The sequence below is a fragment of the Grammomys surdaster genome, unplaced genomic scaffold (genome assembly GCF_004785775.1).
Source record: "Grammomys surdaster isolate TR1022 unplaced genomic scaffold, NIH_TR_1.0 125167, whole genome shotgun sequence".
NCBI classification, from domain to species: Eukaryota; Metazoa; Chordata; class Mammalia; order Rodentia; family Muridae; genus Grammomys; species Grammomys surdaster.
In genome coordinates, this window is record NW_021620060.1 from 586,278 (window position 1) to 658,366 (window position 72,089).

General features: G+C 39.4%; 1 protein-coding gene and 1 long non-coding RNA gene across 4 annotated transcripts in view; one reads left to right on the top strand and one right to left on the bottom strand.

The window, feature by feature from the left end:
* Nucleotides 1-17,014, top strand: part of LOC114637084 (OX-2 membrane glycoprotein) — a 26,751-nt gene extending 9,737 nt beyond the window's left edge. For 2 of the 3 annotated variants that reach the window (XM_028785238.1, XM_028785239.1), the window contains 4 exons: nt 1,537-1,863; nt 3,955-4,227; nt 6,310-6,453; nt 15,765-17,014. In XM_028785238.1, coding sequence (XP_028641071.1) covers nt 1,537-1,863; nt 3,955-4,227; nt 6,310-6,452 — 743 coding nt within the window. In that variant the 3' untranslated portion in view covers nt 6,453; nt 15,765-17,014. Of the gene's footprint in view, nt 1-1,536; nt 1,864-3,954; nt 4,228-6,309; nt 6,454-15,764 lie in introns of those variants that run through there. The other variant, XM_028785240.1, reaches the window with a different exon arrangement.
* An 8,834-nt stretch (nt 17,015-25,848) lies between these two features.
* Nucleotides 25,849-52,394, bottom strand: LOC114637092. The gene is made up of 4 exons (XR_003713722.1): nt 52,292-52,394; nt 52,120-52,170; nt 50,753-50,989; nt 25,849-26,056 (listed from the first exon to the last, which is right to left on the bottom strand). It is a non-coding gene; the product is annotated as an uncharacterized LOC114637092 (long non-coding RNA).
* Between the last annotated feature and the right edge of the window lie 19,695 nt (nt 52,395-72,089).

Below are 72,089 nucleotides of genomic sequence, written 5' to 3' on the forward strand. Positions count from 1 at the left end.
TTTTTTTTGTATTGTGGAGAGTGTTCAGAAAGAGTAAATTTTTTAAGATCAATTTCAAATTCAGTTTGGGGGAATATTTTGTTTTTTGAAAAGATTATACATTTTATGACTCAGTAGAATACATATCTGAGTAAAACATATCCATATATATATATATATATATATATATATATAAACATATAATGGCTATGTAAATCTTGTATATTCAAATTAAGTATAAGAGCATCTATAAGCATATTTTAAATTTTTCTATATTATCATATTTAAATTTTTGCCTTAATGATTTAAAATTATGGAATTGAAGATTCTGACAGACATATAGGAAACTCTCATGTTATCACTGTGGGTTTATAAATTGCTATTGTAATTCAGCAGTGATTGTTTTATATGTCTCAGGGTTAGGTTGTCAGGTACATGAGGTTTCATGGTTAATATGTTGTCTCAAAATGGATTGCTCCCTTGTCATTTCCTTTTGTTTTTCTGTGTGAAAAATGCTACTGGGCTAGTGTTAAAATGCTTAAGCATCTTTGTTCAGTTTTTCTGTAATCCTTTGCCTATATATACCCCATATGTGTTACATTCTCAGGGAATGTCGAGGCCTGGTCTTCTGGCCTACGAATTCTTCATTCAATGAGAGTTCTGCTAAGTTGAACAGTGTGTTGAGATTTTGTATCTCCTGTTTTCCAGATCTCTAATTTCTACCATTTAAAATGTCATCTTTTAAAATTCACCTATATTCATTCTAAAGTGCTACTTGATTTATGGTATCCAGATTCATTTGTTGCGAGTTCTTGGATATAGCATTTATTACTCCTCTTTCATTGTGTTCCTTTTCTCAAAGCACTGGTCCTTTGCTATTGGTTATTTGTTATCATATGGATGCTAATACATCAAGTCACCTGTCAGAGTATAAGTGGCCTGCATTGCAGAAAAGAAATTGTTGTCACAACAGCTAATAAAAATAGAGCATGGTGACAGTTGGGTGCCAAAATCTTTTGGTCATGCTGGGTATATCAAGTTTCCCAGAGCATCATCCTGTTTATCACTCTCCTCATTTTCCAAAGCCTGAGCCCTCTCATGCTCTGTGTGTGTGTGTGTGTGTGTGTGTGTGTGTGTCTGTGTGTGAAGCACCTTCATCATCTTTGCTTAAACTGTTCACTCTGCCTGTTGTTCTTTGGTTCTTCTTTACAGTTGGCTCATACATCACTAAGCACGAACTCACCTGATGAACAGATTCCATCTGGCGCTTTTCACACTCAATCATTCTACTTATTCTCCCGCTCACAGAGACTCTTCACAATTTCTGGTTACCGAGCATTGTATCGTTATTATACTCTGCCTCTGCTTTTCAAAGACAAACGGGCATATTTCTCTGCTAGCATATAGGCATGTACATACATTTTTTCTTCTTTACCTCTTTTATTCTTTTCTATATTTGAGTTTCAGCAGACATCTATTCATTACTAGGAGTGTGTGTGTGTGTATGTGTGTTTGTAATAAGATTCTAAAATAGAAATGTTCTTTTTGGTTCCATAGTGGAAGTTGTGACACAGGATGAAAGAAGGGGGCTGCACACAACTGCATCCTTACGATGTTCTCTAAAAACATCCCAGGAACCCTTGATTGTGACATGGCAGAAAAAGAAAGCCGTAAGCCCAGAAAACATGGTCACTTACAGCAAAGCCCATGGGGTTGTAATCCAGCCTGCCTACAAAGACAAGATAAACGTCACTGAGCTGGGACTCTGGAACTCAAGCATCACCTTCTGGAACACAACATTGGATGATGAGGGTTGCTACATGTGTCTTTTCAACACTTTTGGTTCTAGGAAGGTCTCGGGAACAGCTTGCCTTACTCTCTATGGTGAGAATCTTTGAGAATACATTCTCTCTCTCTCTCTCTCTCTCTCTCTCTCTCTCTCTCTCTCTCTCTCTCTCTCTCTCTCTCTCTCTCTTCAGAAATGTAATTTCCAGGAGCATTGGGTATGTGGTTATGGTGCCTGGATTTTTTTGATTCATAAATATGGACAAGTTCACTAGAAGGCTCTTAGCCTTTCATGCCTGCTGTCACTATTATTGCAGAATTTGGAGAGCTAACATCACTGTACTAAGTTGTTTGGCTGGAACTATCTTCTCTCTAGGGTCTTGGCATCACCAAAACCGAAGACAATGATGAAGGTGACACATTCTTTACGGCAGTGAATTCATTGCTAACTCGGCCCTTGGACAGCAGATGTGCAATATGTTATCTCTAGAGCCCTTTACAACTTCCAGAACTAGCAACAAAGGCAGAGTAGTCTAACCTGGAGCCAATATGATGTCTTCCTTGTTATAGTTCAAGGAAGCAGTTTCAAGATTTCTAAGGGTACAGCCAGCAGAGGTGTTTCATAATGAACTGACACCACTCTGAGTATAACAGGATATAAAACATTCTTTAAACATCCCACAGGCTTAGTGGTGTGATAAAACTATTTCTTCTTTACTAATACATGGCTGGAATGAAGCATTAGGAAGTAGGACTTAGGATGACTTTGTAACATCCAATGTGATGTGGTGGTTTTAGGAGGGAGAAGACAAACCTAGTGGAGACATTACAAATATTGAAGCAAGGCTTTAAGCATGCTAAGAGAATTGGCCATAGGAAAGGAGAGGTTTACTAGGTACAAGAATGTGGGAAATCAGATGGGTGCAGGGATCTTCTACTTTGTCTATGATGGACCTTCTCAATGTTAGGTCATGCTTTCTTCCCGATTTCCACTTCTTTGTCTATTTCTCTTATTCTCTTTCTTTCTCCCCCCCCATATCCTTCCTTCTTGTCTTCTTTTCCTTCCTTTTTTGCTTCTCATTTCATTTTTTATAATTTCTTCAATTTTTCTCTTGTTCTTTCCTCTCCTGCTCATTCTCCCTGCATCCCCCAAATGGAGAACCCTCCCCTTTCTATTCAGCCATACAACTTGCATCTAAGCCATTCTCTCTCTGATAACCCTATAGACTATGATACACAGTCTAATTACATAAATCATACTCATTTTTCCTTACTTTTATGTCTCCCAGCACTTACTGATTCTTGGAATTTGAGCACCCATCTACAGTCCCACTCCCCCAGCTACTGTGATCTACCTGTCTCTTGAACCTACAGGCACAAACAAGCTTTCACTTACCACTGGCTTCTAATTAACTCATTGGCTGCAAAGGCAGCTACAGAAGGACTGGTTTGTACAGGTTGGCAGAAATACGGCCCACATTCCAACAGAAATAAAGTTGTTAGCTGGGGAGGCCTTTATAAAGAGAACAGGCTGCAACTAGTGGGGAAATTATATCCTTTTTCTAAATAATTTTTCTAATTTTGTCAGGTGATCCCTGAGGACCTTCCAACAGTTACTCTCTGATTTTTTTATTTATGGATTCTGAGTTTGTAGTTTGCATTTTGAGTAGGTTTTCTAACTAGGCAATTTGGGGGGTGGGGAAGGCGAGTCTCCTTTCTATCTCATTCAGCTTTTTGAAAAAAAAAACAAATTTTTCTCTAAACAATAGGCTCTGGGAACTGTGCCTTGCCTGTTACTTCTGATAGGTAAAGGGTACATATAGAGGGGGGCTGATTAGGGGATACTGTCAGATGATTTCTAATAAACACATAACAGAAAAGATTGCTCCCACAAAAGATACAGAATAGTCAGACTTACACTATAGGAAGGAGCGAAATATCATTTCATATCTTATCTTCATGTTTCTACCTAACCAGCCAGTTATGCTAGAGACAAACTGCAGCTATGACATTTCTCACGCAAAGTTTGAACTCACTGGAAGAGTTTGGGAGAACGGTGTCATTATTTTTAATCTGTCTACCTCCCATTATCTTTCTGTGAGGAATTTCCCCTCGTCCCTGTAAGAAAATGCAGAACCCAGGGGAGGTGCTTAACTGATAGCAGGCCATGTGTTTTTTCTCTTGTCGCAGTACAGCCCATAGTACACCTTCACTACAACTATTTTGAAGACCACCTAAACATCACTTGCTCTGCAACTGCCCGCCCAGCCCCTGCCATCTCCTGGAAGGGCACTGGGACAGGAATTGAGAATAGTACTGAGAGTCACCCCCATTCAAATGGGACTACATCGGTCACCAGCATCCTCCGGGTCAAAGATCCCAAAACTCAGGTTGGAAAGGAAGTGATCTGCCAGGTTTTATACCTGGGGACTGTGACTGACTACAAGCAGAGTCTGGACAAAGGTAAGAGAGGCTGGGCAAGGTAGACTGTGATGTGTCTGTGTTTATGCACTGGGAAGATCATAATGTTCTTCAGAGACTCTCAACTGCTCAGCAAAGGCCATATTTAGAGCATGGGGCAAGGGCAGGAAGAGCTTGAGGGAACAAATACAATAAGTTTTATTGTTGTCTTCCCATCCACAGAGATGACATTCTAAGACTCAAGTAGACATATAAAGCACTAGAAAGTATTGAACCCTGTGTTATATATATACACACACACAAAATGCATATATACCTATAATAACTTGGCTCTCTAATTACGCATGGTAAGAGATTAAACAATGAGCACCAATTAAGAAATTACAATCACAGAAGTCTACTTTAGTTGGCATTTGAATTTAGAATTCCTTTATGCAAAAAAAAACTCATTGAATATAGGAATGAGGTGCAAAAACCAGTCAATATGAAAGTCAAGGCAGTTATTCTACAATTAGGAGAAGGAGAGCACACACAGTGACCTTACTCCAGGCAATTCACATCCTTGGTGAGGTGAGATGAGATGATGTCAGATGTTATTCATCACTCACAATGGCACATGAGCTAAAATGTATGGATTGTGTCTTTCTGGGATTTCTTTTTCATACTTTTAGACTACACAACAGCTAACTCAAGCTCTAGAAAGTAAAATTGCCAGAAATGGTACATGGAACAAATTGTTTAGATACCTATAGTTGTTATCCATCAACAGGGAAATATTTTCTAGACAACCACAAAACTTTGTGTCTAATGCTCTAGTAAGAAAGCCACAGTAGACCATGAAAGTACCTAAGGTGAAGGAGGTGGGGCCTTAGCTCAGTTTGGGGATTAGAAAGATTTCTTGGAGGACTCCATTCACATTTGATAAAAATTTTTGGATAATCAGAAGGCTCCTCATTCTTTTAAGAAAAGCTGCATTACCGTTGATGTTTTTCTAGCTTCTCAGATGATTCCTTCCAAATGACTCTCTCTGGGACTCATGGATACATGGTTTGAGAATGGTGTGTGGATGACTATAGAGCGCTTGATTTCAAGCATGGCTTTTGCTCTAGTCCTGGAAGTAGCATAAGGTGATAAGCACCTAAAATGATGGCAGCCATGTGCAAGCACTTTTCAAGAAAATAGAACCTGGAAGAGTTATCCATGTTACCTTCTTGAGCAATGGCCTCCTGGGAGTAGCTCCTACAAACGTGTCTGACTGGGCTCCTTAAAACCTCAATGCCAGTTAGAAATTGGTTGTTTTGGTACATTTTCGTCAAAAAGCCTTGTGTGGTACATTTGGATTTTCATAGAGAGAGCCTCGGGATCAGCCAAGGCCAAGAGCTTGAAAATGTAAATAAGTTCTTTTCCAGGAATTCTGAATTTAACTTGCACGACATAAAAAGTTTTCTATTGCTTGCAGAGCATTTATTTATTCGGTGAATATTTACTGATGACATAAAAGCCCCATGTGCAGCTGTAGAACCATGGAAATGAGACAAATCTGAAGACTTTCAGTTGTGAAAAGTCTGCTACAGAGAAAGTGCTAGATGTCTCCTTTCCCTTTGCGTTATCTACACCAACAAGCCAGTGTTTAGCTAGGCTCCATTGAGCACTCCTAGGAAGAAATTTAATAATGGAAACATAGATTGGAAGAAATGCAATAGAACAATGAATGAATTGCTTCCAGTGGTCGACATCACAGAATTCATGGATTTTTTCCCTTTCTAATTCCCAGCATATTTCTAATTCCCAGTATATTTAATATTTAATTTTAAAGAACAGGAGATTTGAAGGCAAAAAGATTTGACTAACCCTCCTTGGGTGTTTCTTCCTTGGTGTTGAGTTCAGCTAGTCTCCCTAGTTAGGAATGGTTTCATTTTTAAGTCTTACAGTTATTAATAACATTTAACTCCTAGAATGTTTTCAGGATTAAATTAAGTGACATTGCAGAAATCTTATTATTACGTGTAACTGCATGAAATATGCTGGCTGTTGCTAACATCTAATTGCTTTATAAAACTCACGTTTTGCTTAGCACATTCTTCTTCTGACTCCCCTTTCTCTCTCTCCCATCTTGACACACAGGATTTTGGTTTTCAGTTCCACTGCTGCTAAGCATTGTTTCTCTGGTAATTCTTCTGGTCTTGATCTCCATCTTACTGTACTGGAAACGTCACCGAAACCAGGAGCGGGGCGAGTCATCACAGGGAATGCAAAGAATGAAATAAGGTAAATATTCCTCTTTTTATAATAATGTGAGGTTTGTTTGAATATATAATTAAGGGGGCAGCATTGTTACATCTGTTGTTTATAACGTACATAATTGTTGATGCTGTTTAAGAAAAGCTACAAGCTCACTTTCTTGCAAGTGGACATTTCAGGTTTTCATTTCCTAGTATATTTTAAAGGCTATTTCATAAGAGTAAGAACACTTAGAAAGAAACCAGGAATTTATTGATTGGATAATAACAGGATATTGTGAAATGAAATAGAAAAATCTGGCTCCCACACAAGGATCTCTCCACCTGTTAATGAGGCCAATCTTGCCTCCTTTTATATCAAGCCTCAGCCATCTGACCAATTAAGAGACTGTGACATTGCCCAATACCATCTCATTAAATAGCACTTCCTATGCTACACTCCCATGATTCCTCAAACACTCAAAAATACAAGTGACTCACACATATTGTCGTTATTTCAGAGTATTCTTCATGCCTTTCCAGGCTGAGAATTTCTCTTCATCTTCTATCACCATTTGCCACAGGATCATATACATATGATATATATTGCAATAATGATATATTGCTCAATGCGTGTTCATTTATTAAGTGAAGGAATGGATGGAACTAGCATAAATAAGGTATTTTCCAAATTCGCTTCCTCTTATGGTAACTCAGTACATTATGAATACCAGCCAAGCCTTAGACAACATAAAGCATCAAAGAATAAGATTGCCACTAACACAAGAGAAAAGAGTTAAATTTCAGGAAAGAAATGCCTTTCTGAAGCCTGTATACAACCTACTAAGCACAAAGCTGGGATTTTTTTTCTTTGAAATGGGGATTTCCTAGGGTGAAGGGATAATGTGGGAGTTTCTTCTATCCTAGATGACTGAACTTCAGGGTCAGGGGAAAAAAAGTTGGTTTTAAATAATTTAGATTTTGATTTTAAAATCGCCCTCAAATTCTACCTTATTTCCTTTTTCACTATATGGTTCCTGGGCTGTTTTTCATGTCCTCACAACATTTTTTGATCACCTTATCTTGGCTAAACCTTAAGTAAACACCAGATTAATTCATATGAATTTATAAACTGAGTAATGAGCCTGCAATGGCCATGCCCATTTTAGAAAGTAGATGAAGGGATTTGTTCTGTCTGCAAGGTTATAGAACAGAACATCTCATGGTATATAAACAGAAGCCATAGAACACCAAGCCCTCCCCACAGTATCAAAGGCAGAAATCTCTTTGATTCGATCTTATCCAAACATTTCTATTTTTCAATTAGATAATGTGAGCCCAGCAAGGGAAGCCAGTTTCCTTCTTGAAGGTCAGAGTAAGTTCTTATAAGCAGGTTAGAACTACAAGACTGGTTTCACACGACTCGAAAAAAAAAAGCTATGGTTATCAATTGCATTCACTGTAAATTGTTCTATGTTGCAAACAAAAATGTCCAAAGTATTCAAATTCATTTCTTAACTAAGAGTTATATTTAGGCCCAAGATAAATTTCACTAAACAAGGATATTTGTAAACTAATAGTTGTTTCCTCATTTAGCAAATCTTAGATTTTCTGGGGAACAGAATTGCTAAATACCAAAAAGAGGCAGCCAATGTCTGTTCTTAACTTTTGCTTCACTTAAAAGATAAATATTCCCACTTCAGATGAGCCTTGTGAACACTTAGTTGCCATTTTGTTGGCAAACGTTGACATGACATATGACTACATCAGTCACATTCTCTGAATGCTCATATTTTGAGTAACTTGATTTTTTTTGTAGATTTCAGAACTTTAGCAGCCATAGGATTTGATTCTCTATACTTAAAGCTACTAAAACCAAGTGTCAATTATTTTGGAAGCCTAATTGCTCAAGGCTAAGGAAATACTGGTTCCCAAAGAACCAAATTTTAATCTATGCAGAACATTGTGAGAAAGAGAAAAAAGTCAAAGAATATAATAACACTTCACTCTCTCTCTTTTTTTTTTTTCATGCAACAGGTACACACACAGCTCTGCACTTGCCTTCCATATTTCTCTCCTTTACTTCCGCCCTCTTTCACATTTCCTTTCCCTCATTTTTTGAGGACATAGAACTTCTAGATATGAAAGGAAATACAGTCAGGCAAAAACAACATCAAGGTTCCCAAACCAGTGATCCAAAAGCTCGTACTGTGAACATGAAAGAGGAAATAAGAAAGTAGAACTGAATGTGATGTGTGTGTGTCTGTGTGTGCGCGTGCACGTACATGAGTATGAACATGTGTGTGAATATGTATGAATGTGTATGTGTGTGAATATGTGTGTATGAGTGTGTATGTTTGTGTGAATATATGTGTATGTGTATGTATGTCAGTGGGTGTGTGGGTGTGCACACATATACAGATGCTGTGTGTATGAATATGAATCTATGTGGGAATGTGTGAGTATGTATGTGTGTATATGGATGTGTGTGAATGTGCAAGTGTGTGCTTCACAGGTAGATAAAAAGAAAGATAACTTGTACTAACTTGTACTAACTGAATCTGAACAGACCCATCTCCATGGAGGGCTCAGCAGCCAATAGGAATGCGTTCAGTTACGTCAACATCGTTTGTTTGCTAATTCATCAAAACAAAACTCCTTTTAGATCCCAATCACAATTCATGGTCCACAAAAGGGAAAACAAATTTAGTTTTGCCCAGAAGAGCAATCTATTGTCTTTGGATAGAGATCAGTCTCCCCTAACTCCTCCTGTGATTCAGTACAGTGTAGGACACTGTCCTCTACTTGCTTTTCTGTTGTTCCATGTACTCTGGAGGAAGTTATGATAGTTATTAGGTCACTGTCTACACAACTCCTAGAAGGATCACCACAGTTATTCCCTGGAGTCTTCCCTTATGAGACTAAGAAGCCTTTCAGGAATATGCTTACTTTGTTTTGTTTCCATGAATCAGTATTTTATTATTGAAATAGAAAGTGAAAAAGAATTCAAAGTTTCCTGTGGAAATTTTCTACCATCCCAAACCATTTTTTGTAGTAGGAGTAAATGATATCATAAGTTCATACCTTCTCCATATAGGACAATGAAGTAAAATGGAGACTGAGAATAATCTTGCATTTCACAACAGCCACCCACAATTTATTATATAGTTCTCAGAAATGATGAATGAAATTTGGGGTCTGCTATGGAGCAGATCACTGTAGATATTACCTCATGTTAGAACTCTTTGTTTTGAGTAGCTAAGTTATTTTCTTTCCTTTGGTTCGGTTGATTCAAGACTGGGTTGGAAACGAAAGAACAGATACTCAAGTGAGACATATATTCTGGTCTTCACATCTTTTCCAAGTGCTGGCTATTTTATATAAAAGATATTTTTGACCATATAATATTTATATTTATCTTGACTTCCCTTACTTCCTAGTAACCTGAGCTATGAATGGGCTTTTGACAATACATAATGATTCTATTAATAATTTATTCCTGGATAGGAGCATACACTGATTCCTATTTTAAGCACACTATTATGACAAGGAACAAAGATTTTCAGTGAATTTTGTGGTGACAAAATTCATCATTAGTTAGGAAGATAATCCAAAGAAGATTTATTACTAAAGCTATTAGAATCTTTGTTGTTAAACAGTAATGCTAATGGTCTCCAGAGTAAAGGACTGGGTAAGTGAAAATCCCTACCCTATCCCATAATCTTCATAATCTTAGGAAGGAATATGATGCTCTATGTGAGTGAAGCAACAGGGAACCTTTAATAAGCTATTTAATAAACTAAGCTAGCATTGCTGGGAAAAATGTACTCCAAGCCTACATGAAAAAATTTGCATGTTTTTTCATGTGTAAAAATGCTATTCATCATTCCAAAATGGCATGATAAAATCTGATCACCAGTTTCTTGGCCACTAGGCTGTCAAAGCCTGGGTTTTACTGCATGGAACTATTCTTTGCTATTCTCCAAAACCTTAAAAAAAAAATCTTGGCATAAATGAACCAAATCCTGAGTTTCACTCTGTAGCAAGAACATCTCCAGGAGTGAAGACATCATAATCTTCTATACAGCAACTAAATGGCAGTTTAGTTTTAAAGTGGACATCCATTTCCTTAGCTGTTTGACCATGGAGATTTTTTTAAAAAAGAGATTGCCTGTTCCAATTAGCATCATTTATTACAAACATTAATGAAATAACAAGGATTAGTACATTTTTAAACGGAGTAATCCTCTAATGACGTTGTTACTTTGAATTTTAGCTTTCTGTCCTGTCTATTACCAGTTGTGTTCTTTGAAACTGCTGTGCCCCTCACTGTTGTAGTCTACACTTTGAGCCTTGGTTGAACAGATCCACACTTTTAGTTTTCATTATTAGCAAAGCCAACTTTATGTTACCTAAATTGGAAGAGGTTGAGTTAACTGTACAAAAGTACACAAGTGGCTTAGCCAAGAGAAATACTAGGTTTCCTATTGTTTCTTTATCAAATCATCAGAAACTTTGTAGCTTACAACATAAAAATTCATTTTCATACGGTCGTTCAGATCAGAAATTCAACATAGGAGTCATTGGGCTAAAAATCAAGGGGCCTTTAAAGCTGTCTTCCTTTCTGCAAATTCTCGAAGAGAATCAATGCCCTGTGTTTATCCGCATGTTTCATACTGACTTCATTCCTCACTTTTGTTTTTTGTTTTTGTTTGCTTTGTGTCTGTTTGTTTCTACTTGTTTCCATATACAGAGGTAGTGATGTCCATTTAGGTCATTCTCAAACTGAGTTTCTCACTAACTCTTCTTACCTCCACAAAGACCTGTGTGCTTGCAGTAGGCCTATTTATATCTCTGGGCTCTTAACTAAATCATACAGACAAACCCATTCTTCCATGTATGGTATTCCTTCCCACTTTCCTGAAATTAGGATGAGGATGATACAAGACAACCTTGCTCTGCTACCACACAGGTGAAGGTGGGCTGGAGTAAGTGGACAGACAGCTGTTACCTGGTACAAGCATCCATCCAATACCTAGACTCCTTAGCCTTGCTTAGTTCAGGACAATGCTATATCACAGAACATCAAGCCATGGTCAAACCCTCCAAACGCAGCACATTAACTTTCTCACTCAAGCCTTACCTCCTTCCAACAAAGCAAGACTTCACAATATTTTTCAACATTATATTCTGTGCCTCAAATCTTTTAACACAAAAACGTTAACTTCTGCTTTCTGTTCTTCATTAGTCATCACTGATGGTAACATTACCAACATGGGTTCTTTTCATTGGAACCTCAATTCTTGCATACTTCCTGTATCTCTCTACTCATACACCCATCACAGCAGCAACTGTTACCAACCTTGTCCTGATACCTTAGTCATAGATAAGTCCATTTGGATTCTCTGTAAGAGCAAGGTAAAATATTATACTTAGCACTGTACATCATGATATCAGACAGGACCAAACTGGTTTTTCCTGTTGATTATAACTTAATAAGACACATGTTTCTAACTAGGCATGATGGTATATGCCTGTAATATCAACAACTGAGATGTTGAAACAAAGGAATTTCAAGTTTAGCCTGTGCTATGTAGTCAAAGACTGACTAGAGAGGGGGAAAATGGAGATTTCTGAGTCTCTAATACTGAGAGAACAATATTATAAGGCCATTGTAGATATCAAGTACCTGAGTATTTTCCTCATCACTCTTTAAAAATCCATAATAATAAGCCTCAATAGATGTCATCAGCCCATATGCAATATAGTTCTTCTTTCAAAAAAAATCACAAGACTAATAAGTACTGTATTCTGGCATCCACATGGGCATGCACACACATTTACACACACACCTCTATGTAGCATGTACACGTATGTCCTCTTGGTGACGTTTTTCTCTCACAATCTTCAATACAATCTTCTATTTCATAATACAGTATTATGGAACCTTCTTTAGACCAGAGAGCACCACGATACAGCTTATTTCTCTTTTTAGTAAGCAAACTAGACAGAACTTGTCATGATCTATCAGTGCTCCCAACTCTAAAAATCTCTGTGGTCAATGGTTTACAAAATTCGTGACATTTATACAACAAAGAGAAAAGATTAGCCTTGTATTTTGTAAGTCCGTTGAAGATTATTTTTACTAAATATCATTGGGACTTTTGATCCTTAAAATGTGTGTATCAATAATTTCAACTTGGTTATTTGCATTACTTTTTAGACTGACAAAATTATATCAATAACATATAATACAATGCTTTGAATGTATGTGCAAATTCTGGAATGGCTAAATCAAGCTAAGTAATAGCACTACTTCATTGTATGTTAAACCTTTTTCTGAGAACAGTTACAAGCTAAGGCTTCAGTAATTTTCATGTGCTTGATGACCTTGTTACTCTAGACACCACGTGTTACAATAGTCTCTGGAACTCATTCCTTTGTCTAACTGAAATTCCCCTCATCTTCCCAATGCTGCTTGAGATAATTCTGCAATTGTATTCCTGTCCTCAATAAGTCAATATTTTCATTTTCTCTTTTAGCAAAGGATATTTAAATGACCCACAGAATTGGCTTTTTTCTAATCATTCATTTGTTTTATTAGCAACTACAATCACTTCTTTACCGACTCTGATAAAGCCCTATTTCTTTAAAACAAATAGCTGGGTACCTTTGGACCTATGCTCCTTTCTCTACATTCCAGAATTAGGAGCAATTACTGTAATTATACAAATGCTGTTAAGATTTTAAAAGAAATGCATGCAACTAGAAAAATGCAAAAAAAAAATCTAGCACCAACTAGCTTAGGGGATTGCCAGCAGAGTTGCTTTTGTCAAGTTATTTAGTACAAATGTTTTCATCATTTATAATTTCAAGCTACCAGGTATTTGACCATTGGCCTTTGCCTCTAAGGCTCCATTCACAGCACTGAATCATAGTAAGCTTTCAGTTAGTGCTGGATTCTGTTGTTACTAAGTCTATGGTTCCTTTTGGTTTTATCAAGGTGTATTTAAGCATTTGCACACATGATAAACAGAGGGGAGCTCGAGGAAGTGAGCAGAGAAAAAGACATGGGATTACAGCAAGCAGAATTTGAGGGAACAGAACTCAGAAACTGATTTGAACACAGGAATAGGAGTACTTGAGTACTTGGGAGACAGAACACACGGTATTCATTTCACAAGCAGGTTTAGAAGTTTGGAAGCAAGATAAGCTGAGAGGGGAGAAAGGACAGAAGGTATATATTGCGCGCACACACACACACACACACACATATATATATAAAGATGAGGTTGTGATGTCTAATCTTGATTTATTGATATTGGTAATGTAAATTGCTTCATTTTGAAGATGTGGAATTATTTTGGTTAAACTGAGTATTTTGGGGGGTGGGTAAGAGGACTAGGATGATGGGAAATTGGTCATTTGAAATATGTATGTTTTGAAATATTGACTTGTTATAGAGACATTTATATTAGACAGAGGAACTATAGATGAACTAACGGCTAAGGATACTAATACTATGAAAAGCTGAAAATGGCATTGTGAGCAATAAAAACTCAGGTGATAGTAGATGCTGGCGAGGGTGTGGAGAAAGAGGAACACTCCTCCATTGTTGGTGGGACTGCAAGATGGTGCAACCACTTTGGAAATCAGTCTGGCGGTTCCTCAGAAAATTGGACATAGCATTACCTGAGGATCCAGCTATACCACTCCTAGGCATATACCCAGAAGATGCTCGAACATATAACAAGGACATATGCTCCACTATGTTCATAGCAGCTTTATTTATAATAGCCCGGAGCTGGAAAGAACCCAGATGTCCTTCAACTGAGGAATGGATTCAAAAAATGTGGTATATTTACACAATGGAGTATTACTCAGCTATTAAAAACAATGAATTTGAGAGTTTCCTAAGTAAATGGATGGAACTAGAAATTATCATCCTGAGTGAGGTAAGCCAACACAAAAGAACACACATGGTATTCACTCACTGATTATTGGATATTAGCCCAGAACCTTGAAATGCCCAAGATGCAACTCACAGGCCACATGAAGCCCATAAAGAAGGAAGACCAAGTGGGGGTGATTCGGTCCTTCTTAGAAGGAGCAACAAAATACTCAAGGGAGCAAATATGGAGACAAAGCGAGGGACAAAAAATGAAGGAGGGGCCATTTGAAGACCTTTCCACCTGAGTATCCATCCCATGTGCAGTCACCAAAGGTAGATGCTGATGTGGAAGTCAGGAAGTGCATGCTGATAAGGGCCTGATATGGATGTCTCCTCAGAGGCCTTCAAGAGTCTGACATATTCAGAGGCAGATGCTCACAACTAACCATTGAACTGATCATGAGGTTCTCAATGGAGGAGTTAGAGTGAGGACTGAAGGAGCTGAAAGGGTTTGTGGCACCATGAGGAGAGCAACAATACCAACCAACCACAGCTCCCAGGGTCTAAACAACCAGCCTGGGAGCACTTATGGAGGGATCCAGGGCTTCAGCTGAATATGTAAGAGTGGAGGGCCCTGCCAGGCACAGGTGGAAGATGAGATCCTTGACCTCATGAAGGCTGGATGCCCCAGGGGGTGGGAATTTTGAGGGTGGGGAAGTGGGAGGGGGGGTAGGTGGGGGTTACATCCACGGAGAAGAAGGAGGAGGGGTAAGGGGATGGGGGTTTCCCGGGTGGGTGGGGGATGGGGTAAGGGGACAACATATGAAATGTAAATAAAATATCCAATAAAAAAAAAGAAACAAAAAAAAGAAAGAAAAAAGAAAAGAAAGAACCTCTCTGATCATTTGGTATTCCTTGACCAGTGCCTTTCATTGTAGTCTCAGTTGATTCTCTAGTTCATTACTAGGTCAGAAGTGTGTGATCCCACCATTTGAGAGACCAAGAAGGTAGGATCCTTGAACAAGATTATTGCTAGTTCAAAGCCATTCTGAGCCTCACAGTGAGTCAATGAGTTCTAGGAGAGACTCAGACTCCTCGGTTACAGAATGAAACTTTATTGTTGTTTTGTTTTTGTTTTTGTTTTTTGGTTTGGTTTGGTTTTTCGAGACAGGGTTTCTCTGTGTAGCTCTGGCTGTCCTGGAACTCACTCTATAGACTAGGCTGGGCTCGAATTCAGAAATCCGTCTGCCTCTGCCTCCCAAGTGCTGGGATTAAAGGCGTGCACCACCACTGCCCAGTCAGAATGAAGCTTTATATCCAGAGAGAGAGAGAGAGAGAGAGAGAGAGAGAGAGAGAGAGAGCAGAACTATATACTAAGTATTTCTGTTTCTTAATTCTGCTAATTGCTTAAAGTATGTTGAGAAATTAGAAATGTCTAATGTTGACACATTTCTCTTTCTTTTATTCAGAGCTCTAGAGAAATTATACAGAACCCTGAACGTGTTTCCCTGGTCTACTTGAATCTGATGTGAAAGAAAAGCAGGAGGGAAAAGGTCATTCTCCATGGGACCTAAAAATAGCAAAAGACGAAGAAGCAAGCCTGTGAGGGATTTGACTTTTTGCTATTGTCCCTGGTCCTCAGTGTTTGCATTCCAAGAGGAAGTCGTGTGCCTCGGGTCTGTTGTAGGACTTGATTTTGTAGAGCAATGCAGTGCTATGCTGTTAGAAAGGCAACAGACTTAGAATCACCAGTGCCAAGCTGTCTCTCAGACCGACTAGGGCTCCCACTGGAGGGACAAATTGTAGTCAACTTACCTCACAGAGCTTTCTGGTCCTTATACAAAGTAGAAAGGAGTGGGACCAAAAAAAAATTGCCATGTCTGAAATCTGATGGAATTTTAGGAAGAAAACTGAAGAATAAACAAAAGAAGAGAGAACACAGAAGGGTCCAAAGAGCTTCTGAGAGTACCTTTTGCCTTTCTGTTGGTGTCCCAGCTCTGGTTTTGTTCTTAGGTCCACCAGTGTGTTTCCCTGTTGTTTGAGTATCTAGTCAACTACCTGCTACTGTTCTGCTGATTGTTGGCCTTGCTAGAATCCCTGTTTCCCCTGCCGTTCTCTATGTGCTTCTATGAGGGTTACTATGATGAAAATAGAGCAGAATTTAGTGTGAAGTAACATTGGCGACTGTAACGTGTCCATTTAACTTATTTTTATAGCACTTAGGCAATATTGTTAGTCTTAGCGAGTAGTTCACATCTTAACAAAAGCATGCTTTTCCTGTCCATTTGGCCCACAATATCACCCTCTTTGAGGCCATTCTGAATCCTGTCTTGTGTAACAATAATATATTATGAAAACAGATACATTAAGAATTTCCTGTACAGCAGTCAGTTGTATATGCTCTCTCTCCCCCACTTAGCTTCTTTTTCTGTGACTTTATTTTTCACAAAGAGAAGGCAACTCTGGAATACAATCACTTTGTTCTAAAGACATTGTGAACTATTAATTCTTAACCCTTTGGAAAAAAAAACTAGTGAAGTTGTTTTCTGTATTTTTGCTTCATCTGTCTCTATAGAGTGACCTAGTAATTCAAGTATAAGTTGTTTTCATTGTTGAACTGGATATTTATATACTTGGTATGCTTTTCACGTGTTATTTAATTCTGTATAATTTCCTATATTTGTATTAAAGTACTGAGCGATTAAAAGTGTCAACTAAATATTTGATGTGTGCCATTCCCTTGAGAAATATAGAATAAAGAATAACACTTGGATTTTTTTTTCTCCATACGTGAAATCTTCAGTTGACCTTTCTGCTTGCTCATGGGGTGGTATCTGACATGGTCAGTGAGAGTTAGTGTGTAGGTAAGTGTCTTTTGATGTGACTCTAGAGTTATGGAGTTCCCTAGGTGTGCTCTCTTGCTTTTACTTTCAAATACCAGACCTCACAAAGGAGTAGCTTAGGTAGTTTCAGGCACCATAGTAATTAGGACTCTGTCTTGCTGTGTTTCTGGTACCTCCACTGAATTATTGCTGTGTCAGGTAAGAAGAGTGAAAGAAATACTTCTCCAATGTACTGCTCTCAGGACTGACTCCTCTCATGATTCAAGGACATTATTAAGGCCCACAAAGTGTTTCTATGTGAAATGACTTATATATCTTGATAGCTACCTATCTGAAATGGAAACATACATTTTAAAAGGGTAATATATAAGCACTTGGAGATGTCAGTGTTGTGACACCTGTGACACCACCTGTTTATGGTCAACTCCACAGCACATTTGCGAAAGATTCATAGTTAAAAGGACAAATAGTTCATTGGTGCTGCTGAGAAAGTAATTTTCATTCAGCAGACCTGGTGAAATAGTCTTGGATGGGTAAATTAAAGGATGGGTAATGAAGCTTTGGATACCTTTCTCTAAGCAGCTCCTGCCTACATAGATATGTCCACACAACCTAAGTTTTTGATCATTCAGTCATCCCTTTATTAAGGCCATTGTCTCTCTTGGAGTTCATCTTCCAAGTAAAGACTTCAGAGAGCCCTAAATTGATTTTTCCATAGTTTCCATAATTTATTTTTTATTCACTTTACATCCCCATCACAGCCCCCATTCCTCTCCTCCCAGTCCCATTCTTGCAAATCTTTTCCCCCACTGCCCCTCCCATTCTCCTCAGAGAAGGTGGAACCCCCTTTGGGTACCATGCCACCGTGGGACATTTAGTCCCAGCAGGATTAGGCACACCATCTCCTACTGAGGCCTAACCAGGTAGTCCAGGTAGAGGAAGCAATCCAATGGCAGGGAACAGTCCCAGACAGTCCTTGCTCCACATTAGAGGATCCACATGAAGACCAAGCTACACATTTAATACGCGTAAGGGGCCATGTTCCAGCCCATGCATGCTCCTTGGTTCACAGCCCAGTCTCTGTGAGCTCCTATTGGCCCAGGTTAATTGACTCTGTAGGTCTTCTTGTGGTGTCCTTGATCCCTCAGACTTGCTCAGTTCTATTCCCCACTCTTCCACAAGACACCCCGAGCCTCCCTTGATGTTTGGGTGTGAGTCTCTACATCTGCTTTCATCTGCTGCTAAATGAAGCCTCTCAGGAGACAATTTTTCTAGGTTCCTGTCTACAAACACAGTAGTGTACCATTAATAACTTCAGGAGTTGGCTCTTTCACATGGTATGAGTCTCAGCATGGGCCAGTGATTAGTTAGCTACTTCTTCACTTTCTGCTCCATCTTCATCCCTATACATCTTGTAGGTGAGATAAAATTTGGATTCAAGGTTTTTGTAGGTGGATTAATGCTCCCTCCTCTGAAAGTCCTTTTTGGCTACAGAAGATGGCCACTTCAGTCTTCAGATCCTTATATGGTAGGAACCTCAGCTAGGGTAACCCCTACCCCTAGACTCCTGGATGAGGGAGGACACCTAGATTAATTATTTTTGTTTCACTCATAGTTCAGTTTGCATCAGCATATTGAATGGCTTATCAATTGCCTATCAGAATATTGATGCAGTTGTACTTAAGCCAGGTGTGTTTGATGGGGACATCAAGTAGCAAGGTTGGAGAAAAATAAAAAAGAGAAAAAGAAGTCATTAAGAACATGCTCCCTTGTCTGAGAAGGCAGATACTAAACTTGGAATCTCACTTTCTCTCTGTATGCTTCCTTCTACTGTCTTGCCTAGACAAGCTCTCCCACGCTCATTCTGAAATTTCAACTATGAAGGCTCTTTTTTATGTTTATGAATTAGAAAGAGTCATTTGAACTTTACACGTTAAAGCAAAACTGGGAAAGTTGTAAAGTTTTTGGTTCACAATAGTTCAGTCACATACATCTTTGCTAAAATTTTAGAAAAATTCCACAGTAGTGGTAGCCCATTCAGAAACAAGGGGGAAACAAAAGAATTCTTTGGTGCTAAGCTGAAACTGAAGATGAGCTTTGGTTCTCTCACAACCTAGTCGCTTACCCTGAGAGTGATTCACACCCATGGGAACAAAGAGATCAAGATCTGTGTTATTACTAGACACTGTAGGCTTTCCCTTTACACAGTGAGTTCCAGACCAGCCAGGACAATACAGTACACCCTGTCTCAAACAAACACACAAACAAAGCAAACTAACCAACCAAACTAGTTATTCTTATATACAAAGATTTTACTTTCTGAAATAAATCTGAAAAAATAATTCCCCTGGTATGTTTTAGTGGTTAAATTGCTTTGTATTCTCAAAATATTCCAAGTTGACCTCCACATTCCCTCGAGTTGTTCAGGAAAATTAATTCTTAAGAGGCTACAAAGAGCTATGATACAACTGAAGCAACGCAACCTATGCACAGGTAGAATAATCCTTTGAGACTCCGGAGTAGGAAAGATATTGAATGCCATTATTATAGATATCAAAAACGAGCATGCAGACAGCAGTAGGCAGTTGAAATAGGGTTAAAATTCCAGCTCCATCTTTTAGGCTTTTGTCCAGTATTTGCCCTTCAAACTTCCGTCCACACCCAGAACTGGACTGTGACCCACCTCACATCTGCTGTACCATGGTTTCCTGTTTGCTTTATCAGTATATTCAGTCTCTGTCACCTACTCTAATTCTACCCCTGAGTCTAAATCATCATCTTTCTCCTGAATCATTGCTATAGCTTCCTAATAAATCTTCCTGCTTCTCTTTCCCACTCTCTTCAGTATATTTTAAATATGACTGTCTTAAGATATAACAAGTCAAATTCTTGCACAAGATTTCTTAAGTGGCTTTTTAGTTCACATTGTATAGAAGCAAAAGTCTCCGTGGGCCTTCAGGATGGTGCTCACTAGCATCTCTGGTATTTTGCCTATATTCTGGACACATTTCTACCTCTGAGCACTGATATTTGTCCCCCTGTCTAAAGTTTCTCAGATCACTTCACAGTCCTTACCTTTCTGCTAACAGATTACCCCACTTCTCTCTGCTGACTTTCCTCCATTGCTAGCTTCACTAACTAACATACTGTACCTGGTACATGTTTATTCTATTATCTGTCTCACTCGCTATTTCATAAGCATCAAGGGGAATTATTTTATTGGCTAATAAATCTTTGTGGGCTTGAAATACTGCTCAGTAGATAAAGTGCTTGCCTAGTATGCACAAAGCTTCAAATTCAATCCCCCAACACTCACAAGCTAGCTATGGTGATGCACTCCTGGAATCCCGAAACCTAAGAGGTGGAGGTTGGCAGATCAAAAACTCAAGGTCATCCTTGGCTACCTAGCAAGTTCAAGGCCATCTTAGGATACAAAAGATCCTGTCTAAATCAAAACAAATCAATCAGTTCATCCAATCAGTATTCCTTGAGTGAAGTTTTTCATTCACAAATTATGGGAGGGAAGAGAAATTCATACAACTTTGCCTTTGTGCACCCTTTCTACCCTGTAGAGGGACATATGACTGTGTTCTCCAATATGAAACTACTTTTTAAAATTGGCAGTTATGGAGCTATGGAGATGGCTTAGTCAAGTTTACCCAAGGCCCATATAAAATTCCATGTGCAATTTCGCATGCCTCTAATTCCAGTTCTGAGAAGGTAGTGCTGGAGCCTCTGGATTACAATCATGTGCTGCCACAGCTAAGTTTTGAGAACTGGGGATTCAAGTCAGATCTTCATGCCTGTAACCCCAGTGTTAGGAGACAGTCAAGAAGATCCTGGGGAGCTCAAGGAACAGTGAAAGACCCTGATTTCTAAATCAATAGATAGATAGATAGATAGATAGATAGATGGATGGATGGATGGATGGATGGATGGATGGATGGACGGACGGACGGACGGACGGACGGACGGACAGACAGACAGACAGACAGACAGACAGATAGATAGATAGATAGATAGATAGATAGAGGAAGATACACATAGACATATATGGAGAGAGGGAGGGTGAGAGAGAGAGAGAGAGAGAGAGAGAGAGAGAGAGAGAGAGAGAGAGCAAAAACAAGTGCATGCACAATTACAAAATTGGCAGACTTAGATACAGAAAATGGAGATCATCTTTTCCTCCTGGCTTTTATGGGCTGGCCACTAAATCCAATAAGAACAATGCTCAGTAAGTCCAATAAAATTAGAACTGTAATAAGTCTGTTTCAGTGGGTGGACTCAAGGATAGATGGTGGAATCTATAACTTGTGCAAGTTCTTGTGCTGAGTTCATTCTTCCTGGTGACATCAAAACCCCCAACTGACACTTCTGTGTCACATACCTCTTGTCCTCAGTTTTATTTTCCAGCTCCTCTAGGCCAACACAGAGGCAGAGTGAGCATAAGGTAGACACTTGAGGTCTGACTTTGGGAACTGTGGTCTGATTTAGGAAGCAAAAAGAAAACCCCCGGGCTTCAGGAGGTGCTGAGTCACAGACAGAACTGATATTTTTCTGTGCAGAGAAATAAAAGGACATGTCAAAGTTCAAGATCCTGCTTACAGTGACTGACTTCCCTAGCATAGTGTTGTAATGTGTCGGAGCTTCATTCCTGTTACTGTGATAGAATACTCTGACAAAAGCCAAGAGAGAGAAAGAGTTGACTCTGGTTCACCGTTCAAGTTACAGCCCATGGAAATGTATGTGTGTATGGGGGATGGGGATGTGGGGGATTCACAGCCATTGGAGCTAGAGATAGCTGGTCACATTGTATCTACAGTCATGAAGCAGAGCACACCCTTTGCTTTCAATCTAACACTGTCCCAGATCCCTGCCTAGGGAATGATTTTGATTCTAGTTAAGATGGGCTTCCCCACATCAATTAACCTAAAAAAAAAAAAGACAACCATTCTTCACAGGCATGTCTAGGGCCCCATCTTCCAAGGGATTCTAAATCCTGTCAAGCAGGCATTACCACCGACCATCAACCCATTTGACCTTAAAATCTGGACGATGTGACCTTTTCCATGAAGACAGTTCTGTTCCAGATGACTTAAGTAGGATGTCACAACTGACCTCCAGGGTTCTTTCTCCAGATATTTATGACTAAACCAGAGGTAACGCCATCAGGAGCTGGCCAAACGTCAAGAGTTTGCTGGGAACTCAATAGTTGCTTTGAGATTTTTCTTTCTGATTCATGTTAATCAAGAAATTAGAATTTATACCACTTACAATTTGGATGTGACAGTCTTTTTTTTTTTCCTAAAAGAAAAGAAAACAAAACAAACAAATCAGGAACTCAACAAAACCAGTGTCAGGTTTTCTGGGGGTAGCCTTTATGTTCCAGTCTAGTTACAGAGATAGACTGAAGCTCAGCTGCTCCAGTATGCTCGCTCTTCGAACACCACACAGTTCTGGGCGTGGTTGCCTCTGTATCTAAAAAGTTCCTTCAGTTTTAGGAAATATCTTGGTTTTCCTTTTTATAAATAAATGACATTATCATTTCTACCTCACGTAAAAAAATAAATGAGATGGTGACTTTCATGAAATGATCGTAAGCAACATACTGTGAGGCCAGATGGCTCTGTGTAAAATTCCAGGAAACATTAAATTTCCCATGAGTGACTAAACAAATAGGAGTCTGGTGGAGGCAGCAGGTCATTTTGAGTGGATGGGATTAGCCTATCAGGGCTTGTGAAATGTACCTGAAAGGTCTCTGTACTTTAAGTGGGAAAAGGTATCTTTTCCCAATGAGTTTTTAGAAGGACTGGCCAGTTCAGGGGCTGCTAAGACATGACTGGGGGCCATCCATGGCAATGAGACACTTTTCCATGTTAGAGTCAATGTTAATTAACTCATGAGAAGAGAACATAGTCCTCAAGAGAAGTCCAAGTCTATCAGATTCATACTATGTTTGACTTGGCCAGAGCCTATCCAAGTGTCAGTTTAGCCAATAAACAGCACTCTTGTATTAGCAGAAGTTTGTAATAGAGGTTGTTTTGGAGGTTGGGCAACACACAGCCATTGGGTAAACTGAAACTTCATGCTGTATATAGTCCATGAGGCACAGTGACCTCTGAGTCTCCACGGGCAAGGCTGGATGACATTCCCAGATGTTAGAAAAAAATCTCACAAGGATCTTGTCTTAGATCTCACTCAAGGAATTTCCACAAGCCTTTTCTAGTGTAGATTAGAAATCAGGCAGTTGAAACTTCAAGGTTGTTAATGACTCTTATGTGGTCTGATATAAACTTCCAGCTCAGCTAAGCAAACCATTTCTCTAGTTTATATAGAGTATTAGGACCCAGAGTTCACTGGAAGCCAAAAGCTTCCTAAACTGCTTCCTTATACATGGTTAAAAGCTATCCCCAGTATTAGCTTTTGACTGATCTCCAACATCTTTGGCAGTGGAAAGTAGAGAGAAGAACAGATTTTCTCTCCAGTAGAGTGGTTTTAATTGTTTAAACCAGGGTGTTTATTTTTCTTGGAAGCAAAGAGGTGTGTTCCTAGCTAGTTCTTAGCTAGGGAAGGAAAAGTGTCTAGAGACAGTGGATTAACAACAAAATTTAAATATATATTTAAAAACCAAAAGAACCAAATCATGAAGCAAATACCTAAAGCCAGACTTGAATGAGTTTTTATTGAAAGTCCTCAGTTTTCAAAACCTAAGCATACCATAGGGAACATGCCAACCATGGACAAAAGACAAAGAGAAAGAAAACAAGCTTTTGACAAACTTGGGGGTCATGTTGGATTTGATTTTCAAGGATAGAATACAGGTACTAATGCCACTTCTAAAAATGTTTTTATTATTGTATTTTATACTAAAAGCATGAGAATAATTTTTATACACTTGTTAGGAGATGACATGCATTTCTCTGTCATGTGTTATATAATGTGTTTCTGTATTAGAATAGTATTTTAAGTAATTAAATAAGCAATGTGTATCCAGCCATGAGCAAACCTTGAGCAAAAAATGTCATTCAACAAACACATCACATGCTGAGCATGAGAAATAGGAACAGCAGAAAGAATTAATGAAAACTTGCTGGAGAAAATTTCAGCATTTAAGAAAGCATAAAATAAAGCTATTTGCATGTATTCAGAGGTAACCTGTGGAGATTCATAAAATAATGTTATATATAGTGAAACAAAATGTCCAAATGCAGATTGGGTGTTCCTAATGCAAAATGTTCATACTTGAGAGCAGAAGTATTTTAGCTAATTATAATTTTAAATTTAAGTATAGCATGGTTATCTTGGAACATGTAGTAGACTCAAGTCTAAAGACAATTGACTTATGTTTTATATATATATATATATATATATATATATATATATATATATATATGGGATCAGAACTCAAGTCTTGTGAATCAAGAGCTTTTGCAAGCTGAGACATCTCATCAGCACTCACATGACAGCTTTAGTGTGCTGCCACTGAGACTGTGGTCTATCATATGAGGTCACATGATTCATTCTCCACATGACATTGTATAGTCAGTCAAAATGTTTTGATTTGGGGAACAGTTTAGATTAAGCATGTTCAGCCAGTATATCATGATTCGGTTCTCAGCATGATTTCATATAATTACAAATGTAACACTGTGATCCATAAGGTATAGCTGATAGGAATTAAGAATTGGCCATGTGTTAGTCAGCACTGAAACTGAGGCCTATTCCATTTTCCTATTTGCTTGAAAAATATCAAAACCCAAAGTCAGAAAAGGACTTGGGGACAATTTTTCATTATCTGAGAGCTTGCGGGTGGTTTTGCTCTAAGCAAGAACATTGGCCTCTCCTCTACTTTCACAATATATTCAATTTTGTCACATTTTCATCCAAATAAAATCTTTTCCTCCATGTCCCTGAATTATAAAACACTCTGCACTCAATCTTCCATAAAACATAAATGTTAAAATGACTGAAGAATCACTCTCTTAGTAATTGTCATCATAGAAATGAGTTAACAAGGATCCAGGTACTAAGCATGTATTTGAACATCTGGTCCCCAGTTGGTGTTTGAGAGGGTATATAGGACATGATGGTAGTTTGAACGAGAACAGCCCCCATAGGCTCATGTATTTAAATATTCATGGTCTGCAGTTGATGGCAGATAGGAAGGATGAGGAGATGTAGCCTTATTGGAAGAGGTATGCCACTGGGGGTGAGCTTTGAAGTTTTTGAAATCCCACCCTATTCCTGGTGTCTCTCCCTCTCTCTGTCTCATTCTTATGGACCAATTATAAACTCTCAGCTACTGCTCCAGTGCCATGCCTACCTGCTTGGTGTCATACTCCCCCATCATGATAGTCATGGGCTCACTCTCTGAAACTCTAAGCCTCCAATAGACTTTTTTCTAAGTTGCATTAGTCATGGTGTCTTACCAGAGTTATAATTAAGACATGGAATTTCTAGAAGGAGGAGCCTTGCTGGGATGGGTATGTCACTGGGGGTAGGCTTTGAAGAGTTAGAGCCTTGCCCCACTTTCTAATCTCTGTCTTTGCTTCTTGCTTTCAAAATGATAATACATTCAGCCAGCTTTGGCTCCTGCCACTGTGTCCTCACTTTCCTGCCAGTGACAGACTCTTCCCTCTGCAATCATAATCTAAAAGCTTTTCTTCCTTAAATTGTATTGGTCATGGTATTTTTCACAGCAACAGAAAAGTAGGGCATCTTGTTGGACTTTATTCTTGGATCGCATAATGGTCATGTGTTACAGAATTGCTTGTCCCTTCTGCTCTTTTTTTGAACACCTTTTGTGTCCATGTGCACATGCAGAAGATAGAGGACAATTTTGGAGAGTCAGCTCTATCTTTCTTCTACGTAGATCCCAAGGATAGAAATCATGTTGGCAGGTTTGGTGAAGGTTCTTCCTAGAAAAGGAAAGACAAACAAAAGTTTACCCTTAAATCAACTGACTTGGTGACAATATTAGGCAAGTTTCATCAAGTCTAGGTTTTTTGACATAATCCCTACTCAGCTATGAGATTATGATTCATTGGCTCCAGAAGGAAATTGAAATGTACTGGAATATAATGGTAACAAAAACAGTCAACTTATTTTGAGGGCTTTGTTGTCTTAATCAGGCATAGTACAGATTGCTGCTCACATAGCATGTTATTTAATATTCACAACTCTGTAAGCAGGACTATGATTTTGACCTGTAATCAACAACAGCAAACTCAAGAGGCATACTAAAGCAAGTACATTTTCTAATTATAAACTGGCAAAGCTAGCTATTACTATATGGAAACAGTTTTGATGTCTTAGACATTCAGAAAGTTGTGGTCTTGTTGTTGTTTAATACCTTTTAAAGAATTTCTCCAGGAAACAATACCTGAATTTCAATCTGGTTCTTATACAATAGTTCATAAGACTATCTTGTAAAGTGGTGGGGAGGGCATAAGCATAGAGTAGGGTTACATTTGGAGGTTAGTATAGCTATGTAGAAATATCATTCCTCAACCAGGTTTGATGATACATCCTTGTAATCCCATTACTTGAAAGATAGAGACAGAAGATCAGGAGTTTAAGATTGGCCTATTCAGAGTTGAAAGGTACCCTGGGTTACACTATACTCTGCCTCAAGAACAAAAACAAAAAACAAAAAACAAAAAGAAAGAAAAGAAAGGAAAAGAAAAAAGAAGGAAAGAAAGATGGGGAGATGAGGAAGAAGAGGTGGAGAATGAGGAAGAAACAACAAGGTAAGGAAAGAAACTTTATTTTGTCTCATGGTTTCAGAATAATTTTAGCCCATCACAGTGGTGGTGAGAGAGATACATGACTCTGTTCACAGGGGTGTGAGTGTTTGCTGCCTCCTACTCACAAGGCAGTGGACCATAAAGAAAAGAGTTAGTTACACTGAGACCATGGGAGGCAATAATCTTCAGTCCATTCCTAGTGGGCTATTTCCATGGCCAGGCTCCTACTCCTATAGGCTCCTTAGCCATCAAAACAGTATCTCAAGGTGGGCACCAAGCACTTGCAACCTTACCTTCTTACCTTTGGGACACATTTGAAATTTAAACTGTAACAGCTCTTCAAAAACTATTTCATGGGAGCTCAAAGAAGCCAAGAGAATAAAAGAAGAAATAAACCTGGGTGACCTGAAAAAGGGCAGAATGATGTAGAAAGAGAGAAATGCTTCCACTCTGACATCCAATCAGGAAGCATATGAAAACTACCTTTGGTCTTCCTGTGGCCACACATTCATTTCAACAAATAGGGTTTTTTTTAATTTTGGGTTTTTTTCTTTTCTTTCTCTTTTCCTTCCTTTCTTCCTCCCTTCCTTCCTGCCTCCCTTCCTCCCTTCCTTCCTTCCTTCCTTCCTTCCTTCCTTCCTTCCTTTCTTTCTTTTTTTCAGACATGAGCAAGGTATTCTAGTTAGCTCCAACGATCTAAAGTAAGAGCCTGTAGAGAGGCTCTCTGTAGATTGCATAATGCAGGACAGTGATGCAGTGTAATGTGGTGAAAAAATATTCCAGGAATACACCTGTGGAACACCAAGTGTGGATAAGGGAGGAAAGCAAGCAGCAGAAGGGTAAAGTGGATAGCCAGAAGAGAATAGGGAAGGAGGCTGTGTTAGATAGCTCATCTCTGAGATTCAGGGAGTCGGTGTTACCTCTTCACTCTGGCTTACAACACATTGCTTAACTTCAAATACTCTAATTTAAATTGATGAATAGACCTCACAAAGAAAATATCTGATTCATTGAGGTTAGACATATTTTACTTGGACCCATGGCAGTGTGGGCCCAATTCATAAAGAGAAATTTCTTGGCTTTGCTCATGTTACACAACATGAAGGGAAAGGGGGAATTGGATGCTATTTCTGGACTCTGTTGTTTTTCCCACACTGAATGTGGGAAATGTTTCCTCTTTCAGCTGACAGTAAAACCACTGAGCCAAAGGAAAATCGGGATGTGTCATATCTGATCGCCGTATACTGAACATAAAGGACCAGAATTCATTAAACAGTCTGTACACATAAGTAATGATGAGGGCTTTAACTTGGGCTGTGAAGTTTTCTCAAGTGCCTTCATGGAGAACTAGGCATGTAAAAGAAGTTGACACTTTGTAACTGTGTCATCTGAGAAAGGGTCCTACTTCACTGTCTTGTATGTCAGACCAGAATGTTATATTCAGCTCATGTTGTGGAGAGAGCTGAGACAAAGTTCACACAGCATTCTAACCCACTGCTTACAAACACCACTGCAGCTATTCATGTAGTCTTTGTTCGTGAGGCTTCTAGAACTCCCCATGTCTCCATTCTATTTATTCTCTTCCCAAAGAGCTTGGGATGTTAGCACTTTGCAAAACAAATAAGTCAGTGATATTTCCCCATTCTTCTTCCTGAGATCGTGAGAAAAGTAATTGTGTTGGTTTGAATGCAAATGTTTCCCATAGGGCCACATGGAAAGATACTATTAGGAGGCATCTCCACCTACTAGTTACTGGAGAAAGAATGTCACTGCGTATAGGATTGGGGTTTCAGAAGTTCAAGGCATGCCCAGTGTCTATCTTTCTTTTGTCTGCCTATGAATTCAGATGTAGACCCCTCAGCTACCTCTTCTGCACCATGTCTGCCTGTGTGCCACTATGCTTCCTGTCCTGGCGATAATAAACTCAATCTCTGAACTGTAAGCCAGCCCCAGTTAAATGTTTTTCTGTATAAGAGTTTCTGTGGTCATGGAGTCTCATCACAGTATTAAAAATCCCAAGACCAAAGTCATCTGTTATAATGAAGAAAAAGAGAATGTTAATAGCTACAGTGAGAGATAGAAATTTACACATTCTGACACATGCTTGAAACACGATAGGTGTTCAGTAATGATGATCATTGTTTCCTTTATCTCACCAAGAGGAGACCTGAAAGATACCTTAAGACAAATGAAAGAAGATTTGGGGAAGAGGAAATAGATGTGATTTTTGGAGGTTGTAGCAGGGTTGAATTGTAATACTATAGTTCCCCATTCTTGCCTCCAGAATCAATGACTATGATTTTATTTTGGAAAATGAGTCATGAAGGTAGAACTTAAGGGTCTTGAGGTAAGATTCTCCTAGGAAATGAAAATGCTCTACATCCAGTAAAAGATGACAGTGGAAACAGGCACTGGAGAAATGTAAGCTACAGAACAAAACAATAGCATCACCAAAATCTGGAGGAGTCCAGGGACAGCTTTCCCCTGGAGGCTTTAAGGAACTCAAACATACCAAAACCTTGCTTGGGGCTTCAGGCCTCCAGAACTGTAAGACAGTGTATTTCCACTGTTTCAGGGCACCACATGTGTGACATTCCAAAGCCAGGAAATAAACTACCTGAATAGTAGATGACTCTGTCTCAAATAATCAGATAAATATTTCAGAATAATTACTGAGTTAATTAGCATGCATTATATTAGAAATTGATTGAGATTTTTCGCCTTTAATATTTATTATATTTGTGTATTTCTGAGTGTAGTATTCTGGACTGACTCCGCAGGAATCCCCAGACTGTATTCCCACTATTGCACATTGTTCCTGGCTGGGGTAAGAACTAATATAATTAAATCCAAACGCAAACTCACTGTTGATCTGGCCTGGGAAACAGACAGATGTGGCAGATATAGTTTCTTATCTTGGCAGCTGTCTCCCTAAAACTGGTTCATTTACCATCTTCTATTTGTAGGAGAGACTTCCCTATAAGCAAATGAAGATGTGGCCATACTTATATTAATATCTTCTGTTTCTTTGGGCCACTAGACTATCAGAGAAAAAAAATGTTTAAGTGATTTCATTGACTTTAAATACAGATAAATAATACTCTTTGCTCTTGAGATCATAAAGAATTAATATTTTGGAGATGCTGGAGGCAAAACTTTGAACACATGGTGTGTGTGTGTGTGTGTGTGTGTGTGTGTGTACCTATCAAGTATCTACTTTATAGTCAACCCTAACAAGTCTAAGGATAAACTATTGGTTCTTCCCACATATTCTCTCCTGAATCCAAAATAAATAATTAGTTGTGAGCTCTACTTTGAAATGTCTAACAACCTTCTTATAACTTGCATACAAGGCAGAGGGGCTATTCCTACTGTATAGCAGTATGTCTTCAGCACTGAACAGAGAAGAGGTACTCAATATAGCTTTGTTACATATAAGATTAAACACCAATGGCCAAGGTAAGAACCCATAGATTTCACTAAGGTCTTCAATGTGTGGTCACTTTCTTGTGACTTTGATGGAAAAGAGAGATATGTTTTGGCTCATTGTTTCAGAGGCCCACACTAGCTTGTTCCATTATGTCTGGGCCTGTGGTGAAGCAGAACCTCAATGCAGGGGAGTAAAAGAAGGAAGGAAGCTAACGACAAAAATACAATATACCTTCAAAGGCAAGTCCCTTGGGATCCCTATCTTCAACTAGGCCCTACCTTTCAGCTGGGAGCCCATTGACAGGATTAGTGTCCTCATGAGTCAATTAGAAGAGTCTTTTAGGAAGACACTTCATTTCCCAAACCTTAGCAGACTTTTTTAAGAACTATTTTGGGAGGATAACATGACCCTGGGGAGCTGATGGCCTGGGCTTGTATAAAAGCCAGAGAGATTCCAGAGTCCTATTGAGGCTTTGGTCACAAGATAGTCACAGAAAACAAACTTCCTCTGTTTCATGCTTCTTCTTCTCCTCATGGATTTTTTTTTTTGTGTGTGGTTGTTTATTTTTTAGATTGGAATTTACATTCCCCTCTCTCTTTCCTCTCCTCAATCCTCCTATAAACCCCTCCCCATTCTTCTTCAAATTCATGGTCTTTTTAAAAATTAATTGTTATTGTATGTATTTACATATATATGAATATACATAATACATATATACATTTATGTATATATATATATATATACAACACACACATATATATGCACATATATATATATATATATATATATATATATATATATTCTTAAATATAACCTGTTAAGTCCAAATAATGTTATTTATATGTGTGTTTTCAGGGCTGACCATTTGGCACTGGCCAACCAATTGCTGAGCCCTCTCTTGGAGAGTTCCATCTCTCCCCCTCCAGCTTTACCCCATTGCCTATAGCTCTCTGTATAAAGTGGAGGCATCATGGACTTTTCTCTGTCCAATTTGATGTGTTCATTGGTGTCATTATTTGTTCAGCTCACAATTGGGCAATCTGACAGTGGTTAGTCAGGCTGGTGTGATGTACGGGTCTAGCTCCTGATGTTACAGACGAGACACAATCTTACAGCAAACTCCTTGATCGTCTGGCTCTTACTATTTTCACAGTCTTCTTCTTCTTCCCTGAACCCTAGGTGTGGGTGAATTTTGTAGATGTATCCATTGTGATTGTCTTGAGCCACTTTGAAGAACAATTCCTTTCGGAATTTTCATGTCTGTGAAGAGATTGTGGAAACAAATTTTAACAGTTAACTGCAAAATAAAATGAGTTTTTAAAGAAGTGGCAGTAAATTAGATATGTTTGTTATTTACTACTAGCCAGACACCATTAAAACCTGGCTTATCTTGCTTCATTTTATTTTTGCAAGGAATGTTCAATGTTTTACCATTGCCGATATCTACGGCAAAGAAACAAAAGGACAGTGGACTAAGTAATCACAGTTGTTGGCGTCTATAGTTTTATTTTAAGATCTTACATTTTCAGTTTTCTTCCTTTTGTTCTTTTTGGCTGTAAAATGAGGCATAACTGAAGAGACCACAGTCGTGGCAGAGAGAATCCAAGGAAAGGGTCCTGGCTTCAGCCTCTGTGTCCCAGCTTTCATTCCTCTGTTTGTTTTAGCGTCTGATACAACTTTTCACCTTTTCTCTCTGTTTTTTTTCTGCCAAAACAGTACCTGGTATCACTGGTCTCTGAGACACTGGACGAAGCCTTAGCTCATTAAGCAGTTTCCTAAGAATCTCAGAAATGCTAGTAACTTTCTGCCTAACTGGCCAAAAGATAAAATACACACAGATTTGGAATATGGAGATGTGAGATAGAAGCTTAACTTTGCTGATCATCAGACTTGTAGACTTGAAGACATTTCAGTCTTGAATGCCTCAACCAAGGGGGAAATTCTATTCTTATTCCAACAAGTTAGCTTTCAATTTGGTTATAATTAAGTTAATAAGGGAACTGGCTTGCTGGTAGAAAGCAAGAAAGAAAAAGGACTGGAAAGGTTTATTGGACAAACCCCAGAAACTAAACTCCCTAGAAGGAAAGCTTAACAGAAGACTTGGAAGTGCGTCAGGAAAATAAGTTGGATAACACAGGTGGACCTCCACAGAGATTTTGAACCAAGTTTCCCTTCCTTTGAGCAAACAGATCTGCAGAGTCCATTACGGTGCATGCTCTGATGCTTGATATCTGCCCAAAGGAAATGCTTGGTTGTTCCCTCCTATACCAAATTCAACTCTTCCCCCCCCCCCTTTTTCTTTCTTTGTATTTTATTGATTATTTTATTTATTTACATTTCAAATGTTGTCCCTCTTCCTATCACTCCTCTGCAAACCCCTATCTCATCCCCTAGCACTTTGCCTCTAAATCCGCCCACCCACCCACTCCTGCCTCACCCCTCTAGCAAACCTCTTCACCGGGGCATCCAACCTCCACAGGACCAATTACCTCCTCTCCCATTGATGCCACATAAGGCCACCCTCTGCTACATATGCAGCTGGAGCCATGGACCCACCCATGTATTCACCTTAACTGGTGGTTTAGTCTCTGAGTGCTCTAAGGGGTCCGGTTAGTTAATGTTGTTCTTCCACTCTTAAATCCAATACTATTTTCTGCTTTGAAGTCTCTATATGCCAAAGTATATTGTCGATATCTTTCAGAGGTACTGGACAGGGCAGCAAGAACCCAGCAAACGACAGAGTTGAAAATTGTGTTTGGGCAAGAGAATCTCATTGTGTAACTCAGGGTGGCTCAAATTCATATGATGCATAGACTGACTTTGAGCTTCCTGAGTACTGAGGTTACTGGCATGTACCACCACACCCAGATTCAGGAAAGAAAAATCTAATCATCAGGCATAACCAATCGGTGAACTGACCTTCTTGCAGGCTTTTTGCTACCTTCTGATTCACTCATTTGATTTCTTTACAGTAACACATCTCCAGCTTGGGATGACAATAGCATTTACTCAGGAGTTATTCACAGGGTACAGACTTTGTGTGATGTTTTGGATTTCACTGCTCTTCCAGGGAAAAGTTCTATGTCTTTGATTACAGCTAAAATAAATATTAGTTTGACTGATAATTGTGTTATTTAAATAACTTTAAACAGAAAGTTGCGGTAATGTCCATCGAGGTTCACAGAGGTTACGTGTGCTCTTTGGCCTTTTACCAACTTTCGTTGTGTATGGTGTTTCCATGACCTGATCTTTGTCTCTCTGAATGTTTGTCAAGGCTTTCCCTGGGGCTCTGCTCTGGTGAAGTATGTGCAGTTCTACGAGCAGGCTCGCAAACTGTGGTCTACTGCTTTGCTCCCTCTGATCCTTTCAAACACAATGCACTCAGTTGTATTTCTCCTTTAAGGAATGGAGCAGTGCAAAGAGCAGGAAGGATGATGAGAAGACAGGACGGAAGTGTGCAGTTCATCTCTTATAAGTTCTACTGGGCTTCTTCTGCTCCTATGTGGGGAAAGCTTCCTTATGTGCACCACATATACCTTACAGTTTATATCCCTTTTCCCTTTACCTGCCTCCTCTGCCTTCACATCCTTTTCTCTATAGTCTACCAAATGGAAGGATCCAGAGGAAGTCAAAATCCTGGAGAGTCATGGCCAGAACCTGTATTGAATTTATTATGAACAATAACAACTGTTATTTGTTGTAAAGAATTTGCTCATTAATGACCTGAACCACTAACAGATAGGTTTTGTTTGACGTATAAAGTGTTCAATAAAATTTGGAAAGTTCCTATAAAAATATGAATCCCTTGATTTTGTAAGGAAAAAACCCCAGTAATTCCAACTGGCCCACACTTGGCCAGGTGTCTGGCTCCCTCACAAACCCATGGCTTCTTACAGGCAGCAGTTAGACTTTGCTGGAACAAATAAAAATGAAAATATTTATGACTCAGAATAGTAGCCAGAGCTCTTTCTTGATATAGAATCTTATTTCTCCCAACTGTGCTAAGAAAAGGGGAGCAGAGCAAGAGGAGACCACACTTCAGAGACATGATTACTTTCTATTTTACAGACAAGCCACTGTGCCTAGGACGTTTAGAGTTATCTTTCTGGACTTGGCCCACAAGAGAGACTTTAAAAGCACAAATTCCCTTTACTACAGTTAAGTATGTTCTAATACATTAAGTCATATGCTTCCGATGAAGACGTTGTCATTTTTTAACTACAGGATTCTGTAAACAATTTATTAACTGAACAGACGTCAGAATTTGGTCATTAATGAACTCAACCACTAGCAGATGTGTTTTGCTTGGTATATGAAGTGTTGGATAACAATTGGAAATTTCCTATAAAAGTATAAATTCCTTGATTTGAGAAATATAAAGGAACTTCAGTGTGCCCATCTTGGCCAGGTATATGACTCCTACATAAACTCATGCCTCCCCACAAACAGCAGTTAGACTTTCAGAGTCCACCACATAATGTTATTTTATCTTTGGGAAGAAAGTTATTCCTTTTGGTTAACTGCCTGAATACTCTAGAGACTGGATTTGTACCTTCTGGTCCAAAGGAATTAAAATACATTTGGACTGCAGGCACTTCCTCCTCCAGGACGTTCCCTGGGAAATCCATTCCACCCTTTCAATGCTCCACTAATCTCTTCCTGTTCTCCCTTGGAGCTTGTCTATCCCCACTCCTGGCACCACCAAGCATCTTGAGTACAGTTTTAGTTCTTCTGGACCTTACATGTTCAACATGATGAAGATACCTGGCCGGCAGATTAAGTCTTCCCCAGCTCAGTATGAACTCCTGATAGATCCCTTGCAAAATGTTTCCAGAGGCTTGTTTAGCTTCTCACAGTTGAGGACAAGTGCATCACATCCTGCAATTCCATTCAGGGGATGACTTTGGAAGCTATAGTTAGGAACAATTACATATATATAAACAAAACAACAACAACAAAAACAAAACAAAAATAATCCAGGAAATATGACAGATGAGATGAACTGAATTCCAGAGCAATGGGAGAAGGCATTATTTATATAAACCAAATTCTCTATGTGGCTACCTATAAGATGCAAACATCTGGAGCAGATGCTTTGTGTTTACACATGTCCTTCTCCCCACTCAAACACAGGCTAAGCATCTTCTCCTCTCTATCCTGCTTTCAGACTCCCCAGGATAGTTTGTCCTAGCACTTCTCCAGCTTTATATTTTTGTATTTTACTTAGGAATATTTGTGTGATTTTTTTTTCCTTCAGTGGCCAAAAATCTATCTAGTTTTTTTTTCTGTTTATCAGAACACAGCTATTAGAACTAGACACACAGACAGTGTTTGATAAATTTTTGTAGACTAGAGTTGTTCCAAATTTAAGACCCACAAATGAACTTAGATTGTTTCTACTAGACACAGTAGAGAAAATACACTGCCTGAGTCACGTAATGTGGTAAGGGCATGTACAGATTTGTGAAAAACTCTCAAATATGTTGCTCTTGGTCATGACCTCATTCATACTTCTTCTGGGTCATGTGAAAGAATACAAGGTGCAGAATTAAAATGTAGCTGAAAATGTTCAGATAATGTGTAGAGAGCTCCATGAGGCTGCATGGTGATTAAGAATAATCATCTTTTAAGAAACTCTTTCCAATGGAAAACCACAGATGGCAGAGAACAATTGAAGACCAAAGTCCAGGCTTTTTCCCCATTAGGTGCTGTGATTTGGCATGGCTTGTTTCTCAAAGGTTTGTACAGTGGAAGCGTTGTGCTCATTGAGGTGGTCAAGTAGTTAAGTAGGTGAGTCTACTGGAAGACATTTTGACTCTAATGATTAGGTTAAATAATATATTAAACCTGTTTTGTAAAGGATATTTAAGAGTGAGATTACTCACACACATTGGCCCTTATTCAAGTAGAGTCTCCTTTTTCGCTTTTCTACCATACCGTGACACAGCCAAGGTGGCCTTTACCAGGCCACTGCTTCCATAATTTCTGGACCATCTAGTCTTCTGTGTTATATATAAGTCAGGTAAAACTCTTTTAGTAAACAAAGCATCTAGCCTTGGATATTTCATTTTAGCAACCCAAAATAAACTAAGATAGGAAATTGGTACCAAGAGGATGGATGATTGTTATAGTGATATGTGGAAATTTGCAATAAACTTTAGACTTGAATAATCAGGAGAGGTAAGAAGAGTTTGGGGAGTGAACCAGAAAAGGCCTGCATGTCCATTGATGGAATGTAACAGTGATGCTAATGAGAGCTCAGAAAGCAAGGAAACTAGAAAAGGGCTGGAATTTCTTAGACATGCATTGAGTTCTCTTGACCAGAACACTGATGGAAATGAGTCAGAAGCAACAAATTGATAAGAGGAGCTGATGAAATGAATATGATCCTGTTGGAAATTAGAATCAAACCTGCCCTCTCTGCCACAGTGTTGGAAAGAAACTGGCTATGTTGTACCTATGCCCTGGAGATTTATGGAAGTCCACATTTGAAAGTGTAGACTAAGGGGTGTCTAACAAGAGTCGTTTCTATACATAATACAGAACAGCCTATGTGGGCAGTTTAAAGCAGTTTTGATAGAGGAAAGAGATTATTTAAATGAGAAAACAGGACAGGAAATTTGGTTGGAAAGTGTCAGGCTGGCCAGAGAAAGGCATAAAAGAAATGTATAAGGATATGTCCCAGCAGCTGGTTGCTAAAGATTAGCACAAACTAAAAGGAGCCAGGTGTTGTGCATCCTATCAATAGAAAACAATATGTCAAGGTCATAGAAAGAATTTTCAAAGTCATCTCTCCCTTTGTAATGAGCTCATTTGCGTTTGAGGAAGTGAGAGTTCAAGAAAAAGGCCTGGTATGATTTCTACAGGGTCCTTGAACAAGGGCACCTTAGGTCTTAACTGAAAGCTTTGCAGCACTCTGCTCTGAGCCCTTCCAGCTGTCAAACAGCTCAGGCTCCCACTGTGGAGGAGTCAAGCAGAAAACTACACACAAGGTCTATCCTTGTGTACAAACATACAAAATGCAAGAGTGATGGTGTCCTGGTGAATTCCACCAAGACTTCAAAGAAACTATAAGACTGGCAGAGGCGTGTGGTAAAGGAGGGACTTGGGCAGGAGAGTGCCCCAGTGGTGCTCTTGAAGCAGGTCTACAGGCCAGAGCTCAGGATGATTTACCTTGATCTAGAATCCACGAAGAGACACACCTCTAAGTGTATCTGGTTGGTCATTTCCAGGAAGGATTAAATGGAGGACCTACCTCCAAATTGTTTGGTATCTTTCATTGTGAAATGAGCAGTCGCCATCTTCTCTGCCTCTCCAGCATAAGATGACTGTTGTTTGACTACTCAGAGTCTATAGCTTGTAAGCCATCCTAGTTAGTTAAGCCTCTCTCTCTCCCTCTCTCTCTCTCTCTCTCTCTCTCTCTCTCTCTCTCTCTCTCTCTCACACACACACACACACACACACACACACACATATACACACAAGTCCTAAGAAACTTACTTAATGTAAATGCCATGGTTTATGGTTTGAATGTAATCTATCACCCAAAGTTTCAACTGCTGGTTTCTTGGTTCCCAAGTACGAAGAGATCAAGTTAGCGATTTCAGAGTCTGAGCCTACTAGAAGATAATGAGGTTATGAGTGTTCCGTCATGAATAGTCTAGTTCTACCTCAGCAATCCAGAACATTAAGAAGTAGGTCACCTTTCCAAACATATTATGGTCTTACGTGTTTGGAAATCCCCCTTTCCACTCCTCTGTGCTGTGCATACACCCACTGCTGTGCTTTCTAGATGTATAGTAACAAGTGTCATGGGTCAAACAGATCTCTTTCCTTTATAAAGTACATAGTCACAAGCACTTCATGATGACAGCACAAAACAGACTCAGACAGTAGCGTTACTCTGACGGATGCCCAGATGGGTCAGATTCAAAGTCTGAACTCTTATTCTGTTAAGAAAGAAAGACCCTGTTTAAAAAGATTTTTAGGGCGAAACTTTCTCAAAATAGCAACAAACCCACACTACCTTTGCACAGTTACCTTGTGATAATCACTGCAAGAAACTCAGCACTGCCTCCTGGGAAATCTTACTGCTCAGACACTAAGCTTTATAAAGCTTTGTTAACTCTTTTGTTATCTGCCTTCTACCATTCTTTAAAGCTTGAAATCTTTTTTGCTGTTGTTGTTTTTTTAAGGTTTTATTTATTTTATATATGTGAGTACACTGTCACTGTCTCCCGAAACACCAGAAGAAGGAATTGAACTCAGGCCTCTGGAAGAGTAGGCAATACTCTTAACTGCTGAGCCATCTTTCCAGCCCCAAGACTTGAAATCTTTTAATTCTCTTCTTGGGACTTATGTCCAACTTATCAAGCCCTGATAAGACCTCAAATTGCTTTCTAGAGCTTTCCTTCTGTTCTACTACTGGGTTCTGGTACCTACTGGAAGACAGTTATCTTTGCAACCACTTTTATTTTTATCTATTTATTTTTTGTTTCACAGTCTTCATATTGTTGGGGTAGGGGTGTGGTTTTCTCCTCATTTTCCCTAGGAGATGCTTTTCTCTCCTATTCCATAGAAAGTCCCTTCTTTTGGCTTCAAATAGCTTGATGATTTACCAACTCCCTCTCTTTTTTATATAGTCCAAGTTCCCCAGGTCATTATTTCTTTCTCCTTCAGGATGTCAGTGGTAAACTCTACATACACAAAATGTCAGTATTGGTTATATCAGATCAAAAATGAATAATCCTTTTAGTTATCTATCATTATCTAATATCTATGATTCTCAATTGAGTGCTATTTTTTATTCCAATTATACCAAAAGATACTTGTAGTTTTAAAAATAGTCCATAGACAGTTATGGTTAGGACAGTTTACAGATTGCTATTGATATCTTGCTAACAGAGGTCAGGGTTGCTAGTAAGCATCCTGCAGTATCCCCTCATACCTTCCATAGCAAAGAATTGTCCAGTTAGTCTCAAAAGGGCTAAGCTTGAAAACGTCTGCCTAACACTACGCAAATTCTACTTCCATGCTAGAACTGAGTACTCTAAAATAGGAGGTATTCCAGTCTTAACTCTCAGGTATACAGAATATCTTATTTGAATATAGTCATTACAGATGTAATTAAGTTGGAACCATGCTTCCCAGCATGGTACACAGATCCAATATGATTTTTGTACTTATAAATATCACATAGCTGATTCTGTTCTACTCAACTATAAACTATTATCCTTGCAAGCACAAGACTTTAAAAATAAATAAATGTATGTAAATAAATGAAGCAAATAGCAGAAGGAAATTAATACAATATTGTTGTTTTGCCTAGCTTTAATTTTTATCAAGTATGAGTCTCAAATTCATTGTAATTCCCTTGCAGACTTGGTGTTGAAGATATTTAAGAGGAGCTACCATCACAAACAGACAACTTTGGCTAAAACATTGGGAGTTTTTCCCTGTTTGTGTCTGTCATAAATTCTAAGTAATTAAGGTAGTCTCATTTACTGGATTTTAAATTCAGGTTTTAAAATGCAGAAATGCTTAAGGGAACTACATAGGGTTACACAGGCTTTAACACTATCAACTGTACTGAAATTGACTGCTTTAAGGTTTTTCTTTTAGAGTTTGCATATTGCTTTTGTTAGTTCTCTGAGGTACTTGATGAAACCCATTATTCTAACAATAATGAGACTACATCTGGAGATGTTTGCAGGAATCAGTTAGGTAGATGAAACACGTTGAGCTATTCAGGAGCAAGCAAACTGTTGCATTTCAGCATTCTTATGTTGGGTACATATACCGTAAAGCATGAAATGTTTTAAGTGTACAGGTAGTATCTGAAAATTTCCATGCACTCTGTGAAATATAGAAGCTAGTCAAAGAAGTATAAAGTGTACTTGGTTTTAGTCTAATATTTTCTATATTTAGAAACTAGAATTTTTTATAAAGTTGTGTTAAAGGGATTTTTAAAGCCATTTCCAGTTTGTAACTGCAGTGCTCTGAAAGTCAAGAACAGCACAAGCTACAGCAAGTATTGTTATCGGTAAACAAAAGCTTCTAAGAGACATTAAGACAAAAATGTTCAGCTGACGTCATTTTAGGATTAGTACAAAACATCGTTCTGATGAAAAAGATATCAGTGCCCAAAACAAAGATTCTGACAGAATGAGGCAAAAAGGAGATGGGCAGGGAAAGATGCAATAGCAGTGATTATGGAATGCCAAGAGTACCAGTCTTGGAATATGAAGAACAAATGAGATTCCTTAGACGGAAGCCAAAATTCCATAAGAGGGAAAGTATGCAAGAGGCAACTGAAAAACACTCCCCAATGCCTCCCACTTTCTGTAAGCAATAATTTCAAAAACACACAAAGTGAAACCAACTGGCCTTCTAGACATCTTTTACCAGAAGTGGCTCTGATGCTCAACATTTATAAAACAAATGAGGCTTTTGTTGGCATTTGCTGTTACAAAGGCTGAGCCAGCTCTGTGGCTCACTTCCTTTCCAACCTTTTAGAAATAATAAAATTCTTATTTAAAAGAAACAACAAGAGCAAACCCTGACAAGTTAGCACGTTTGTTCTGCCGTCAAACACTAGGTCTCTGGGGAAGACGTACCCTCAGTTGAAGAATTGTGTCCATCAAAGTGGTTTATAGACATGTCTGTATTTTCTGAATTAATGACTGTTGCTGAAGGGTCCAACCCACTGTGGATGTGCTAGCTCTAGGCAGATATTCCTAAATGCATAAGAAAGCACACTGAAAAGCCATGAAAAGCAAGCCAGTTAGTAAGTTCCTCCATGGTCTCTGCTTCAGTTCCTGTCTGCAGGTTTCTGCATTAATTTCCTGCCCTGACTTCCTTGCTGATAGAGTCTATCCTAAATGGTATAAAAATCCCTTTCCTCAACAGCTTCCTTTTGGCTCTGGTCTTTATAGTGAGCAACGAAAAACAACAAGGACACACTCTATTCCTTGTATGCTGTCTGTCCCTTTTCTCAAAGTCAGCTCTTCTGTGAAGTTGCCCCAGAAACATTACTTGTGCTTGTTTTGACTGGGCTCTATACAGACCAAAGGGATAAAAAGAAAACCATTTGAATCCTTTGCTCCAGGTTTTTGGATTCCCCCCTGATGACGAAGCAGGCCAAATAAAGCATCATTCCCAAAGTAGCAGTTCCGAGAAGGGCCTTGACCAAGGCCAGGAAGTTCGGAAGACAGGTCTGTCTCTGCTTCTTCCTTATCTCCCAAATGATCATCTCTAGATGAGGGCTGTACTTGATGAGTGGTCTGAGACTAAGAGGAAGTGCTGGACACTTGGCTGCTCCAACTGGAAGGACCAGTTCATCTCGCCCTCCATAGTGTTTGCCTTTAATCTTTTACAAAGTCCCCAGAACAGAGGATGGAATTCTAGAATACACGGATTTTATGAGGAGGTTAAAAATACCAGATCTGAACAAGAACAGCTTGACTATGTCAATAAATGACACCTCAAAAAAGCAAGGGCCAGGGAAGCCATGACCATGTGCTCTCACAGACGTGTAATCCCGATGTAGCTTGTTCCTGAAGGTGAGGTGCTTGGTTAATTCATTTAACATACTGGTTTGAACTTGTTCTAACCTACTTACCTGCAAAACAATATTCTCCTGGGCATGGCAGCACATGCCTTTAATGCTAGCCACAAAGAGACAGAGGCAGGTAGATAACCTGTGAGCTGAAAGATAACCTGCTCTACGTAGTGAAACTCTGCTTACAAAAACAAAAAAAACAAAAATACAAATAACAAAACCAGACAAAATAGGGCAGTGGTGATGTACACCTTTAATCCCAGTACTCTGGAGGTAGACGAAGGAGGATCTCTATGAGTTCGAGGCCAGTCTGGTCTATGGAGCAGGTTTCAGGACTGCTAAGACTACACATAAAAGCCCTGTCTAAAAAAAAAAAAAAAAACAAACCACCAACGAAACAGCATCTCTCTTTAAGGATTGAGCAGGCTCCGCCTTGTGCTGCCTGAAGCATGGCTAAGGCCTGCGTGTCTGATAATATAACTTCTCATTATTTTAACCTGACTTCAGGAGTAAGAGCCTGTGGACTAGAAATGCAAACACTGTGGTGGTGACATGCTGAGAATGTGACAAAACCCAAAGGAACATGTCCAAGAGGGAAATCAAATGGTGGAGTAAAGTGTAGGAGACTAGCTTGAGGTTATGAAGACAGATAAGCATCCTGGCTGGCAGACAGATAGGGAAAGAGGCCATAGGTTAATGTCAAGATGACAAACAATCTTGGATTCTTCATCCAGAACAAAGGTGCCATACTGCCATAGGTCTGAGGCTTTTGAGACCTGCCGTGGCTGTGAACCTGTCAACATGTTCATATTCATATACACTCCCTCAGCATGTACTCAGCACACTCCCTCACACTAGCTCCCAATGCATATGTTCTTAAATACAACATCTGTACACTAAAAAATAATATACAAAGCCAAGCAGTAGTGGTGTATGCCTTTAATCCCAGCACTCAGGAGGCAGACACAGGCAGATCATTAGGTTTGAGGCCAACCTGGTTTACAGAGTTCCAGAGCAGTCAAGACTATACAATGAAACACTGTCATTAAAAAAAAATAAAATTTATATATGTATTTATAAACAAACAAAATAGGGCAGTGGTGATGCACACCTTTAATCCCAGTACTCTGGAGACAGGGGAAGGAGGATCTCTATGAGTTCAAGGCCAGGGGAATATTCCCCTTGTTTGAAGAGAATTTCTAAGGCTTTTAATAATCTGTAGGTCTACATGGTCTTTTTCTTAGGATACACTTGAGGGCATAGATACCGAAGGGAGAGATTTTTTCTAGAAAAATTCCTATTCTCTTTCAATACGGCTGAGGTAGGCCTCTATCCAACCTAAGAGGTAGGTTTCTCTCCATTCTGAAAAGATTATTAGCACACATCAGAAGATATTTATGCCCTTGACAGAGATAGCATTTAAGCAAAATTTAATTGCCATTTATTTCCTCAGAATGTGTCCATCCTTTGTACTGGGTAAAGGAAAGGAAGAGGCTTGGCTTCGCATCTCCAGTTATCACAAAGACAGGGCAGACAGGCCTTTCTGACTTCGGGATCATGATCCTTTCTCTCTAAGACACAATTAACTAGAACAATACTCTCAATAGTTTTTCCTCCTTTGCTTAGAACAACAGAATATTATATTCTCCTGGAATACACTGGGCATTTTGGTTAGTCTAACTTTACTGGGTGTTCATACTTTCTCTGCTGGTGTATAAGTAGGTTTGTTTTTAATTATAAAAAAGAAAAGAGCTATCTAAGCAATTTTGTAGTTTCATTTATCATATTGTCATAGCTGCCATAGCTACTATAGCTTATAAGTGTCCTAGCCACTCATGTGTTACAGAATGATAGGCAATCGAGTTGTGATTCCAAGAATGTAACCTACTGTTTAGGTGAGGGCACCAATTTTAGGCCTTTTTACTAGGCTGGGCCTGTCAACACCTTTGACTCTTGGGAAAGTCTATTATACTTGTTACTATACAAGTTCACTCAGTGTGGCAAGTTGAAATATCAATAAGACAGAGAACAAGGTCCCAGTATTGGAAATAATATTTTCACATGCCACATCAAGAGTTCTTTGAGATACTTCTATGGTTATCTGCAGTCACTTAAGGGTCAACATCACCAGTGAGCTCATGTCAGTTTCAGTCTTTAAGCGTGAGCTGATGGTCCACCCTCTTGTGGTGGGTAGAGAATCATTTCTTACATGTTGGTCTCATGAAGGCTGGATGCCCCAGTGGGTGGGAATTTGAGGGTGGGGAGGTGGGAGTGGGGTGGTAGGTAGAGGTATATCCGCAGAGAAGCAGGAGGAGGGGTGAGGGGATAGGGGGTTTCTGGGCATGGGGGGGGGATGAGGTAAGGGGATAACATATGAAATGTAAATAAAACATCCAATAAAAAATAAATAAAAATTAAAAAAAAATTTTACTAACCTTTCCTCATAGGAAATTTAACCAACTATATGCTATCTGGTAACGTTTTGTCTTGTATGAACTTGTTCGTGATGTGACCAGAACTTCTGTGATGGGCTTAGGTGTTCTCGTTTTGTCTTTACTGATGACTGATTTCTATTGCTGTTTTGGAACGACCCTCTCATAGAGGAGAAAACTGCCATCCCAAATCTGTTTTCATCAGTGTCTCTCCTTTTCTCTTTAACCATCTTTACCAAAAGTATACTTAATATCTATAACTTTTAAAGTTTTTTTTCAACTTGATGGTCCTGGTTTTATTCTTTTGTTTCTTAATAAAATAACTATGTTTCAATAACTACACAAAAAGGTGAATCTGAGGTGCAAGCAAATACTGTTAAGAGTCCTTGAGATCTTTCTGTTCTCCCTCTGTCATGGTGGAGGCAGAATAGCTGATACAGTGTAACCTGGGAGGTCTGGCCCAAAGCCTTGCAAAATTAGCATATGAAAAAAAATAAAATAAGCTGACAATGAGGAAGGTTGGAAATTCCTGCCCAGCTAAAACCAATCACAGGCTCTGGCACTGAGTTACCCCATAGTCTGACCTATTGCTCATTATACCACTAAAATGCACATCTCTAGATAGAGATTCAACATGCTAATGAGACATCCAAGGCGTAGTTGTATATAGAACTACATGTAACAGAGAGAGCATGCTTTAAAAAGCAATTGCCTTGCAAATGAGTCCCAAAGCCTTCACTACCTAAACAAGCCCACATGTTCACAGTAAAATAACACAAAGCTCTCCACTCTCCCTGCAGTGAGGTCTCTGAGCTACTAACCCCTCCTTTCCTGGATACTTCCTCCCTTTGCGGTGCGTCTTTTTCTAAATAAACTGTTTATGCTCTTATTAGGAGTAGGCATCTGTTCAATTTCACACATGGGAGACACAAGAACCTTAAGCCTCTTGCTCTAATTTGCTTTTGTTGTTGTTGTTGTTGTGATAAAACACTGATCAAAAGCAACTTGGGAAGGAAAGGGCTTACCTAATTTTATACTTTATATCACCAAGAGAAACAAAGGCAGGAATGAAAGCAGGAGCTTGAAGCAGAAACCACAGAGGGATGCCGTTTACTGGTTCACTCTATATCTTTTCTCTAAAGCCTACCCTCAATAGCAATCAAGAAAATGTCCCAAATACAGGCCCAAGGGTCAATCTGAGGGAGCCAATTCCACAAGGGATAACTCTCTCTTCCAGGATATGTCTAGTTTCGTATCAAGTTAACAAAATGCAATCCCTCTGGTGGTTTCCATCAACCTCTGATTCCAGCTGATATCAATTTCAAGTGCCTGTAGAGTGTAAGGAAGTAAATACAATTAAATGGCCCAACAAAAATAAGAAATCTTAGGATCCACACAAAAAGCTCCAAACCCTACATAGTACGGAATAGAACTGCCAGCAAAGACAGGAATTGCACTAGGATATTGACAGGTGATAGATATTAATTACTATTGTTAAATATAAGTTTTGGTGGAACTATTTAATGGTCCTAAAATGTCTTTTTTAACTGAATTCTGAGTAATTTTTTCTCAAACTTCTCAATGGAGTATCCAGCCTGCCTTAGAATTTTTGAGATCATTACCCCTAAAGGATAAAGTTGGACTTGAGATTCTTCAGTGAAGTATAAAAGGAAACTTAGAAAAGAGTTGAGTTTAGAAGCCTGTAACAAACGGGGGGAAGCCATCTCTGGTCTGCCTGCATGATATAATGAACTCATACATGATCTTAGTGGGCTTCCTTGCTGATCCTTATGATCTTCTCTTGGGTTTGCTTTGCTGTCCTCATCTGAGTCTCCAGAGCTGCCCTCTAACTTACCTCATGACTAAAGAGATCCTTTATTTGAACTTCTTAACTCTTAACCTCACTTCCTTTTAAGATTTGGCCTTCAATTTCCACTTTGTCTAAACAGTGGTTCTTTTGTAGACTTTCCTGTCAAACTCAGACTTGGCAAGTGACTTCACAACTCAGTCAAGGGCAAAGTCCACAGTTCCCAAACTTAGTAATAAGAAACAAAGTTGAGACACAGGAATATTGCATGAAAACTGACAGGAAATGTTAGCCCAAGTAGATTGAGATCATCCGTAGGAATATTTGAGTAGAAAGAGGGCCTTTCCAATCTTGTCCAGCAGGACTCTCTTATGCAAGTTAGGCTTGGCAGCTTCACTTTGTAGCACCCAGATCCCTGCAGTGACTCTGTAGATTCCCATATAAGACTGGGGCTGGGGTACCTTATTCATTGAGTAAGCGGATGCACAAGCCAGGCTAGGGGCTTGGAGTATCTATCATAGTCAAAACAAAAGGCTAAACTCTTGCAGGAAAAGAGGAAGGAAGTGTGGGATGGACAAGTCTGGAAAAAACAAATGCATGGTTCTGGTCTTTGTTGTCCTTCCTCTGGCTGTTAGATGCCCAGGAAGAAAGGGCCCAGATGTTTCCTTTGCATATGCTGAATTCGGTAGAGTGCTCCAGTTCTTCAGAGCTTGGAGCAATTTGCACCTGAATGCAGCCATCTGAGATAAGTCCCAAGAGTTAGATTGGTTTACCTGACATCTTGGCTCCCAGTTCTTAAGAAATGAGATGATGTAAAAATAATTTGTCATCTGCTGCTCTTCAGCAAAAATATATGGGAAAAAATTATGAAGAAGAAAACACTAAAATATCAGTGTGGAATTGTGTTTCTAGTTAAACAGACAAACAAAAAACTTGTTCTCAAATGCATTATTTGTTAATGGAGCCAAATTCTGAAAAACAAATATAGCACTTATTGCATGATGTGAAGCACAAAGATAAACAAACACGATCAAACAGTTCCAACACAGCAACCAATAACCAAATAACATGTGTGTTCTAAGAAAGCGGGTACCACATGGGAGAGGGGAATGCTTTGCAGAAATAACAGGCTACTGAAAGAAGGAGGTGGTGATCCCAAGGTTAAATATTTTTAAACTAAGTTTAAACAAGTCTCCAGAATGAGTAATTTTCACTTATGAACAAGAAAGCTCTTATGTTAAGGTTCTCATGCATTACATATACTCAGAATCATATTCACCCATAGTGGAATGAGCTCATTTTGAGAACAAGATTCACCACCACTAACACTCACAAAATTTAAGCTCTTTCCAAAATAGGCATTGCATCTGGAAAGATGTAGTTGCAACTGTTAATAAGTAGGCTCAAGGACTTCTATTGTTATATAAACAACATAGAATGGTATGTACAACACTCTATGAGTTTGTTAAAAATACCACTGTTAGATTTTAATCTTCAGACCTCTATAAACTATTTAAACTTTCTGAGAAGGGGAATACAGGGAAGTATAGTGAAAACTCCAGAAAACTGTCAAATTACAAGTTTTAATCCATTTTTTTTTTGTAATTTACTAAGCCCAACATAGTTGTCTTTATAAAGTAAATAAAAACCTTACTCATGGATATCAGTCATCAGTCATGCCACAGATGTCAAGGCTGCCTCCCTGTGGATTTGTAATCTGCTAGAAAGGGGAATAGAAGGAAATAGTTTCTAAAAGTTTTCTTTTAGATCAGTAAAAGATTTTCTACATTATTCTTTAGTATTCCTATTTTATCACTCTAAATTATATAGATTTGTTATTTTTCTGCTGCTATGATAAACTATCATGACCAGAAGCAACCTATGGAAACAGTTATTTTGGGCTTATGGTTCCAGACAGATAAGAGTCCGTCATGGTGGGAAACATGGTGGCCAGTGGAGCAGGAACCTGAGAGACGGATGATGTCTTTGACATGAAGCAGAGAGAATGAACCAGAAGTGGGATGAGGCTATGGACTTTCAAAGCCCACCACAGTGTTATGCCTCCGCTAGTAAACCCACACCACTTTCCCAAACAGTATTACTAACTGGGAACTAGGTGATCAAATGCTTAAGCCTATGGAGAAGCTCACACCACCCAAAAACAGCTGGCCCATCCACAAGGTATGTGTCTTGCCACTAGTGGCTGAATTGAGATTTCTGACCAGAACATTTCTAACATATCTCGCTTCTGGCCGGAAAAGCACACAAGCCAGGACACGAATCAGTCTCTGGTGGAAACAATTGTGCATTCTTGGCCAAGGTACAAACCAGAACTGGTTGTTTTCAAAGTCTCTGCTTGCCTGATTTGCTTCCATTTCTGCACTCACCGTTATTATCTTCTTTTCTCTGGCAGAAAAGGAGATGTTCTTCTGAGTAAAAAAAAAAGACCCATTCAATGCTGGGATTTCCCCACCCACATGTTCACTTTTTTTGTTCCATAAAACCTCTTCACATCTCTGAGGCCCCCCTCCTCAAGGTGGAGATTTGAGCTAGAAAATACTTGGTGATTTTCCCCAGGCCACACTTTACGTAATATTTTTCTCACAGTTTTCTATGCTGCTTGAGTATGATAGCCTCAGACTGGACATAAAGTTATTATCCATGTGGTAGATATTGACGGATATTGGTGGTCAAAGGTACTTCCAAAGGGATTCTAGGTAATTGTGTCTCCAAGCAAGGAGCTGAGCAGACACATTCATAGAAGGAACAGAATTTATAAGAAAAGATATACTTCCAAAGGGCAAAGCAGGCCAGAGCAGAGAGTTGAGTACCTCAAATGGCCCCCACCTTGCAGTGTTGAGATTTTTATGTAACATCAGATGAGCATTGAGGTTCATTTGCATAGAGGTGACTTGGGGGCTCTTTTGCACAGTGCAGTCTTTCTAAAACATACAAGCATCATCTCTCACCAGCGTCTTAAATCTTCCCTTAGGGGGGTATGTTTTAGTTATACACTGAAGTTCCCAGAAAAGAAAAAGTTGTCCTCACCTTAACCATTCCACCTGACTGATTAAAACTTTAATGACTGTAGAGAGCTGGAAGGGAACAAATTAGTCTGTGCTTCATCTTAGTAGCTTTTTGTAACTCATCTCAGTGTGTGACCTAATATCTTCCTGACTCTAAGGTACTTTTTTTAAATGTAGAAACACACTGCTGACTTCTACCAGCTCAAAGACTAAGAGTATCTGAGACTTCTGGCAAACACCTGCCTGTTATGCAATAACCTACCCATCTGATATTTCCAACAATATATTTGTTTTCTAGTCCATAATGACATTAAGACATGATAAAAGTCATTTTTAAATGAATTTTCTAAAAAGTAATGGGCTTTTAAAAACATGAAAGTGGGATTGCATCAAGTATCTCTCCATTTAATTTGATATTGGCTGTTGGTTTGCTGTATATTGCTTTTACTAAGTTTAGGTGTGGACCTTGAATTCCTTAGCTCTCCAGTACTTTTAACATGACAGGGTGTTGTATTTTGTCAAATGCTTTTTCAGTATAGGATAAGGAATTGTCAGAGGGAAAAATGGGAGGGGGATAATGACTGGACTGTAAAAAATGATCAAGATTGAAGATTAAAAAAAAAAAACCAAAGACCATAAAAGTAATTTATTTTCGCCGGGCGGTGGTGGTGCACGCCTTTAATCCCAGCACTTGGGAGGCAGAGGCAGGCGGATTTCTGAGTTCGAGGCCAGCCTGGTCTACAGAGTGAGTTCCAGGACAGCCAGGGCTATACAGAGAAACCCTGTCTCGAAAAACCAAAAAAAAAAAAAAAAAAAGTAATTTATTTTCATTGAGTGCATTCTGATCACAATTTCCCTCCTTATTTACATCCAAGATCTTCCTTACCCTTCCACCTGTGCACCAGAACAAAACAAGACAAACTGACAAATAGAAAGGTAGAAAGGGAGGGGGCACAAGAAACACATGCACAAGGACAGACACATGCACACACCCATATAAGCACAAAATGGAAAACCAGAGTAGACAGCCAAAAGACAAGTAAGGTGAAAATGCCTAAAGCATTATGGAATAAAACATTGCTAACAATACCACTGAGTTCTTGTGTTAGCCATCTGCTGCTGGGCAGGGGACCTCCCTTGAATGTTATTTGTATACTCAGAGAGATTCCATTGGAAAACACTTGTGTTCCTTTATGAGCTGTTGTCTGTTGGAGAAAGCTTTTGGATTAGGGATGCAGGCTCATTACCACTTCCCTCTTAGCCCTGAAACCCCACTAATGGGTTTTTAATAACTGGTGATATGTTCTGCTTCAACATTAGTGAGTAGAGACTGCATTGCTTTTTCAATTATCCTTTTTGATTAATATTTGTTTTGTATTTTTTGCCAATTTCATGCATTCAAGCAATGCATTTTAATAATATCTACCCCTATTCCTTTCTATTCTCCCCAAGACTGCCCCCAACATGGTCCCTAATACTTTAAGCCTACTCTCTTTCTTCTCTCTTTTGTCCAGTTGATGTTTTCCCTATATGTACATGAGTGTAAAGACATCTAATAGAGGATGGACAATCTACTGGTGGCTTCATTCCCAATGAGAAATAATTCTGCTTACCGCAGCTGGCATCAACAACCAATGTTTCCTTAGCAGTAGAGCTTTGTAAGCTTCTGTCCTGTCCATGTTTGAATGCTAATGGGCTTGGTCTTGTGCTGGTCTTGTATAGGAAACCACAGTTGCTATGAATTTGTAACTGTAATGGCCATGTCCTGTCCAGACAACATTTCACAGTTCTCCTTGTCATTCTCCAGCTCCTGGATTCTTCCATCCCATAGTTCACAATGTGTTCTGAGCCTTGAGTTGGGTGGAGAAGGGATGTAAAATTTCCAGTTATGGCTAAACATCTAAAAGTCATTTATCTTCAGCATTTTTATCAGTTGGAATATCTGCATTAACTGCTTCCCACTGCAAAATGAAGCTTCTCTGACCAACATTAAGAACAGCCCTACTCTGTAGAAATAAACATAAATATTTAGAAGGCAGTTTTCACAGCATGAACATTTAGCAAAACCACAGTAATAGAGCCTGTGACCTGAGTCATGGCCTTTTGCCCAGGTTTACAGGCAAGAACTTCTTTCTATAAAGCAAGTCTAAAATTCAGTTAAGAAAGCAGTTGGTTAACCCCGTAACAGTCATGCCACTATTACATTATTACACTTTACTGCAGGCAGGTTAGTATTGTTAGGAGTAGGTACCCTTCTTACTATACAGAGTTTCCTGAGCCTTCTGGGAGCCAGCAGTTGTCTCAAATAAATAAATAAATAAATAAATAAATAAATAAATAATAAGGAAAACCCTTTATAGAGTAAAATAATGGATGAATAAAACAGCAGGGTGCCACAATAATCTATAGAAATCTTTGACTAGTTTGGTAACTGTGGTAGCAGATTCCTGCTGACCTGGTTGTGACTATTGGTAGGCTTAGGGTTCTTCCTCTTTCCCACCAGGTTTGATCCACTCATCCCCCAATTTTGCTATTTTTCACTTATTTTTATGCCTTTGAGATCCACTGGCGTCAGACTGGTAGGAGAAGGATATTCCTCATGCTTTAGGCTTTCTGTTTTATAGGTAGCCTCTAAGACTCAATCTATAACTTCAGCAGAGGGTAAACATTCCTGTCTCAGCACTCAAGGCTCAACATTTCAGCTACAGAAGAGCAATGTGAACTGCTGTGAATCATGAAGCCATCTATTCCCTTTTAGTAAAATGTTGAGCATCACACACAAGATAGGCAACTAAATATTTTTGTATAATTTTCTTATTAATGCTATTATTTTAGAAATTATACTTTAAGTTATTAAATATGTACCAAAAGTACAAACTGGAGAAAGGATAGCCTTTTTAAAAAAACATTAATGAGAAAACTAGATATCCAGTTTTAGCAGCATTGAAGATATTCTAAAGAGAGACTTTTGTATTCCTACCTTTGGCTCTCAGAATATTTAAGTAGCAGTCCTGTTGTTTTGTGACTTATCCTGGGGATAGGTAAAGAAATATCCAGTTATCCTAGAAAGGGCATCCATCAATTACAGACCAATGAAATGACTTCACTTCAATCTACCGTTGTAAGTCAGGGAGTTTCCTGGAGTTACTTACAGGAACGTGGGTGACTTGACAAAAGTCCAGCATGGATGTTGACACATGAAAGCTGTATCCTTGGAGTTCTCTGCAAGATTTACAGGCATCTGGGCTGATGGGAGAATCTCCTCTTGAGCAGTTGTTACTGCTTTTATTACCTGGAGGAGGGGCCTTAAGAATCTTCAAAGTTTCAGCTTTCTGAATATAATAATCTACTTCTTGAGTTTGGTGAGCCTCTCCCACTCTTTCCAGGAAGGAATGCTTCTATTTATAGGAAGTCACTAAACAGTACAACAATATCCAGTATTCTGCCAGGAGTAGGCAAAGGCTGGGATGAAGCCTGATGCTAGACAGGGGAAATTTTCACCTATTTCTTTTAACAACTATTTAGACTACCTTGAAAAAGAGACTGAAACCAGATACTGAAAGATAGCTGATGGTTGTGACCAGAACTGCTTAGTTATACAGATACCTAGCCTTCTATTTATCCCCGAATCTCATGTCATTATCTGGAAAATGGAATTAGGGACTCGTTGGACCTCTTTGTTTTGTTTCCTGATTAATGAATCTCCTTTCTTTTCTCTTCACCCTTGTCTGTTTAATTGGCCTATTGAGAACAGATGGCCAAAGCTGGTTTGTTAGAGCTGTCCAGAGCTCAGGTTCTGACCACTCAAGACAGCATATGTAAAAGAATAAAACTAGATGACTGGATGTCTCCCACCCCCCCCCCAAAAAAGTCAATTCAAAATAGATCTCAATACCTGAAACTTTGAAACAGCTAGTGGAAAGTATAAAGAAAATAATTAAAAGATAATAAATAGTCTGAGCAATTATTTCCCCAATAGGACTCTATGCCCACCAGAAACAAAAGCAAGATTTAACAAATAAAATTTACATCTAATTAAAAATTAGAAGGCAGCTTACAGAATGGGAAAATATCTTTTCCAACTATTCATCTGACAGATTAATAACTAGAATATATGAGAGATTCAAAATATGTGATAACAAAAGCCAAGTAATTAAATTAAAGATGGGCAGATGATCTGAATAGATGCTCCCTAAGATAAGAAAAACAAATGACAAATAAATATGTGAAAAATATTCACAGTTTTATTCCATCTGGAAAATGCAGATCACAGCTATAATGAGATTCCACCTCATCCCAGCATGAATGTGTGCTAACAAAAGAATAAAAAAAATAACATTGGCAAAGATGTGAAGCAAAAAGGAACTCTCATATACTGTTGGGGGGAAAGTAATTAGTATAGTCACTATGGAGAAGAATTCTTTACAACTGAAAAATTGAAACACCATGAGATCCAGATGCCAATTTCCTGGAGGTAAATTTATCTATGTATATTTATGTATCTTTCATCTGTCTATGTAAGCAGTCTATCTGATTTCTTTATTATCTATTCATTTCTATGTATCTATCTGTATATCTGTCTCTGTATGTATGTATGTATGTATGTATGTATGTATGTATCTATCTATCTATCTATCCATCTAACGTATCTCTATTACCTATGCATCTATCTATCTCATTTATTTTTCTATTATTTATCTACTTCTCTTATATATCTACACATCTGTCTCTTATTATCTACCTGTCTATGTATTTATCTAATGCTCAAGTTTATTTCAGTACTATTCACAAGACTGAGACACAGAATTAACCTAGCTGTCCATCAATGGATGAATGTATAAACAAAATAAGCCATGAATACATATTGAAGTATCACCCATTCTAAAAAAAAAAAAAAAAAAAAAAACAAAAAAATAGTAAAACTGTGTTATTTGCAGGATGCTGGCTGGAACTGGAGGACAACACTCTAAGCAATATAAGTAAAGTAAGACACAAAAAATCAAGTATGATAAGATTTTTTTCTCATGGACAAGCTGATATTTTTAAGAACTGAAAGCATAAGCATGAGTCCAAGGACTAGATAGTGGGCTACGACTAAGCGGGTATTAAAGGAGGCTGAGATGCAGTAGAATAAGCATGGGTAGACAACATCAGTGTACGGCATATGCAGGTATGAGGACGTAGCAGTGAATCCCATTTGTTTCACAACTAACATATGTAAATAGTTATAGCTTTAAAATTCCAGCTTAACTTAGTAGAGAAATTACCAAAAATGAAGAAAAGTAAATGTTTGGATGGGATAATAACAACAAAAATAAGAGTGGGAATCAAAATAAAGAAGTTAATGTTACCTACTTAGCATTTACTGTACTTGCAAGGATGGCCCGAAAATGAATCCTGCCATGTTGTGGCAGAATGATAGAATATGCATCCATAAGAAAATCATAACTTGCTGGGTAGTGGTAGCACACGCCTTTAATCCCAGCACTTGGGGAGGCAGAGGCAGGTGGATTTCTGAGTTCAAGGCCAGCCTGGTCTACAGAGTGAGTTCCAGGACAGCCAGGGCTACAAAGAGAAACCCTGTCTCGAAAAAAAAAAAAAAAAGACAGAAAAGAAAATCTTATCTCCTTATAGCCTAAACAAGTCCATTGAGAAAGTTTGCAAATTAAATATGGTTTCTCCACCAAGGAAGAAGCAAAAAAAAAAAAAAAATAGAACTATCCGGGAATTTTTATGTATTTATAAGTAATACAGAATAATAGTTATATTTATTTATGAGCTACAATATGATAACAACCAAACTTAGGTAATGAGTACTCTGATCTCCATAAATATTTATCATTTCTTTGTTTGGGTACCATCCAATTCATGTCTTTTAGTTCTTTTCTTTATTATTTGTTGGGTTAGGTTTGGCTTGTATGAGACAAGATCTTAGTTCGTTGTACATGGCATTGTGTTAAATAAGAGCATTTCAAACAAGTATATATCACATACTATTCATTTCAAACAAGTATATATCACATACTATTCTTACACTTGAATGTGGCCAGCTGGTTAGCATCTAGCATATTCTGCTCCACTCTCCACACCCCTGTCCTCCCCAACTTATCCTCCCAGTAGTCTCCTTTGTTCAAAGAAAAATTTTCATTTCTAGTTTCATATCATACAAACATGCATGATTGAATATATATGCATATATATATTTAGTCTTTCTGAAACATTTTAATTTAATGTCCATCTTCTACAAATAAGTTCATACTTAATATTAGAAAAATATCAGTTGTGTACACGTACCACATTGTCCCATTTTTTTATTTATTGCTCTCCCTTTGAACATCTAACTGGCTCTCTACCTTAGCTCCTGTGACTAGTGCTACAGTAACTGTAGATGTGCAAGTATCTCAATGATGAGTTGGCCTGACGACATTTGAGTAAACAGTCAGGAATGGTACATCTGTGCCATGTGATAGTTCTAGTCTTGGTTTTTTGAAGAAACTTTATACTGATTTCTATAGTGCCTAGACTGCCAGCATTGTAAAAGGGCTCTTTTCTGTTCATACCCTCAGAAGTATTTGTTTTTATGTATTTTTTTAATGACTGAGATGAGACGGAATCTCAATGTAGCTTTAATTTTGCTGATGAGTGGTGGGGGTTGAACAATTTTCACGTGTTTAATGGCCATTGGTATTTCTTCTTTTGGAAACTATGTTTATTTCTTTAGGACATCCATTGGTTTGTTGTATCTGATAGAATGGATGTGTCCTCTACTTGTTTCTTACTCATTTTCTTTGTTTTGTTCATTTTATGCTAGTCTTCTTTCCTTGGGCTTAGGCTTCACTCTCCATTAAAGAGAGGAAAAGCAGACACCAATAGTGAAAATAATGACTTGACAACAAGCTTGTTACTGGAATAAAGTTTTCTGGGTTCAGTAAATTTGGAAACCAGAGTGAATATAGATAATATAAATATAAAGATTTTTTTAAAGCCATGCTCATTAATAATTAAGAAGTAATAAAGGAAGTAATTGGAAAATGGAAATGGAGGAGTAAACTTTGGATTAGAAGAAAATGTATGAACTGGAGGCTTGACAAGTAATAGAGAAAAACTTTTTAAAAAGCCAATTAAAATACAAAAGTTAAAATTAAGAAAATTTAAAATATGAATTGAAGGAGAATAAACTATATCATCAACCAACGTTTCCTCTTAGTTGGGGTAAATGTGTTTTCTCCTCGGAAATTTTTGGTAGCTGACTCTACAAAAAAAGTAGAAGATGGCTAATAGACTTTATATAATCAAAATAAGCCACACCAAAATGCCTCTCCTATTGGTTTAGGTCCTACAAAAGAACAGGCTAGCCAGAGTAGTTTCTAGGTTCTCAGCATGGGTAGCCCATGACAATCTTATCCTCCTTTTCCTTCAGCCTCCTTTCTTGGAAAGAACAGAAGAAAAGAAGCAGAGATGGAATCCAGTGACATTGGGGTAGGAATTGGAGAAAGGTACATCAAGATTAACATGGAAGAAGTCAGCTCACACAGGAAGACTAGAAAGAAAGCCTTCCCTGCCACCCCCTAACAGAACATGCTTCGTAAAACGCAAAAGCAGGATCCACAGAAAATTGTCCATCTCACTAGCAGATGATTTTGATATCTTTCCTTGTGTAGCTAGCCCACATCCATTATCAAGAGTGTCTCTGCTTTGCTTAAAATGCTGTCTCTGTTTCTATTTCAAGCCTCACTTAAAAGGAAGACTTTTCGACATCTTCCTACCAGTGACTTTCGGGGTTTTCAACTAACTTGTACCATGTTTATTTCCTACACACTAATTAAAATTGTCTTCAGGCTTTCTTCTGAGTCTGCTTCTAATGTCTTATATTAATTAGACAAAGAACTCCACAAGGGAACCTCAGATTCCTAGAGACCTAGACCCCTCTAAGCCTGTGTTTCATAGACCTCAAATAGCTATCCCATCTAAAGGTCTAAAGGGTCTCTTGTTTTCACTCTCCTTTGCTCCCCCTCCTCTCTGTCTCTCATTTTGCTGCTTGAGCCCCCTTCCTCTATTTTGTCTGTGACCACAAACTCAGGGTAGGGTGGGGCAGGAGGATTCTTTAGTCTTTTTTTAGTCTCCACCCTACTCTTTGGTCATAATCAAGTGACTAGGAGGACATGAGGAAAACGCTCTTTGTTTCTAGCCTGCTGTCTTTATTGAGAAGGACACACACTAGAGTTTGCATAATCACAGCCAAATAGCCACAGGATAGAACTTTTCTCACTAAACATGTTTCCTATGCCTTTATCCCCTTTCTAAAATCCTTCAGGAACACCCACAGTGTGAACAGTCTTTGGCTTAACAATATCTCATATGTCTCAAATGACTTTCATGTTCTTTCTTTATGTGGCTGGATTGTTTCAAAGCATCTTCTTTTAGAAGATCTTTCTTCTGCTTGATCTTGGTCTATTATTGAGGCTGTCAAATACGCTCTGAGGTTGTTGTTTTTATAACATTCTTTCCTGTCATCCTTTTTCTTTTTGTCCTTTTGTTTGTTTAACAGGGCCTCATATAGTTCAGTCTGGTCTTGTACTTGCTACATATCCAAAGAGAATATTGAGTTCCGGATGCTCTTGCTTCTAGCTCCAAAATGACAGGGTTAAAGGAATGTGGCATAGCAGCAAACTGCTCCTTTGAGTTTTTCATTTCCTGTATCTATTTGCATCTTTTAAATGACTTAATACTACTGACTGTTTTTAGATTATAAATTATTGTAATAATTTTGTTAGAACATGTTTTATATCTTAATCTTGTATTTCATCAAGTTTCCTTAAAATCCTTATTTTTATTTTTTATCCACTGTATCAATTTTGTTTTATTTCTTAGGTGTGTCTATAGAGAATTAGTGTGTTCCTTTAGAATACTATTTTGCTGTTCGGTGCTTCTCATATTCCAATGCAGACATTTTCACACTTTGTTTCACATTTGTTTATTTGTTTTAACCAATTTCATAGGGTTGCTTTCATATTGAAACACTTTGTCTTGAAAATATGCCCTTGGGCATTGCTGAGTTGGGTCCATTAGTGCTGTTTCAGCTGGGTATGGTAACAGTCTGAGTAGGGTCTTCATCAGCACTGGTAATGCCTGCAGCTGTCTTAGTGGTCTAGTCTGCAGACCATTGTGGGATTTGTCAGCCGAAATGTGGCAGCTTGAGACTTGATGAATTTCCTAGCAGCTGTAGGATCAACATGTGTGGATACAGCTGTGAGATTCATATCCATTTCTGTGGGTTTCTTGGGGGTGTGGGGGTGGAGATGCTCTGATGGGTCAATGTAAGCAAGCTGCAGCTGGCCTAGTAACGGAGGTAAGATGATCTCAGCATCAGATTGGTCTGGGCCCTTCTGGGTGACCCACATGCATGTGAGAAATATGCTGGCATTGAGACTGGTTCAATTATCAGTGTCTTAGGACATGAATGAATAGCTCTACACTATTAGTCCAAAGTGAGATGATCATCAGTGTTTGTAAGCTTCATTCATGTTTTTATGAACCTCAGTTGGCCCTGTTGCTCAGAGTGGCCCTGCTAGAAGCCTCAGGGGCAAATTAACCGCTTCTCTGGTGCTTGAGGAGTATGGATAGGGTTTCTTGCCTGCTTAGCAAGGGACTCAGCGGGTTCATAGGTCACAGGAAGGTAATCAAGGCATAAGAATCACGGTTGTCCACATACTTTGAGGGACCATAGGCATTGGGTTTCTAAAGGGTGTCGTGAAGCAGGAACCTGGCTTAGAGACAGGACAGTAGGGTTAGTCTCTGTCTTCAGGTACTTCAGGCACTGTTGCTTCCTTGGTGAAACCGCTCAACTTGTCTGTACCTGTGAGGGCTTCAGCAAATATTTCGTGGACCCATCAATTAGTGGCAACTACTGACACTTCCTGTTTGTCCATTACCACTGTACTTAGTAACTCTTGCTTCACTTGACAGGGGAGGTGAGATGGTTGATACTGTATGGTATTTTTTTCACTCTTTATGGATCCAGACTGAGTCTCTGTGCTCTGTTGGGTCTCCACCACAGCTTCACTATACCACGGTGCCCTTTTCCTCAAACAATTCACAGTGAGACAGAAGTTGGGATTTGTTGTTGTTGTTTTTGCTGCTGTGAGTGTTTTGTTTCTTAATTATTTTTATCTCTAAAATTAGCTCACAAACTATTAGGCATTTTCAAGCAAAGTCTGTTTTAGTAGATTCTCCTCCCTACTTATGTCTACACTCTAATCTCTGGATCCCTGCTCTCCCGTGGTCATCTCCCCTCCAGGCCCTTTTCTCTTTCATGTACAGTGTCCTCCCACCCTCCCACTGCTCTATCTCAGCTGCCACCTCTATACTCTCCATCTAATATACTGTATAAATTCCAAGCCATGACTATAGTCTCTTAGTTCCACAGTTCAAATTAGGCTTCCTGCCTCTTGACATTAACTACCGAACACTAAATGTATTATTTTGGAGTTTTGAAGAAATGAGACATGTTGTGTAGTTTTATCTGCCGATGCACAAAAACTTGCTAATATTAAAAGAGAAGCCTTGTTGGTGGTCGGGTTCTTCTATCAGTCAAGGGTAAAGTCATTGGTAGTCATTTGTTTATCTTAGCTTGATGCCTGACTTGGTGATCAAAGCTGTTTTATGTTTAGGACACATAAAAATCAAATCAGATAAGATCCAGGCAGCACAGCCTGGGAGGAGGAAGACAGATTTAGAGACCTTCCTTCTGCAATGTCATGTTGAGGAAGATGCCCACAGACCTGCCCTCTACCCCCACAGAACAGGCGGGCCATATACACACAGAGCACCGCCTACCACCATGCAGCACAGTGAAGGAGGAGGAAGACAGAGACTTGCCCTCCAGAGCATAGCACAGGCAGGCTGTAGACACCCACTTGCCACTGTACCATTCACTGCAGACTGAGGATGCTACCCAGGGGCCTGCCAGCGAGGCTAGCCTGCAGTGGGAGCCACTACAGTGTGCAAGTATGCACAGATGGGAGAGAAAGAGAAGTGGAGCAGCTTGAGTATCATGAAGAGAGATGACACTGGAGACTCAAGGATGGAAAGGAGCAGGCTACTGTGAGTGACCAACCTGGGGCCATGGTTAGGTCCCAGCCTGAGCTGATGCTGAAGGCTATGTCTTGGTCTGTGGCTATACAGCTACAGGGGTTGAAGTCCATGGCTCATATTACCACTAGAGAGCATGGGGCATCCTTGGTCAGAGCAGCTACTGGGGACCACACGAATGGCCAGAGGCTGTGCAGAACTGTTCTTGCCCCTCACTGTCTGTAGTGCTCTGGAGGGCTGGCTCCACCTCACACCTGCAGCAGCATTCTGAAGAGTAGACCCAGGCAGCACAGCAGAAATGACCCTGGTGGTAGGGTCAAAGGTGAGCAAGCCCCGATGTGGTTGGGGGGGCTCTGCCACTCCTTTGCCAGGAGGTAGCCTGGGTATGGGAGTGATGTCTCTCTCTTGCCCCTTGCCACTGCAGCAGTTGGGAGAGCAGACCCTGGGGTCATGACAGTGGGTGACCTGGCCTTGCCTCTCACCAGCTGTGGTAATATGGAGAGCCGGCCATGCACCTCACCTGAACAGCACAGTAAAGCTGGCTCTGGTGGCAGGCACATGGGGGACTTGGCCCTAAGAGTGTGATCAAGGGAGATCTGGCACCACCACTCTGCTATGCTGTGGGAAAAGCCTCCACTCTATCACCCCTCACTACCTGAGGCAGTCGGTAGAGCTGACCCTGGGGTTATGAGAGCAAGGGTGGGCTGGCCCTGCCCCTCACCAGTTGCGGCACTCAAGAGATTAGACCCCCTGCACCTCACCTGGGTAACACAGTAGAGCTGGCCCCAATGCCGAAGGCACAGGTGAGCCAACCCTGAAGGTGTGTGTGCAAGTGGGAGATCTGGCCCAGTCCTTTACAGGTTGCAGCACTTTGGAAATTGGGCCTCTTGCTTTGACTGGGCAGCACAGTGGCTCTGGAGGCATAGGTGTAGGTGAGCCAGGCCCCAGGGCATGAGAGAAAGACTGCTGACTGCCTCATGCTGTTGGTGGTATTGGATGGCCTAGCTGAAGCAGTGCTAGAGAGAGAACTTATCCTAGTGGTGTGAATAAGGAAGAGCCAGTGCTCAGATTCAGCTACCACCCAGGGCTCTGAATTAGCTGGCCCCAAAATGTTTATCATCTGCAAACAGTTGGGACGTATGAAAGGGTCATTATGGCTGCCTCACACATGACAAATATGCAGGATCTCCATGACACAAGGCAACAACAAGACGACAAGAAGGAGTCTTAAAGAGGATCCAATATTGATGGGAACACAGAAGCTAAAGACCTCAAGCCAGACCAATGACTCATTGCAATAAATATTTACAGGTGAGGATGTGTGGAGAGAGGGATATAGGTATACTATGGGACACATTGTACCATACGACAACTTCCATTCTAGGCTGTGTGTGTTTGTGTGTGTGTGTGTGTGTGTGTGTGTGGTGGAGGGTGTGAGAGGGAAGGGTGGATATGAGGGGATGAGGAGATGATCAGTACTGGGGTACATGATATGAAACAACAAATCAATAAAAAGCTTTTAAAAACCATGCTATTCTTATATCTCGTTACTAATGTCTTTACTTTGATATTGTGACTTTATTAATGATGACCACCTAGATTTAATTCTGTCTAATTCTGCCTAGAAGTTCCAATAAACTCCAATGACGTTTGAAGAGGACACTGAGAATGTGGGAGGCAGTCCTCTGGCTTAGTGAATAAGCAACCGCTCAAATGTTTATGTAGCCCACACACCATGAGCATTCACAGAAGACAGAAATTTTATCAGTTCTGCCTCACACATGGCAATATTCTGTGATGGAGAACAGAAGAAAATAAGGCAAAGACTTGGAAGAAATCCTCAGAGCAGTCTTCTAAAAGGCCAGTCTGTCACATATCAGCATAAAGGAGAGGACACATGCAAGGAGAAAGCCAAGCAGCAGAATAATCAAAAAACTGAGTTGTATAATAGGAAATGAGACTGCTTCATCTTAATTGTTGCCGTTTACCATTTATCTGTTGTTCTAGTTAGGGTTACTATTGATATGATGAAATACCATGACCAAAAACAAGTTAGGGAGGGGGTCGGTATGTGGCTTAAAGTTCCACATAATCGTCTTTCCCTGAAGGAAGTCAGGAACACAAGCAGGGTACAAATTTGGGGCAGAAGTTGATGCAGAGGCCTTGGCAGAGTGCTGTCTACTGGCTCGATTCTCATGACTTGCTCAGCCTGCTTTTCTTATAAAACCTAAGATCTCCCCTCTCAATCACTAATTACTAAAATGGCCTACAGGCTTACCTGCAGCTGAGGCATTTTCTTCCTTGAGGCTCCTCCTCTCTGATGAATTTAGCTTGTGTCACGTGGACAGAAAACTATCCAGCACAACCATGAGCAAGGAGGTGTTAGTCTGCTGAAGGAAAGACACTTCATCTGCTACATCAGCTGAAATCGGAGTCACTTCCCGATTGAGTTATTGATAGTCAACTCTCGTTCTCCACAATCCGCACGTCTTCTGTGCTGTCTAGATGAGAGAGTTAAGGGGACCTGTGGTGGGAACCACCACCCTTACATCTTTCAATTCCTTGATGGTGGTACTAATTTCTATAACTCCTCAAAGGATGCAATACTGTTTTTGATTCACTATTTTCCTTGGCACAGACAACTCTAAAGGCTTCCATTTAGCCTTTCTAACCATGATAGCCCTAATTCCCCAGTCAAGAAACCAATGGGAGAATTCTGCCAACATCTAGGTATATCTATCCCAAGTACATATTCTGGGATTGTAACCACAGAATGAATTGAGGACAAACTGGACCTACTGTGTGTAGGACATGGGTCAAACCTTCATTAATCACTTGACCCCAAAAAGCTCCTATTTAACTGGAGGGCCACTGTGTTTCTTGGGATCTCCTAGGAAAAGTATTAATTTAGCATCAGCATCCAATAGACCCTGGAAAGTCTGATTGTTTTCATTCCCCTGGTGTACAGTTACTCTTGTAGAAGGTTGTATTTCCCTCTGGGGAAGGACTGGAGAAAGCCTAATGGAAAACTTTTAAGTATTTTATCAAGATCCTTCCTTAGGAGAACCTGGCCACCCTCTTACTCAAGGGCTTCTGGGTCGGCAAACCAAGGCTCAAGGGTAGAAATTAATTCACGGGCCTAGGCTACAACACAAGACCCCATCTAAAATAAATAAACAAAATAAATAAATAAGCAAAATATGCTGAACTGAAAACCCAGTAACTATTTTAGAAGTCTCTTCTGACGCTCAATTCCTCATTTCATAATAAGAACCCTCAGAAATGTTACTTCTGAAATCATGCCAGACCTAGAAAGGCAATAAATCTCTATTATATAATTAATGACATCTCATATCAAGGATGAGCATGGACTCTTAGATCTATTCTTGTTTAATATTAAGAAACTAGGGTTCAGAGAGATGTTAGGTTGACTTTCCATCTATCCCATGGCAAGGTGAGATTCCAATCCTGTTGGCCCACTCCTCAGTACACCACCTAAAGTGTATGTAGCTGAATGCTTTGAAGTATCTTAACTTATGCTTCCCTTTTGCTGTGTAGAAAAATATCCTGACTTTTTGACTGAATAGTAGGAAAAACCATGACTAATCTTGGGGCCAAAACAAAGAAATCCTTTATTATGGGCTGTTGTGGATGGTCCTGGTATTGTTTGTATTTTGATGTTAATTCCATTCTTCTGGGAGAAGGGCTGCAGACAAGGAGTGAGTAACATACTCAGGTGACTTCTTATGAACCATTCCCTAATGAATAAAGGAGACAATCACTGGAGGAGTAGGGGGGACTTCCATGTTGTATAGGGGAAAAGAGAAAGAGGAGAAAGAGTGGGCCGGTCAGGATAGAGAGGGCAAGATGTAGAGGTGTCTCCTGCCTTACGCCAGGAGTCACCACCAAAGGATTTAGATTTAATATGGCTTACAAGATTAGCATTCTAGTTGTTGCATCCAGAGTTTGAATTACCATTGCTTCTGAACTAAGTTTGAGTGGTGTATTTCTTCACGCGGCTGCTCAATTGGGATCCAGAGAGAAAGGTACTGCGGCATAGCCTGAGTTTGCCTGATGTGCACCACAAAGGCTGTGGGGGTTTTGAAGCATGGGATAGCGTGGAAGTGATCAGCCAGTGAGAATTTAGCGAGCTGGGTGGAGAGATTTTGGGAGCTCCAGGCTTGAGAGTCTGCTGAGATGAGATTACCCCCGCTGGTGCCATGTGGCCCACTCGTGTTGGGCATAGCAAGGGAACTTGCTGATCTCTTTTCGATATTTCCTTTAACAATGGGCTTCCTCATAAGCGCTAGCTCTTTGCTCATTCATTATTCACTGGTTTCAAAAATTGAGTTTTTGAGATCTTGTTCTTCCGGAAAACCAAGATTTGAGGACAAACACCCCTCTAGTTTCAGGGAATCATATACCCTCTTCTGGCATCTGCGGGTACTGCATGAATGCACGTAAAACACCAAAACACATAAAATAATTTTTTAAAAGAAGAAATGTTAAAAACAGATTCCTTTCACGTGCAGTTGGGTTACTGATCACGGGGCTGAATTAGGAATTGTTGAGTAGACTCTGATAAAGCACAGGCATCTTCATTTTGGTTTCCCAGCATGAATTAAGGATATATTCTTGATGACCCCAACTTTGAGCACTGTGGGATACAACAAGCTTAGTCTTAAAAATTACCCAGTTTCAGGTTATTTCCTTAAAATAACACAAACCAGAGTAGGACTGTTGGAGAACCTTGCTATTAACGTTGCCCTACCCCTTAAGGTCTGGATGGCTTTTGGAGCTCAGTGCAAAATGGAGGACTCACTTTCTCAATGGGGCTTCCCTTTCTCTGCCTGACCCTGTCTGTAGAGTGTCCCTGAACACAGGTGGCTGGCCTTGTCTGAAAAATGACCTTGTACAGAGCTCTCTGCAAGGGCTGCACAAGTCAGAACACAGGTCCTACACTGGCTTCCTGTCCACATGATAATTAGCTGCTGTACCAATCAGCCTTCAGGACACGATACATTAACACAGGGGTCGGTGCAGACCTCTACATTTTACAGTGAGTCAGTAATGCTGAAGTAGTCAAGCTTTGCTTGAAGATAAAGGAAACTGTGAGAATCTCCACCCAAAACTGAACACTATCCATTTCACTGCAACAACAAGGCTGGCATTTTCTGGAAGTTAGAAATTCAGAATCTCAGCTTTTACTGGGGATTCAAATACACATCAGTCTATGTGGTCTATAGTTCACCAAGTGCTTTAGATGGCTGGCGGACACAGCGAAATGTGAAAAACTCTAAAGAAGAGTAAACTTAAGAACAGTGTGTTCTATCAGCAGCTTTCTATCTTGTGATGCACAATAGAGCTGTCTTTATGAATTCCTTTATTAGTAACACCCAGATTTATGAGGCAATTGGATTCAGCAAACTTTATTGTTTGATTTCCTTGGGAATAGAGCATTCTATTTTTAAAGGAGGAGGAAAGTTCCTAGTCAGATTTCCATTGTTTGCAAAGATTTTGCTATTGTTGTCATTACCATCCAATGCTGTGAAGAAATGCATTTCAGGCTGGGCTATAAAGAAACTTAGAGGACACTGTGGTTGTCATAAAGGGAAGGGTGGCTACTTCTTGATCTGACAATAGATCTTAGGGCTCACCCATGTGGAACTAGTTTTGCAAGAACGCAAGAGTTAAAAGGGTATAAATGCTGCATCAAGTTTCTAGAGAAAAACTTGGGAAGGTAAGCAGTGTACAACAGAGTCAAATTCCCCATTGGGCCTTTGAACACCCTGTGCTGGTATTCTTGGCTCTCTGGTAGTTTCACAAGCACATGTGTCGTATCATGTTATAACAATACCAGTGTGGCCACTGGGTCCCAGCCCTTTAAGCATTGATATGATTACCTCCATGAATAACCACTGGGTGTGAATCAAGAGCTAAACTCCTAGAACTTGACACCCTGGCTTTGTCTTCATTTCTATTCAATGTCATGATGACACTGGCTGGTTTACTGTTATTATAACTTCTGGCATGTTGAATTCATTGTTTAAATGCTTGAGGACAACACTATCCTGTCTAAGATCTAGACAAAAATCACAAGCAAACATTAGATATTGTACATTCTTATGCCAGGGGCTAGGTCCAGATTTCACAAAAACATCTAGAAAACACATGGTTAACGTAAGACCTCATCTTCTCTCTGTCTGTCTCATCCTGTTTCCTGCTTTCTGAAATGTCTACTGTCTCCATTTTTAGCCATTTTTTTCATTTGGCCTTTTGATCTGCACAAAAAGCCTGCTTTTTGCATCAAAGAGGTATTATGTAATTTGCACGCTGTCATTATGACCATGAATTTCCTTCAATTAATTCACTGAGTTGTTTTTGTAGGGGGAAGTGTTACAAAGGCTTATGGGAAAATAAGTTATATAATAAGGCTATTCATAGACAAACAAGATAACTTTTCGTTAAATTTAACTCTCATATTGACCTTCAATTCTTTTTAAAAAAAAATTTTCAAAGCACATTTTTGTTCAAGTACTGAAAGAAGTCCATTGACATCAGATTCAAATGCTATGAAAATTGAGGGGAAAATTAGAAACTGTGATCCAAGACACAAAATTATAATTTTGAGGTCCAAAGGTAGACAAGATTTTCTGTACAGGAAGGTTTAAGAAGTGAATATTGATAGAGGCACTGGACAAAAATAGCAGACAAATCCCCTGTTTTCTTCCTTTTGTCCTTTTCCCTTACTGCAAGCCTCACCTGGCTGGCTCAATTGATTCACTATTAGTGAGTTCTAACCTTCTTTTTCCTGTTTCCGTCCTTATCCTCTCCCCATTAAAGAAAAAAGATTTGGCAATGAATCCACCTGAAGTGGAAGATTCTTTCCACTATAGGCAGAACAGCTGGAAGGAAGACATTTCAACATGCTTGTGATATGGACCAGGGCAGAGGTCTGGGAGCTATGCATATATGATGATATTAATGCCTAAAGAGACAAGCTCCATCAGACACAAAGCACACAAGATACTCTAGAACCAAAAAAGACTGATACTGAAGGAAGGAAGCATTAGATGGGGCAATGATATTGCAATAAGGCATATTAAATACATTTGTTTCAGGCTTTTATAATATGTGCTGAATTTTTTAAGTTTATGGACTCCAGTCAGTATTTACAGATGATGAAACAATTCATAAACATTGATATGATTTTTAAGAAATAACATGATCATGTGATGATTGTCCTTCATACCTGTACCCTCTTCATTGGAAGTCAGTGAAAGGAATGGCCAGCCCTCTGGAGCCTTTTCCTCTCACACTGGGCAGTGAAAACTAAGAGCCCATAACCAACTTGCTGCTAAGTTTCAAAACTTGAATCACCCACACATTTTCCTTTCTGTGGTCAACTTTCTCTCTTACTTAAATAATTTTAACAGCTTGTTAGTTGCCTCTGTCCTCCTGTCTTTTCCTTTTGATTATCTACACACAAGCTGGTATGAAGATGTATTCAGGAACTGCACTGTGAGAATCCTCATACACAGTGATAGATGCTTGATGATCAGCTCACTGGCCAATCACATGCTGATATTTTCCTTTTCCAACACATAACACAGTTTCATTTATTCAACTTTAAATAGGATGGTTGACTTCAACACCTTCCCATTCTAAAGCAGTAGCCACTGGTGACAGGCTTGAGACAACTGTCATCACACACCATTCCTCTGGTTCCAGGAATGAGACCCACTTGAGAAAGTTACAGTAGCAGGGAAAATAATATTACCTTAGGGGAGGTACCATTCTGGTTTTAGTTTTTCTTTTTGATCTTTTCTTGGGTGTGAGTGAGGAACACAGAACTGCTGGAAGTCCCTAGCACCAGTGATTTGAAAAACTGAAACCATAGTGAAAGTCCTGTTCCCCAATTTATTCTTGATGTGTCAGTTAAGAAAGCTGGGGCCAATTGTAGGGTGGAAAGTAAAGGTGGGACTTCCAGGTTCCAGGAGGAAAAGGTAGACACAAGGAAGAAGAGAGGAGTTTTTGCCATGTTTTGGAGGAAGAAGTACATAGCAACCACGTGAGGTCTTGTGGGGAGCTGGGGCATGTGGCCACTACCACAGGCAGGTGACCAGGGATGTTTGACAGGGGCTAGGTGGGATTATCTACTGAAGTTTAGGGCAGGTGGAGAGATAGAAATAAAAAATTGGTAAGGGCATGCTTTTCTAGGTAGATGATATCAGCACCCAGCAAAAGGCAAGTGGAATAGGAAAAAACTGTGTATGTCTTTTATCCATGGATTCAAGGGAATCTTGGAAGGAGCTGGTAGTACAGTCACCTCCTGGAGCAAAAGGTCGTAGCATAAAACTATATGTAACACCAGAGCACCTTGAAGGAAGCCTAAAACTAGAAAGTAGAAAGTAGAGTAGGAGAAGATGTTAAATTTGTTCCCTTTGAACAAATATTTGAGCTGTGAAATACAACATTAATTGAATCTCATGTTGTTACTAGACTATTCTACTATGAAAAACAACAAATTCCATTTCTGAGGTTAGTCCATTTGAGATATTCTCTCTCTCTTTCTTTCTTTCTCTCATTCTTTCTTTCTTTCTTTCTTTCTTCCTCCCTTCCTTCTTCTTTTCTTTTTTTATCATATATTTTAATTATTTAAATTTCAGATATTATCCCCTTTCCCCATTTCCCCTCCCTAGAAATCTCCCTATCCCATCTCCCTTCCTCCTTTTTGATTTTATACCATTTTAATTACATGCATGTATTAAGGTCAGTTCTAGGTTGAAGGCCTATCTAGCAATACAATAGATGCAAATAGTCAATGAACAAGCAAGACAATAAACACAAATAGTCAAAGATCAAACAAGGCATTAAACATTCCCTTTATCACTGTTTCAAAGGGCTTATCAGTATGACCAAAATATCTGAGCCAACTTCCCTGTCCTAGCCCAAAGTTATTTTCACGTCTGGGGCCTACTTCCTTGTTCTAGCCTACAATTTAGATTCCTGTCTGAAATTACTTCTTTGTTCTAGCCTAATATTTAGATTCCTGCCTGAGACTACTTCTTGGTTCTAGTCTAATGTCAGATTCCTGCCTGAAGCCTACTTCTTTGTCTTTGGCCAATGTCATATTCCTGCCAAACAGCCCATTTCCTTGTGCTTGGCCCATGTCAGATTCTTGCCAAGCAGCTCCAAAGGCTCTAAGCCTCTCCCTCTTTTTTTATTTCATTAACAAGACTGAGTCTGTCTTAGGTCGTTCTTTCAGCTTCTTTCAACTTCTTTCCTTTCATCTTCTGCAACCTTGGATGAGGCTTGCAGGGTTACACTGGCATTCTCTCTTATCAAAGGGCTTCCTATGCACTGTTTCTTTTGCTTAAGACATTCCTTACCCCTGCACCAGTTGTTCATTTATCTTCTCTAGGCTTCAAATTCACAGCTGGTTGCCTAATCTCTATAAGTAGATGTGGACCCTTTAAATACTTTACTTTGGTAACTGATGTGATGCTAATTCTTGTCTATTGAGGTCATTTGACCTAGAAACATTGATAAGAGAAGGGTCTTCCTTTGGATACCATTGGTCAGACTCCTAAAGAGCACAATTTTTGTTCTATCTGTTGCTTGCCAGCACAGTTTTCACTGGAGCCAAAATAAAACCACACAGTGTTTGCTTATCATACATTTTCTACACGTAAGAAAATAATTTATTTATTTATTTATTTAGTGTTTTCAGTGTGAGTTTATGGGCACCATGTGTATCCAGGAGATTCCAGAGGTCAAAAGAAATATTTGATCTCTTGAAACTGAAGTTACTAGATTATGAAACTGGAGAAACTGAATTACTAGCTGCAATGTGAGTTCTGGGAACTAAAACTGGGTCCTCTGCAATAATAGTAAATACTCTTAATAATTGAGACATCTCTCCAATCTCCCAATCCCTTTCCAGCACTTCTTGACCAAAGTAACACATCATGTGGGCTTATTTGCTGCCTGAGGTCACTAGTCCCAGCTCCACCTTCCCCTTAGCCCTGGACGGACTTGGGGCCATGTTAACTTGAATTACCTTGGAAGTGCTATAGGATCCTAAAGAAGGATTCCTCTATATTCCAGCAGTGTCCCAACTTTCTCTGGATTGTTACCTAGCAACAGAACTCGTTCTTCTCTAGAGTGTTGTTCCAAATTGCTCAGAGACATAAAACCAATCTGGCTAAGGACCCCAGCAAGTACTTGTGACTTGCAACTGACTCTTCCAATGCCAATACCTTCCTTGCAAGACTGTCCTTTAATAGGCTTGCTAGTCTGACTCTAAGATATCCTTTACCGTTCTTGTGTTGACAATTTATCGGGCTTAGCTTCATACTTATTTTTACATTGCATGACTCCTGTTTAAACAACTGTATGGTTTCTCTCTCTTGGTCCCTGGATGTCCTATAACTCACCTTGTAGACCAAGCTGGCCTCTCATCAACATATCTCTCACTTCACATAATTATTTTGTCTGTATGCTTGGTGATCTGCTCTTTTAGAGAATTTGGGATGTGCAGTATAGTATTATGAATTATATCAACAATTACTGCGCTAAACGAATGCTCTTGCTGTCATCTAGGAAGTAACTCTTATGAGGAATATCACTAATAGTTCTTTATAGTTGAGAGGTTGAGAGATGCGATGAGAAAGTGATTTTTTTTCTGTTAAGGATACAAGTGGTTCTTTCCTTATCAGTAATCTGTATTTTTCCCAACATCAATTTGTTTCCCAAGGATGCTTGTTTCTTTTTGCAAAGCTCCAGAGTGAGTTTCATACGTACTAGAGACTGTGTCAATCAGGATATATACAATGAACAGTTGTTGGCTATGCCCAATGAAAGTAAGATCCCATCTCTGATCACAAGGCTCTTTTTTTCTAAGAATTACCCACTGCCCATCTTTCTGTCCACATGCATTAATGAAATTGGTTTTGTAATTATTTTAGGAGTATAGTTGTGACCAAATCCTACTTTATATTTACATAACAAAATTTTGTCTGGTTATTTCAGAACTCAGAGTCCAAAATGGTGAATTTGGCATTAATGAAAGTCTGATTTCTCTTGGATCTTCTCAAATGAGACTTTCTTTCTGTTGCAGCCAAGGGGGTTGACAGTTAGATATTCTGGTATTGCTAGAGCTGTCTAATAACCACAAAGACAGAACAGTAGAGAACTGAAAAAAAAATAGAGATAAACAGAACCAAATAGAAAAATGAAACCCATACAGATGTTGATAAAGCAACCAAAAAAAGGAAAAACAAAACAAAACAAAACAAAAAAACCTATCCATGAAGCTGCTCCAGAAACTAGAAATTCTAGACTTTTCAATTCTCTGAACGCATAAACTTACTTGTTACTTAACCAATTTACCTTAAACATGCTGCGAGGCGCCGCCTCGACGAAAAGGAGAACGTCATGCTCAGGATTCTTCTGACAGCAGTTTTATTGTTACAGCTCTTTTAGTGTTACAGCTCTCTTAGATGGTAGTGTTACAGCTCTCTTAGATGGTAGTGAGGCGAGGGACCCCAAGCCCCAAAAGTCTATGGCTTATATAGAGCTTTAGGAGACGTGCCACACACTCATTGGCTCTTATGATGTCGCCAAATTAGCATACTGGTTTTCGCGCCTTGCGCAGGCGCACATTCAAGCAAGGCTCGCAAGAAGAACCAGGAAGCAAGAAACCGGCGCCATCTTGCAATGGTGGACGCGGCTCCTAACAACATGCCACTGACCTTGTTGAAAATCTGTTCAGATCCAAATCATGAACAGAAGAAAGGCAGACAATGAAATTTCTTGATATGATAGCTTTGATAACTGGGGAAATGGCTTAATGAG